A 72,089-nucleotide genomic window follows, 5' to 3' on the forward strand; every position below is an offset into this window, starting at 1 on the left:
TCACATTTTTCATTAACTGTAAGTACTGAAACAGTGGCTCACATTTTAAAATATAGAACTGAGTTGGATGAAGGACTTAGTATGTGCCTATCTTCAGTATTTACCATCCCCAATGACCATTTTACTTTTTATTGAAAATGTAGTATCACGAAAGGGAATCCCTGTAATTCTGATCTACTAGTACAATCAACACCTTCATAATGAAAGAAATAGCTCATAGACAGGGGATTCAAATAAAAACAGGTATGTTGTTGAACATCTACAAGTGATCTGACTGATGGCATGATCAAGGGGGCGACTTACTAAACCCTTCATAGACTGCTGAAATAGATAAATATTCCCCCTGCCAGCACCACAGCTGTGAAAAGCTCACAGGCTCAAATAAGTTCAGCAGTTTCCAGGGTTATTCATATAATAAGTGAATAAGATGAGATTCAGACATAATTCTGTCAGGTCCCAAAGCCCTAGTTTTCCAAGACAGCAGAGTATGGAACCAGCACATGTAAAGAGTTTATAATATGAAAGGCACTGGTCAGGGCAGAAGCAATGCAGGTCAGCATGTGTCCCCAGAATAAGGTCACCAGCAACCTGTGCCCCAGAGCAGTGTTTCCAGTCTGGTAGGAAATTCCCAAATATGGGACACTAAGCCAGCTCAGGGCTTAGTGACTGAAGCAGTGACTGGACTGGAAAGGAGGGCCCTGCTTGTGCAGAGACACAACAGTGATCAATAAATACGTGCTAGGTGAAATACAGCCCAAGTTGCCACTTGCAGTGTAAGTGAAAGATGGTTGCCTTAGGGAACATGTGTGACACTGCAGCATTCTCACAGGAGGCCTGGGACAAAAGTGAGACGACAAGACTCCCACTCTCAGGTGCTAACCCTGGACTTGCATCAGCCAGAGAGTGGGATCTCCTTGCCTTCTCTGTGCACAGGGCCAGGGGTCTGCACCACAAGGGGGAGGGCAAGAGCCAGTGATCTGGTCACATCACAAATGACAGACAACTTGCTGAAGTGCTGTGGGAGCCCAGCAAAGAGAGCACCTAATTCCATCTGGGGCAGCATGGGGAAGGCTCCCAGGAGGTCATTTGAGCTTTATTTGAAAGAGGAGGGAGGAAAGGGTCTTACTCCAGGGAGTGGGAGCAGATATGCAGTCTGGAGACTGATGGGGTTTCTTTACTTAGGCTCATAAGGGCTATTAACCCTTAATATGGAAAGGTTTTTCCCAATTAACTGCATCCCCTGGGGCTCTCCTTCTCCTCCTGTCCCCACTGTGATTCTCAAAGATCTTGGGCAAGTCCTCAGAGGCTGTGAGTAGGGATCTGAAAAGCCTGCTCTCTTCCCTATGAGGTAGAGTAGTGTGATCTGAGTCCCTGGGGTGGGTAGAAGGTTGTGTCGAATGTTGTGGTCTGTTCTCACACTGGAGAGAAAAGAGATGCTCAGAACCAGTCCAGCCAAGAGCTAAGAGGGAAGTTGTGTGGTAAAGGAAGCCCTGCAGAAAGAGGCCTGACCAATGTGCCTGGGGAGAGTCACCGACACACTATGGTTGGGCAGGAGCCATGCATGGGGTATAAGCACAATGTGGGAGCAGTCTCTCTACCATGGGGGACTTCTCCGGGTTTAAAAGGTGATATAGTTGGTGAGACTGATCAGATGGTGGTTAGACTAAGATGAAAAGGCCCTGTGAAAGCTGGACCATGAGACTCTCTAGGAAGAGAGTTCACTGCCCCAGGAAGGACAGCAGGATCATCTAGCCTTCGGCTCTCAGACAGTGAGGGTCCCTAGGCCCCACTGGGAGGCCAGCTGAGCTTCTTGTGCTAGTGGCTTTTGCAGGTGTGGGAGAGGCTGGAGGTTCTGGCCTATCTGTGACGCACTGAGCGTAGAGGGAAGTGGCTGTGTTTGGCCAAATACCACTTTATTTCTCAGAGGCTACTGAGACACATCACAGGCCTTTGTTCCTCTCCTGAGGTGGTGTGAGGGAAGTGAGAAGCTGTGCTGGGACAGGTCTGGCCTCCTTCCCCTCATGTGGCTTTTCAAGGCTTGAAACCTTGAAAAGCCTTTTTCAAGGCTTAGTGTGGGAGATTCACTGTGATGAAAGAGACTTGGATTCAGAAAGACCTTTGGCTGGGTAGTGGAGACCTGGTCCCAGTCTTGACTTTGTCATGTACTGACTTTGCAGACCCTGGGCTTGTCTATTAATGTCTGTGGATCCTCAGTTTCCACACCTGGAAAATGGGAAGTGATCACAATTGTACCTATCTGCATCTCATGGGTGAAAGTGTTTCACATACATACCAAAAGCTATGATATGACGCTGATGGGCAAATGATGGGTATTTGTTGCAGCCTTGTGGAGCAGAGACCAGAACCTGCCCCATGACTCGAGGGTGCAGCAAACTGTGCCGTCATGATTGTGCTGGTAAGCATGCCAAAGGGACACACTTGTGGTAGGTGGTGCTCTCTGCTCTGCTTCACTGCCTGCCCCTGCGTCCGGCCCCCTGGAAACAAAACAAGATGTTCCTGATCAACAGCAGAGCCTTAACTTTACTCCTGCTTTATGGTGCACTGATCAAACTCCCCAATATAGCTATTTCCTAAAGATCTCATGTGACTTCTACCAATAAAAGTGCAGGCTGAAAGGAGCCATTTTGTCTTCCTGCCATGGGGAGCAAGAGGGTCCCTTGACTCCCCACTTAACAAATTACACGTGTCTGTCTTTTCACTACGGGCTCGCCCCCTTTTCAGGTTTTTCTCACCTGCTGTGCCGGAGGTGGCAGGCATTGATGGTGATTACCTAAGTGGCCCGAGACCAGAGGAAATGTCCATTATGTTGATTTCGCGGTAGTGGATTAAGCAGTGACCTCATTTATCCACATCAAGCTTCCTCACATCCTTAACCCTTTAGATCTTAGCACCAGCAGTATTCCTATTTCACTGCCATGGACACAGGGTCCCATTTCATTAACCTGAACCCAGGACCTCTTATCATCCACCTTTTGGAGCCCAGCATCTCTACAGGAGTTTCTCATGGACCCAGTCATACAAAATGGAGATAATTTTCATTTGTCACATGGAACAATATAGCTGTTTTTATTTTATCTTTGATACTGCAGCAAATAAGTTAAACAACATATTCATATCCAAATGGCCTTCAAACCCACCTGGGTCAGATAGAAATTTTACACTCTTTCTTTAGATTCTCTCACCATCAACTATCTTTTATATAATTTATTACAGTTTTAAAATTTTAGTTGAGACTGAAGCATTCTCTTAGCTAGTTCTAAGAAAAAATTTTACTAAAAGGCATATTTTATATCAATGATTTTTTTGTAGAATCAAAGAAACAAATTCAAATCAGAGATCCCAGAAACGGCATCTGGAATCACACTGTAGAACTGGGCTGCTAACAGTTGCTGCCTCTGCCATGAACAGGAATCTGCAGTATCAAGAGATGCTACTCTCTAATCATGCTATCTCTGCTTGCATTCCATGCCAGCAAAACAGAGGTTCAACTCCTTGCCTAGGCCCCAATATATCTCAGTATCAATAGTCTTGTGTATGTAAAAACAATGGTGGAAACCTAGCCATCAGAAGTCTAAAAATGGGTTGAAAACTTTTCATAAAAATTAAAACATAATGTGTCAAAATTCATGAACTGAAACTAAAGTAGCACTTAGCAGGAAATTTGTAGAATTAAAGATTTAGATTAGGAAAGAAGAAACAGCTGATTAATACTTCATGCTCTAACTTTAGAACAAGCAAAAAAAAAAAAAAAAGGAAACAAATATCAGAGCAGATAAAACTGATAAGTCTAAAAACAGGTATACATTTTTTAAACTACAGTTAAAATCACACTTAATTGTGAAAAACTGAAAGTTTTTACCTGATTAAAAAAAAAAAAGATGTTCTGGTAAACCGCTTCTATTCAACATCATACTAACTGTTCTATCTATCCACTAAGACAATAAAATAAATAAAAAGTATACAGATCTTAAAGGGCAGGGGGTGGGAAACGAAACATTTTTGTAGACAAAATGCTTGGCTATGGAGAAAGCTTTCTAGAACTAATAAGTTTACTAAGATTAAAAGAAAAAAAGGCCAACGGAGGAAAAAAAACATACTTTTGTGTACTAATGAAAGATACCAGGTTTAAAAGTTTTAATTCCATGTTGCAGGAAGTCCATTGAGATTCTTGAAAAAATCTGTAGGGACAGAGATCATCTAGCAAGCTGTGCGTAGTGATCAAGAGAGTTCAGTAGGCACTGGTGGAACAGAGCCCCAACAGGATTTGAAGGTTTATCCTGGCCTCAGGTACTCACCTCTAGTTCCCAATCCATCCCCATTACCATTCAGTCTATATTGAAAATATGAATTTTTTTAAAATTCAAATTGGGGCACTTCTCCCACAGATTGTTTGCAGAGTACTTAATGAGAATATCCTATATACCGTGTCTAGTGCACCTTATGTCCTGTCGAATTCTTCCTTCTTATTCCCCTCCACTAGCAAAGCTGAGCTTCTGAAAAACTTTAGGGGAAGAAATCCAGTTCAATGCATTCACTGTACAATTCAGAGAAGCAACTTTGTCCCTATCCATTGAGAACATTGCATTTCAAGTACTTTGTGTCCTCCTTTCTATTTGTAATCTGAGTTTGGGGGGCGGCTTTAGTAATAACTGACACAGCTGCATGACTGGGGGGCTGGTGTGTTGGTGTATATATGTGTGTGTGTGTATCTGGGTTTGTGTGTGTGTGCTTGTTTGAAGAGGCTGGGATTGGCATGATAGATTCCCATGATTCTTTCTGATCTTTGGGAATCTAATTTAGGTGGAGCTTGCAGGCTAAGCTGGGAAGATTGAAGGAAAGAGAAGAGACACAATTTTGATTTGTTTGCATTTTATTTTCTTTATTTTTTTTTTTTACTTTACAATATTGTATTGGTTTTGCCATACATCAACATGAATCCACCACAGGTGTACACATATTCCCAATCCTGAACCCCCCTCCCACCTCCCTCCCCATAGCAAACTTTGGGGACTTTCTTTATTTGTACTGAGGGGTAATATTGGTGGTGAAAAAAAAAAAAAGAATTTGCTATACAAGAGAAGATAACTTTTCAATGAATTTTTTAGACTCAGGTAAACCAGCTTATGCTGTTAATACTATAACCTACCCACTAAAGAAAGAATACATGTATTGCCTGAATACTCAAGCAGTGATTGTTTCTGCATTTATTTCCTATGAGAGAAGAATCCTTCCTATTTCTCACTAGGTTCAATATAATACTAAAAAAGGAACATGGAACATTGCAATACAGTGTGATGAGAAGTTATAGGGAAATAAGAGGAGTATCTCCACTGGTCAGCGGCCAGAGAGAGGGGTGGGGATGGGCAAGCCTATTCTAGGCACCACAGCTCTAGGCATGTGGGGTAAGCTGAGAAACAATGTGATGACTTAATGGAACTCTGCTTAAGTGTCCTCATCTGCTGCTGCTGCTGCTAAGTTCCATCAGTCATATCCAACTCTGTGCGACCCCATAGATGGCAGCCCACCAGACTCCCCCGTCCCTGGGATTCTCCAGGCAAGAACACTGGAGTGGTTTGCCATTTCCTTCTCCAGTCCTCATCAACAAGTACCAAAAACAACTAAAGTTTCACTATTTCTTTCTTCCCTAAGATTCACTACTTCTTTCTTTCCAACAATAAGAAAAAAATAATCACATGGGAGGTGCTTAGCACAGGACCTGGCATGTTGCTTGCACTTGATCAACTGCTCCTCAAGGTGGAAGAGAGAAAGGAGCTGAGTACAAGCTCCAGGTTTATGAAATGGGCCACTTACTGAAAATGGTTATTGTTCAGTCGCCAAGTCATGTCCAACTCTGTGACCCCATGGACTGCAACATGCCAGGCCTCCCAGTCCTTCATCTTCTCCTGGAGTTTGCCCTAGTTCATGTCCATTGAATAGGTGATGCCATCCAACCATCTCATCTTCTGTTGCCCTCTTCTTCTTCTGCCTTCAATCTTTTCCAATGAGTCAGAACTGAGAATAGGGCCCCAGAAATAGGTTGAAAGTTGAAGACAATAAATGCGGCATCAGACCTGAGCCCCAGTGGTGACGTCTAGTAAAGTTGAATGCAGGGTCTGATGCTTAGTAGAGAATATGTTGGGGAAATACTTTGGAGCATTAGCAGCATGTGAATGATAATAGGAGCCAATGAAGTAGGTGTCAGTGAGAGAATAAGAACTGAGATGAAAAGGCAACTGTCCCCAAACACTTGGAAGCAGCAACATTTGAGGGAAGGACAGAAGTAAAGGAAGAGAAACCAGAAAAGGAGCCTGAGCAGGGTAACAGATGGGAAGGGGAGATCCAGGAGAGTGTGATATTAAGGAAACTAAAAGAAGAGAGACTTTACAAAGGAAAGAGGAATCAATAGTCTCAAATGCTGGAGTGGTAGTGGGTCACCCTGTGAAAGCCTAAGGAGTCCTGACGAAGAAAGGCCAAGAAGTGAGTGTCTTGAAGCAAGTGGAGAGGTGTGACAGTGATGTGGAAGAGACAGAATTAGGACAGTAGCTGTGGGTGTGGAGTAAAGGGTGAAGTCAAGAAAGGGGTGTGCTAAGAGCACACAAGGGCTCCAGGAAAGGAGTGAGCAAAGTGGATCAGTTGAAAATACTAGAAAAAGAGGAAATATGTAGGTACTGTTAACCATTGAGAAGTTTACACACTCTCCTCAAATGTACATGGGACATTCTCCAAAATAAGCCATATGTTAGGCCATACACAGCCTTGATAAAAGATGGAAATCATACAAATTATATCCTCTAACTCCAACTGAATGAAAGTGGAAAACGGTAGCAACAGGAAATATGGCAAATATGTGGAAATTAAACAACACATTCTTCATCAACCAAAGGGCAAAAGAATAATTCACAAGGAAACTGGAGAGTTTAATGAGATGAAAAAAACTGAAAACACATAACATTCCGAACCTGTGGGATGCAGCAAAAGCAGTACTTGAGGGAAAGTGTAAGTATAAAAGCCCATGTTAAAGAAGAAAGATCTCAAAACAATAACCCAAACTTCTAACACAAGAAACTATAAAACAAACAAACAAACCAAACCTAAAACAAACAGAAATACAGAAATAATAAAGATTATATATGTCGATGTATGGATTGATATATCACATTGTATTTATTCACTCATCAGCTGATGAATATCTGTGTTATTTCCACTTTGTGACTACTAAGAATAATGCTGATTATTTTCTGTGAACACGGTATCAGTTTTCTTGGATGTTTACCTAAAAGTGGCATTGCTGGGTCATATGGAAGCTCTATGGGCACCTTGCTGAGGAACTGCCAAAATATTGTTCAAAGTGGCTGGACAATATTCTTAGCATCAGTGTATGAGGGTTCCAGTTTCTCCACATGCTTGCCAACCATTGTTACTGTTAGACTTTTTGATTCTAGTCATCCTAGCAGGTATGAAATGGTATCTCAATATGGGTTTGATTTTCATTTCCTAATGATTAATGTTGTGCACCAGTATGTTTGTTTATTGGACCTTTATATATCCACTTTGGAGAAATGTATATTCAACTCCTTCATCCATCTTACAAAATATTTGTCTTTTATTACTGAAGTAGAAGAACTCTTCACATAATAATGACACTAGATTTATCAAATATGTAACTTGCAAATCTTTTGTCCCATTCTCTGGGATGTTGTCTCAGTCTGTCCATGCTGCCACACAAAAACGTCATAGACTGGATGACTTAAACAACAAACATTTATTTCTGTCTGTTCTAGAGACAGCTGCTGCTGCCACTAAGTCGCTTCAGTCGTGTCCGACTCTATGCGACCCCATAGATGGCAGCCCACCAGGCTCTTCTGTCCCCGGGATTCTCCAGGCAAGAACATTGGAGTGGGTTGCCATTTCCTTCTCCAATGCATGAAATCGAAAAGTGAAAGTCAATTCGCTCAGTTGTGCCCGACTCTTAGCGACCCCATGGACTGCAGCCTACAGATTTCCAAAATCAAGGTACCAGAAGATTCAAGGTCTGATAAACCAGGTCTGCTTCCTAATTTATAGATGGAAATCTTCTCTCTGTGTCCTGAATGGTGGAAAGGGTGAGAGAGCTAAATACTTGGGCCACCTGATGTGAAAAGCCAACTCATTGGAAAAGACCCTGATGCTGGCAAAGACTGAAGGCAAAGGAGAAGAGGGCAGCAGAGGATGAGATGGTTAAATAGTGTCACTGACCCACTGGACACAACTCCAGGAAATACTCCAGGAAATAGTGAAAGGCAGGGGAACCTGGCGTGCTGCAGCCCATGGGGTCACAAAGAGTCAGACATGACTTAACGTCTGAACAACAACAACAAGGCAGAGAGAAAAGTCGCAAAGATGAGACTATTTGATTAGTCTTATAGCTTCTGGTCAGAAGTGGTAGTTGTACTTCTGCTCATATTCTGTTGATCAAAACAAATCACCTAGATAAGTCCAATATGAGTAGTGCAGAGAGGGACCATCTTCACACAGGAAGGGCAGTTATTATTTGGGAACAATAATAAATACATTTATTCTTTATGTTACTTGTCTGGCTAGAATCTACAGCACAGTGCTGAATACAAGAGGGGAGAACAGACTCTTTTTTCTGATCTTAGGTGGAAAACTTTCCAGTCTTTCGCTACTAAGTATGAGGTTAGCTATGAATTTTCATAGATACCCTTTATCAGTTAAGGAATTTCTCCTCAATTCCTACATTATTTACTGAAATGATGTTGCATTTTGTCAAATACTATCTTGTTGTCTACTGAGTATGACTATTGTGTTTTCCCTTTAACCTACTAGTACAGTATTTTGCATTGATTGATTTTCACATGTTCAATCACCCTTGAATTCCTAAGAAAAATCTCACTTGGTCATGCTATATAATCCTTTTAAAGTGATGGTGGATTTTGTTTTCTTAATTTTTGAAGACTTTTTAACCTTTATTAATGAAAGGTATTGCTCTATAGTTTTCCTTTGATATTTTTGTCTGGTTCTGGATCAGAGTAATTCTGACATCATGGAATTAGTTGGGAGTGTCACAGATAAAGTTACTCTGTGAATCGTTTTAGGCTCTAAGGGTTGCCACAACACAATACCAAGACAAGGTGTCTCAAACAACAGCCATTTACTTTCTCACAGTTCTAGATGCTAAAAGTCAAAGTTCAAGATGTTGGCAGGTTTGTTTTCTCTTGCGGTCTTGCTCCCTGGCTTGCATAAGGCCCCTTCTTGCTGTGTCTTCACATGGACTTTCTCTGTGTTTGCACATACCTCTTCAGCTAAGGAGCCCAGTGATACAGATGTAGTGCCCTACCTTTAGGACTTTTTAACCTAACTGCCTCCTTAAAGACCCTATCTCCAAATGCAGTCACATTAAGAGTTAGGACTTCAACATTTGAAAATAAGGGACGAGAGGATGGGTTATAATTCAGCCCACAACTGGAGTGTTTTGAATCATTTTTCAATCTCATTGTTTGTTATAGATCTGTCCAGATTTTGTATTTCTTCAGTTCATTTTGATACTTTGTGTATTTCTTGGAATTTCTCTAGGTTATCAAATTTGGTCATACAATCATTCATACTATTTCCTCATAACCTTTTTTATTTCTTGGCATTATTAATTAGCATCCTAATTTATACAAGTTTGTTCAGGTTAATACCAACTAAGTTCAATGGGCTTCCCAGGTGGCACTAGTGGTAAAGAACCCTTTTGCCAAGGCAGGAGACATAGAGATGTGGGTTGAATCCCTGGGTTGGGAAGATCCCCTGGAGAAGGACACGGCAACCTACTCAAGTATTCTTGCCTGGAGAATCCCATGGACAGAGGAGCCTATGGGGCTACAGTCCATAGGGTCACCAAGCACAGGACACAGCAACTTAGCACGCACGCAGTATACAAAAGCTTTGATCTTACGTATCTGTTTCTCTTTCATTTTTACTGCTACTGTTGTACTGTTGCTATCTTTTATCTAGTGTGCCCATAACACATTTTTATTTTAACTGCTTTCTGCAAGTTGTCTTTTAAATAAGATAGGAGAAAAAACACTGTTTTTATAGGATAAACAACAACAACAAAAAATCACATTGCTTTTAATATTTACCTTTTTGTTTACTGGTACTCTTCCTTAGTTTATATGGTTTTATTTACTGTACATTGTCTTCTATTTTTGCCTGATAAAGCAGGTCTGCAAGTAAAAAATTAGTTTTGTTTATCTGAGTGTGTCTTAACTGGTACTTAAAGAATAGCTTGCTGTTATGGAGACCTTGGTTGACTTTTTTCTCTCAACACCTGCATTTGTCATCCCTGGGTCTCCTCACGGCCTTGGTTTCTGAAATAAACTGTTAATCTTATTGAGTAATCCCTTGTAATATGATGAGTCACTATTTGTTTCTACTTTAAAGATTCTCTGTCTTTTGATAACTTGGTTATGAAATGCCTATGTGTAGACATCTTTGAATTTATTGTATTTTGATATATTTAGCTTTTTTTTAAATCGATTTTGGTAAATTTACCACCATTTATTGCTTTGAATCTTCTATGTGGTCCTTTTATTTTCTCTTCTCTTTATGAGAATCCATTATGTGTGTTCTGATATTGTCCCTCAGTTTTTTGTGCTGATATTGTCCCTCAGTTTATTGCTGATGCTGTCCCTCAGTTCCCTGAAAATCTGTTTTTCTTTTTTTTTTTCTTTCCATTCTTCAGGCTGGATTAACTAAATTGACATATTTTTGATTTATGGGGTTTTTTTTTTTTTTGCCTGTTCATAAATGTTATTGAGTTCCTCTGGTGATTTTTCTACAAGTTATCATATTTTTAAACTCCAGAATTTCTACTTGGTCCTTTATCTTAATTTCTGTATCTTTGATGGCACTTACTACTGATGATACTTTGATCTTATGTTTTCCTTCTGTTCTTCATATTTGATTTCCTTTAGTTCTTTGAACTTATTTAAAGAGCTTACCTAGAGTCTTTGCCAGTAAGTTCCATATTTGGTTTTCCTCAGGGATATTTTCTACTGATTGTTTTTTTCTATGTGTATGGATTATATCGGAGAAGGCAATGGCAACCCACTCCAGTACTCTTGCCTGGAAAATCCCATGGACGGAGGAGCTTGGAAGGCTGCAGTCCATGGGGTCGCTAAGAGTCGGGCAGACTGAGAGACTTCACTTTCATTTTTCACTTTCATGCATTGGAGAAGGAAATGGCAACCCACTCCAATGTTCTTGCCTGGAGAATCCCGGGGACGGGGGAGCCTGGTGGGCTGCCATCTATGGGGTCGCACAGAGTCGGACACAATTGAAGCAACTTAGCAGCAGCAGCAGCATGGATCATATATTCTTGCTTCCTTCTCTTGTATGTTTTATTGGAAATTATACATTTAAAATGATAAAATGTAGCAACTCTGGAGGTCAGAATCTCTTCCCTAAAAGGACTTTTTAAAATATAATATTGTGTACATTTAAAATGTACAATATGTTGAGTAAATAGTGATTGCAATATAATTATTATGACAGCATTAGCTAACACTTCTATCATGATATGATTCTAATTGCTTTGTTGTTGCTACTGCTACTGCTTGTAAATTTTTGTAATATTTATTTATTTTTTTTGGTCAGTCATATTTATTTATTTATTTTTAAATTTAAATTTATTTATTTTAATTAAAGGCTAATTACTTTACAATATTGTATTGGTTTTGCCATACATCAACGTGAATCTGCCACGGGTGTACACATGTTCCCAATCCTGAACCCCCCTCCCACCTCCCTCCCCATACCATCCCTCTGGGTCATCCCAGTGCACCAGACCCAAGCTTCCTGTATCCTGCATCGAACCTGGACTGGCGATTCGTTTCTATACATGATATTACACATGTTTCAATGCCAAAATTCAAACAGAGATCTTCACCAAAGACTAAAAGATGTATTAGTTCCAGACATTTAAGATTTCCTTTCAACACTAGTTGCCTATTAAGCCAACCAATCAGAAACTCCACTGGACACACACAACAAAATTCAGAATATTCTCAGAAAAGTCAAATAAAAAGTCAACTTTTAAATAAAAATTACAGGGATGGTAACGATAACCCTGTAATTTTTATTTAAAAGTTGACTTTTTATTTGACTTTCCTGAGAATATTCTGAATTTTGTTGTGTGTGTCCAGTGGAGTTTCTGATTGGTTGGCTTAATAGGCAACTAGTGTTGAAAAGAAATCTCCTTAAATGTCTGAAACTAATACATCTTTTAGTCTTTGGTGAAGATCTCTGAATTTTGGGCTTGTCTTCAATACTCATTCATACAATTCACAGCTTTGCCATAGGCCTCAGTTCCTACTTGCGATGATCTCCAAAGTCAGCTGAAAATCAAGAAATAGAACCATCTCAGGCTTTTTCTGAAAATGTACACAGCTGTATGCATTGTCTTGACTTATAGAGCCCATAGAATATGTCAGAACTTTTCAAAGCATCTATGAACATATCATTACCAAGATTTTCCTTCTAAGATATTAGTTAGTCTCTTGTTTGCATTACCAGTTATCCAACTCCTCAGGTATCCACAAAATGGAAAAATTGCTCATAATTGCTTTGATGAATGCCACTGGGTAAAATCATTTCACAATGGAGGAACTCTGAGTTAGGTTAAATACAGACTTCCTTGTAAACAAAGTCTTCCAAATTACCAGCAAGTATTTTATTTCATGACAATTTATTAGCAATGATTCTGTCTTTTCAAAGCTCCTTGTTTGTCACCTTGAGATACTATAGCAAAATACCATAGAATGGGTGATTTAACAAGACAGTTATTTCTCACAGTTATGGGACTGGTTTAAAATCAAGGTGCTGACTGAATCAGTTCCTGGTGAGGGCCCTCCTCTTGGCTTGCAGATGGCCAGTTCTTGCTGTATCTCACAAGGAAGAGACAGAAAGAGCTCTCTAGTATCCCTTCTTGTAAAGACAATAATCTCATCATGAGGGCCCCACCTTCTTGACCTCATCCGATTCCAGTTAGCTCCCAAATGCCCCATCACCAGATAACATCATATTGGAGGTTAATGATTCAACATAAAAATTTGGGGAGAAAACAAACATTTGGTTCATAATACTGTTCTTAATGTGATTCAGCCATTTTTTTTTTACTAGATGTTCCTCCAGTTGCCACAAACCATTGGATAATTTCTAGCATTTTGAAAAAGATCTCCAAAAGTGTAGTTGGTTTTCTCACACCTTTTAAAAAGAAGAGAATTTTGTATGCTCCTAAATTTTCTACCTTCCACATTTTAACACATATGTTGAATTATTCATTCTTTTCTAATCACATTTGAAGTTTTTCAGTGTGTGCTGTGTGTGTTATGTGTTCAGTCACTAAGTCACGTCTGACTTTCTACAACTCCATGGAATGCAGCAGGCCAGGTTCCTCTGTCTTCCACTATCTCCCAGACTTTGCTCAAATTCATGTCCATTGAGTCTGTGATGCTATCTAACCATCTTATCTTCTGCCATCTCCTTCCCTTTTGCCTTCAGTCTTTCCTAGCACCAGGATCTTTCCTGAATCAGCTCTTCACATCAGGTGGCCAAAGTATTAGAGCTTCAGCTTGAGCATTAGTCCTTCCAATGAATGTCCAGGATTGATTTCCTGTAGGATTGACTGGTTTGATCTCCTTGAAGTCCAAGCATCACAGTTTGAAAGCATCAATTTGTCAGTGCTCAACCTTCTTTATGGTCCAACTCTCACATCCACACATGACTACTGGAAAAACCATAGTTTTGACTATATGGACTTTGTCAGTAAAGTGATGTCTCTGCTTTTTAATATGCTATCTAGGTTTGTCATAGCAGTCTTTCCAAGGAGCAAGCCCATTTTAATTTCATGGTTACATCACAGTCCACACTGATTTTGGAGCCCAAGAAAATAAAATCTGTCAGTGCTTCTACTCTTTATCCATCTATTTGCCATGAAGTGATGGGACCAGATGCCATGATCTTAGTTTTTTTAATGTTCAATTTCAAGCCAGGTTTTCACTCTCCTCTTTCACCCTCATCAAGAGACTCCTTTAGTTCCTCTTCACTTTCTGCCATAAGGACGGTGTCATCTGCATATCTGAGGTTGTTGCTATTTTACCCAGCAATGTTGATTCCATCTTGTGATTCATCTATTCCAAGCATTTCTCATAATGTATTCTGCATATAAGTTAAATAAGCAGGGTGACAGTATACAGGCTTGTCATACTCCTGTCCCGACTTGGAACCAGTCTGTTGTTCCATATCCAGTTTTAACTATTGCTTCTTGGCCTGCATACAAGTTTCTCAGGAGACAGGTAAGGAAGTCTGGTACTCCAATAAGCTGAAGAATTTTCCAGTTTTTTGTGATCCATACAGTTAAAGGCTTTAGTGTAGTCAATGAAGCAGAAGTGGATGTTTTTCTGGAACTCCCTTGCTTTCTCCATGATCCAATGAATGTTTGGCTCATTGAAACCATCCTTCATCCAGTTTATAATTTTTTATTATAATTTTTTATTTATGTATACTTGATATACAATGTTATGTTAGTTTCCGGTATACAGCATAGTGATTCAGTATGTTGATAGCTTATACTCCATTAAAAGTTATTACAGGACTTCCCTATTAATCCAGTGGTTAGGAATCTGCCTGCCAGTGCAGGGGTCATGGGATCCATTCATGGTCCAGTAAGACTCCATGTGCTGCAGGGCAACTAAACCAACATACAACAAACTACAGAAGGCTGCACACTCTACAACCCATGCTGTGCAGCAAAAGATTTGAGAAGCCTCCACACTACAACTAAAGGGTAGGCCCCACTCACCACAACTAGAGAGAAAGCCCATGCACAGCCAAAACAAACAAAAAAAAATATTGCAAAATAAAGGCTATAATTTCCCGTGTTGTGCAGTATATCCTTGCTGCTTATCTATTTTATATAGTAGTTTGTATCTCTTAGTCCCATTCTTGCATTTTGTCCCTCCCCCCTTCCCTTTTCCCACTGGTAACCAGTAGTTTGTTTTCTATATCTGTGAGTCTGTTTCTGCTTTGCTATATATTTTCATTGGTTTTATCTGATAACTTTTAACACCAAATAGATACCTGATTATAGAGCAGGAGGTAAGGAGGAGAAAATGGACAATGAAGGCAAGTTGTCACCCTGCAACTGCTGCCATCTGTTCCCCTCCCAGGCCCAGCTATGTAATGCCCTGGTGCTCTGCTGCAAATACTACAGGCTGGAATGGTGGCTTTTCTCTCTCAAGCCAGGCAGAATGGTCAAGGAGAAGATCATACCTCAGTTCCTCTCTACCAACATCTTTTATCTAAGTACCTAGCCCTCCTTAATCTTGGAGCTTAAGTTTCCTTCTACATCAGGCAGCAATCATCCTTTCCATACTGAGGTCTTTTCTCTTTTAGTTAAAACTTGAGTTTCTCAAAATCTACACTCTTCTCTCCCTCCTGGTCAAGTCCATGGCTCAACTGATGTCAACAGTGCATGAACACCTTGCTGCTTACTTAAACGGTTATATAACCTTGGACAAGTTATTTAATCTCTTTGGACATCCAGACAATCTTTTATAAGGTGTATGTGATGATTAGATAATAGAATTGTTTTGAGGATTTGATTCAGCAAATAATGTCAATTGACTGAAAAGACATGCATAAATCTTCTGGTAGAATGTAGATATTGAATCAAAATTTTGGCCACCTGATGTGAAGAGCTGACTCATTAGAAAAGACCCTGATGCTGGGAAAGATTGAGAGCAGGAAGAGAAGGGGACAACAGAGGACGAGATAGTTAGATGGCATCACTGACTCAAAGGACAGAAGGACATGAGTTTGAGCAAACTCTGGGAGATACTGAAGGTCAGGGAAGCCTGGTGTGCTGCAGTCCATGGGATCACAAAGAGTTGGATATGACTTAGTGACCGAATAACCACAAATGGGGTGTTCTGTCCTGTCAAATTCAAGTAAGATAGACATCATCACACATGATGTTTTCTAGAAGTCCAGAGCCTTCCTATAATTTCTGTCATTTCCTAGGAATTTTGACTCTCATTGTCATTTCTCTGACTGGTTTTCCTGAGCTCCCCATCTCATTCAGCTCTACATTTCTTTCTTATCCTATACCCCATACATACACATCTGTACACTTGGATGCAGCAGATTCAAGCATGCCTTCCTTTAATTCCCCAAAACATTATCAGTACCAGGTACTTCCATGCAGTAAGCTCTTACCAAAGGTTCTGTAAGGCAATGTGTGCATGTGTGTGCTATGCATAAGCACGGGAAGGGGGATGCCAAAAATGAGATAAGACCTCTGGATATTTTTAAAGTCCCTGACATTTTACCAGCATGGATTAACTGTTGCCTGACTCTTCTCCCAATGTCCCTAGTCTCCAGTGACATCACTGGTTTCCCCTTTCCAGGTTCCTCCTTCCCACTGACCATCACCCACATGGTTTTTGTAAATAAAATGTTCTCTAGTTACATTTTTTAACTAAAATGTAACTAGGATTTCTCTCATGACAGTTGTGAGGACCAATTGGAGGAGGGGATTGTGACTTGCTCTCCAATGCCCTAAAGGCAACCAGTGAATGAGCAGCCAGTATTTTAATTCAATATAAATAGTTTCTGACCACAGGATGCACAAACCACATTTATGCTGATTTGTCTGCTATTAAGTGGAGTAGGGAAAAAATAAAACTAGTTTGAATATTGCAGAGAAAATTTTGGAAGGAGCATAGACTAGTCTTCAGAAGACTTGCTTGAAGCCACTAAGATGCACAGAGAAAGGGGCTGTGATTGGGGGGATGTGTCTCAGCTTGCTGTCACGAGTTCAGGTCTTGCTCTTTGTTTACCTCTGTGGCCTTTTGCAGGTAAAAAAAAAAAAATCCCTCTTGGAGGAGGATTTTACATCCATAAAAGATTTAATATGCAGTACCTGACTACCTTAAGTGCATGATCTTGGGGCCAGTCCTGTGGACCCAGCTTTGGGGCTTTCTATCTGAGCAGCCAAAGGAGAAGCCTCAATGGGAAGGAAAAGGAGGTACATTAGAAGGATGGCGCTGCTCCTCCAGAACATGGGAGGTGAGAGTCTCGAATAATGTGGGGTATCCTGCATGGGGAGAAGAAGCCAGGGCCTGACCCTCAGCCAGTTGTGTGCAGGCTGACGCAGCCGAGGCTGTGGTCAGGAGGAGTGTGTAGATGTCTATCTCTTCCCCTCTGTGAGAGCAGGAATGGACCTGGTGGAGAATAAAGGCAAATGCTTGGCTGTGGTACAATTTCTGTGGGGTGGTGGGGGGTGGGGGGAGTGTCTGGCTTTGCCTTGTGTATATAGGGAACTCTGGTGACAGCTGGGAAGGCCATACAGATGCAAGCAATAGGTAAATATTTGTGTTGGGATGTGGGAAGTTCACACTTCCCCCAAAGAATTTTGTTCCTTGCCCACAGCTTCTTATATAGGCAACTGAGAGTTGAAGTTTCTGAAAAATTAGAAAATTTGACTCATTAAATAGAAAAGAGACAGAGCAGCCATCAAGCCAAGATGGGGCATTGTTGTCCTTTAGTCTCTAAATCATGTCTAACTCCTTTGTGACCCCATGGACTATAACCTGCCAACCTCCTCTATCTGTGGAATTTTCCAGGCAAGAATACTGAGTCACCTGCCATTTGCTTCTCCAAGGGATCTTCCCAACCTGTGAACTGAACTTGCATCTCCTACATCTCCTACGATGGTAGGTGGATTCTTTACCCCTGAGCACCTGCGAAGCCCAAGATGGGGCTAGACTTGCCTTTTTGCGGAGCATGACTTCTGTGCCTGACCACAGCATGGCAGTGGTGAGCTGGGCTGCCCGGGCAGAGCTGCTGCCCCAGGGAATCATGAAAGAGTATGTGAGAACTCCAAGCTGGCTGTGACTTCACTGAGTGGGGTCTGTCCAACAGTATGCCAGGCACATCACAGAGTGAGATTATTTATACTTCATTTTTTTAATTTAAATTAATTTATTTTAATTGGAGGCTAATTACAATATTGTATTGGTTTTGCCATACATCAACATGAATCCACCACAGGTGTACACGTGTTCCCCATCCATCCTGAACCCCCCTCCCACATCCCTCCCCGTACCATCCCTCTGGGTCATCCCAGTGCACCAGCCCCAAGCATCATTTCTAAATTACTTATTGAGTGTGTAGTGTATATGCTGGGGATAAGATAAAAGGGTTTTCTCTAGACTGCCTGAGCTCAGGCTTCCCAGGTGGCGCTAGTGGTAAAGAACCCGCCTGCCAATGCAGGAGACAGACTGACAGAGAACTAACCTGCTGGCCAGGGGTCAACTAGAAACAAATTTGTTAGCTCCACCCTGAGGGTGGGAAGCTGGGGCCCAAGCTTTTCTCTTCTCTTGCAGCTACTTTCATCAATATTTCCTCTGCAGCTGAACGGGCTGGCACGCAACCTGCAATGAGGCTCCGCTCCGAAGATGCCCACCTCTGCTGGACCTCCTGGCTCCTGGGATTCATCAGTCTCCTTCTCAGTGAGTGGCCTGGGCTCCTGGGGAGGGAGGGATGTCGGATAAATCCAGCAAGGCAGGACCCTACCACTTGGAGTGCTCTTTAGGTTTTGACGTCTTTGTTGAACAAAAAGGAAAAACAACTCTAAGTTTTCAAATGCAGCGTACCTGATTTAAAACCCAGAGTGCAAGGAAAGAATAATATGGCCTTCTGATTTTGTGGCAAGTCTGGGACCCCTGAGCTCAGGCCACCTTGTCTGCATTAAGAAGACCATTTCCAGGGATGTGAGGTTGCTTCTGCTGCAGTAACAGGGAAGCCAAGAGAGCCTGCCTGGGGTCCTGGGGAAAGAGAGGGAGACAAAGAACATGGCTCCTTGGGGCAGAAGGCAAGGGATTGAGGTTCTCCTGGTCTAGACTCAGAGGGGCCCTGGAAGCTTATACAAGACATCGTGGAGGAGGAGGCCGACTAGAGCCCCAGGTCTGAGCCAGAGGAAGCAACTCTAGTCAGGCTCCTTGAGCTTCTCTACTAGAAAGGGATAGTGAACACGCACTCTCCACCAGGATTTGGGGTGCAGATCCTATCAGACCTTCACAAAAGAGAGTGTCCTTGCAGTCTCCAGTTTAACCCACAAGAGTTTATAAATTTTGCATTCCACCTCAGTGTTAGTTTTCACTTTAAAAAGTTGAAAAATTACCTCCCAGTAAAACAAATTCTCTGGGAGGATGCCCTCTATAATGCAAAGCACTGTTTTAGGGCAAAACCCTAGAAACAATGAATCTTTATATCTATTTGTAAATGAGTGAACAAGATGGGAAGTTTCTGTACAGTGGAGTATTATGAAGATTTAAGAAAAAAAAATGTCTACCAATTGGCTGGGAGGTATTTCTAATTTTTCATAGTGTCCGATGCATGGATTTCCATCAGTAAGATGAAGAAAACAGTATATAATAAAATCCTAATCTTATAAATGAAACAGTAATCTTTGACATTTAAAATCATCTATACACCCACGTATTTATGAGAGTAGGAGAAAATGCAGAAGAAAATGTAATAGATGACTAACAGGATTAAAATGGAGGAAAAGTTTGGAGGTGGGAGAAGAAAAAGTGGAGAGAATAAGAGTTGAGCACAAGAGGGGAACTGAAAGAAAAAGAGAATGTCCTAAAGAAGGATGTGTACCAAGCAATTATCCTTCAATTAAAAATAAATAATTTAGAAAATTCACAGGAATGATATGAATACATCTATAAATTTATGAAAGATTAGACATTTGTACATATAAAAATTAAATACAAACAAATGATGAAAAGAGGAAAATATAGTGGATTGTGAATTCTTGATAAAATTAAACAAATTAGAGAGCATTTGTAAAAACGGGCCAACTTATATTAATAAAGAGCATTGAAATAAGGACTATATCCCATTTAATTAGATTGCTTCTGTCTACAGTAAAATGTAGACTTTCTTCACTTTTCCATTGTTATTTAACTGCAAAAATATGTTCCAGATTATAGTCTTATCCTAAGTCTGGGACTAGAAATTCACAAATTAAAAAATAAAGAGATGCAGACGAAGTGAGATAAAGGGAGAAAAAAAGAGAGAGAAATGGTTTAATTTCTCATGTTAGAGATGAGACAATCTGCACACAGAGAAGAAACATGACTTCCTCGGGGTCCCCCGGGATCTGGGAAGGAGTGGAACTTGTTGCCCCCTTAGCCCCAACCTCCATGGTACTGAGTGAGATGGGCACTTCCCAGTGGGGGTTGGGCACTCTGGGTGAACCAGAAGAGGCATCATTGGAAGGAACGTTAAACTGCTCTACACATTTGGAGGGATAGGTAGTCAGGAGTGATGCTATGGGTGAAGTATCTTTTTCTTTATCATTCTTAACATCTTTAACATTTTTCTGGACATTAGTTTGGAAGTAGTGGGAAAGGAAGCTTGAAGGTGAGTTCAGTTCACACTGGAATTTCCCAGAGACACAGAAGCTACTGGTGAGGTCCTGGGGAGATGCACTCACCATAGCAATAGTCTCCTTCATGCCCTCAGTGTGCCCCTCTGTCTACTGGCAGAACACAAAGAAGAAAGGGTCCCTACCATCACTGGCATCTAGAGAGAGTCATGGAGACGGAGGAGATGTGCCAAGGCACAGGTGGGTTTGATTATGAGTTGAGAGAAAACAGCGATTGATTTACTAGGGTGATGACCAAGGAAGGGTCAGAAACGGGAACAAAATTTTATGTTGATTTTTAAATTTTATATCATTTAAATAAACTTTATGTCTTATTTATAACCACAGCCTTTCTGGCCTAATTTTCTTCTTCAGGATTAGCCCTTTTGTAGTTCACAATGCTCTTACTGTCTGCCTTCTTTTTATATGTCTTCTTTCATCTTCCTCACAGCTGGTGCTCCATCAGGTTCTGGATCCATCCTCCCTGCAGCCTGAGAGCTGAGCCTCCTTTCTCTCTGGTTCCCTCATTTCCAGCAAGTCTGGTGGGTCTGCTGTTTAACTCTCTGCTGGCCAGAAGTCCCTGCTCTGCTGTGTGTGCATGCTAAGTCGCTTCATTCATGTCTGACTCTGCAACTCCATGGACTGTAGCCCACCAGGCTCCCTTGGCCATGGGATTCTCCAGGCAAGAATACTAGACTAGGTTGCCATGCCCTCCTCCAGGGAATCTTCCCGATCCTGGGATCAAACCTGCATCTTTTATGTCTCCTGCATTGAAAGGCAGGTTCTTTATGACTGGTGCCACCTGGAAAGCTACCCCCTGCTCTGCTAAACCCCTGTAAATACTTGCTTGCCTTTTCCCAGGAGAAAGTTGGAGGATTAGCCTGCAAGAGCTGCTTAGATCCTGGTGATAAGACAGCAGTGCTGGGAGAGAAGCCCCAGGGGAGGGCAAGGACAGGGTGGGGAGCTGGTAGGAGCTCCTGCAGGGGAGAAGCCCTGGGCTGGAGAGGGGAGCCCCGGTGCCAGGTGTGGCTCTGCCCTATGTGACCCAGGACAGGTTCACCCACTGGGGGGCCTCCTCCTCTGTGACAGGAGGGGCCTGGGCAGATGCCCCCCTAAGGCCCTTCCCAGCTTCTGTCCGCCGAGAGGACTCTCCTGTGTGTACATCAAGGCCTCTGCTCTGTCTCTTCATCCCATGTTGTCCTAGCCCTGTGTCACGCCAGGGACTGACAGCAGTGCACCTGTCTAGGGTTCCTTCAAAGAGGAGACCCCGGACCATCACTGTGGTCACTTCTCAGCCCTGCGTGGAATGAGGGATGCTCTTCTTCAAGCATCCCCTTTGGAATCCAGTATGGCCCTCTGTTTTCTCTGCCTCTGCTCCTGAGAGGGGTGTTTAGACCACCTCCTGAAAGACATCATCTTTAAGTCTATGAAAACTTGTTTGCACACCATGCTCTGGAAATACAGTAAAGCAGTATTAAGCCTAATGTAAGGCTCCAGGCCTGTGAGGGGAGCTGAAGGGACTGGGATGGAGGCCTAACCCCAAGGAGATGCCTAATTCAGTGAATAAGTGATTAAATAAATACAAAGAAATATCTGAAATACACATATATATGAATACTGGCCTGAGTCATTCTCTGCTTCTAATGAGAGCCAGGAATGAGTATAAGTACAATAGAGGAAGGCAGGCTTGAGATGAGGAGAACTTACTCATTTGGAGAGAGAACTTTTTTCTCTGGCAAGCAGAAGCCAACACAGACAGATCCTGACCTCCTGGAAAAAGCAAACTATTTTTTCCTTCAGGATAAGGCTGTTTGCATTACTTTCTCTGGTCCTGTTCTGTCCTACCCTGTCCCCAAAAAGGGCAGAGGATATCCAGTCCCTGGGGCCTGTGTCTTAAGAAGGGGGGTGGGCTCAGGATGGGGTAATGTGCCCACTGGTCTCAGCTCCGCAGGAAAGTGATCCAGGAAGGCCCACTGCAACCTCTCGGGGACTGGCTAGGGAAGTGCTGACTCGGTGGCAGGGACAGCAGAGCTCACTAAATGATCACTTTCTCACTCTCATATTCTAGTCCCTGGCAGTTAGCCAGGGCCTTATGATCTGTGCTGGCCAGAAAGCAAGAGCCGAGAGCACGCTACTTCTGGACAGAAGTATGATTTCCCCATTTCCCCTCCCTGCTGTGGGGCTGGGACCCTGTGAGGACGCTGTGGGCTCCATGGAGGTGGTGGAGCCTCTACTCTGTGTGACAGGAACCCTCCCTCGCTTTCTCATGGGGACCTGTGGTGGGGGACATAAACTCCTCTTGTTCTAAGACCTTGAGGTATTGACTGCTTGTTACACAGCACAGCCTAGCCTCTCCTGACTACACACTGCCTAGAAGCAAGAAGAAGAACAGCATTCATATTTGTATTAGGTATTTACTGTTGTGTAACCTGTCACCCCAAAAGTTAATGCCTTAAACACCGTCAGGTAGAGTGTCACATTTTCTCTAGGCCAGGACCCAGCTGGGTCCTCTGGCTCAGGGTCTCTCAGACTGAAATCAAGGCCTTGACTGAGGCTACATCAGCTCAGGTCATCTGGGAGAGATCTGCTAGCAGGCAGCTCCTGTGGCTGTTGGACTGAGGGCCTCAGCTCCTCCCTGGATGTTGACCAGAGGCTCCCTCAGTTCCTTGTTACATGGGTCACCCCAATAGGGCAACTGACAATATGGCAGCTGGATTCCTCAGAGCAAGCAAGGGAGAGAGTGAAAGAGAGAAAGCGTATGTGAGTATAAGCAAGAGGGAAGTCTCAGTCTTGTGTACTCTGAAATCACCGAGTGGCATCCACCGTGTCTGCTGCGGTCCATTCCTGAGAGCAAGTCACTAGGTGCAGTCCACACTGCAGGGAAAGGGGTTAAACAAATGTGCGAACACAAGGAGGCAGGGATGTAAGGAGGCAGTTTAAGCGCCTTCTACAGTTATGCACCTAATTTGTGCCTGAAAATGTGCTCGTGCTTTTCACTTGTGATGTCATTTAACTTATACTGACCTTATGAGGTCGGTAAGGAAAAGTCAGGTTAGCAAATTTATGTGACTATTCAATGTTAAACTTCATTGGAAAGAGGACTTGATTCCAAAAGTTGTTTCAGTTAATTGTACTTGGTTGTCTTACTAGAATCAAGGAATTATCCTGGGTGGATTTCTTTAAAAAGAGGTTTGTGTGGGTTCTTTCCTTTATTATTGATGAAAAAAACATATGTCCAGTTTCCAGTCCTTTAGGCATCTGCAGCACTGGGGCCAAGAGTCCTGGTGCATGTGGTTCTGAAGTTCAGGATCCTGGAGCCCGTGTTCCCCTGCAGGGGATCCGAGGAGGGTCTGTGTTGTTTCATGTGACCACGAAGCAAGAAGCTGAACCAGAGGAAGTCTCATGGGCCTTTGGCTCTGAGTCAAACTACAGTGTCCTGCTGCGAGTCCATCGTGTGGCAGACACTCCAACCTGGGTCAGCCTCCAGGACAAGTACCAGCAGAGGGTCCATGTGCCCAACATCCTGTCCCTGAAGATTGAGAACCTGACCTGTGAGGACAGTGGACAGTACCGGGCTCGAGTCAGCTTCCCTGGAGGAGTCGAATATACCCAGGTTTTCCTCCTCACTGTCTATGGTAAGTGACACCTCCTCACCATGGCTTCCCTCCTGCTTTTGTCCTAGGAGGGTCACATAGACCCCATTTTGTAAGATTTTATTTAGACCCCAACCTTCAGACTCTGTCTTCTCACCCAACAATAAGGTGTGTATGTTAGCCACAAAAGGAGAACAGACTTGAGATTCTGAGGGAGGAAAATGGGAATTTATACGGTAACATTAATTGTTCTTTCTAAAACTGAGTTGCTTAATTTCTCGATTTGTTTTCTGTTACTACTGTAACAAACTACCAGAAAAACTTATGGCCTTAAAACCTCTCAAACTGATTACCTTACCATTTTGTAGGTCATAAGTCAGACTTGTTTCTCATGGGGCAAAATCAAGGTGTTGGCAGGCCTCTATTCCTACCTGGTGACTCAGGGGAGAATCCATTTCTTGCCTTTCCCACCTTCAAGTGGATACATGATTTCCTTGGCTGGTGTCCCCCCTTCATTCATCTTCAAATCATCAAATTCATCTCACATTGCATCCATCTGATCTGTTCTTATGCCTGTCTTTTTCACTTTTTTTTTTGATGAGAAGTATTTAATTTTTTTTACAGTATGCCTTTTCCTGTGATCTGTGACAAATCATCTAGATTCAGCATTGTAGTTAACAATGACAGCAACAACAACAGCTTGGTAGCAACAAGCAAATTTTTTATAAAAAAATTAAGAAGTCCTTGAACATTTGCAGTTGCTAAAATACAGAGATATATCAGATGGGCTCTTAAATTATAAAAAAGTTTATATTAACTATATAGTATTATTTTTCAAAAGAATTATAGGTAATTTTCATATATGTGTGTGTGTGTGTGTGTGTGTGTGTGTGTGTGTGGACTTCCCCAGAGGCTCAGCAGTAAAAAAAAGAAACACACACACACACACACACACACCTGCAGTGCAGGAGCCGCAGAAGACATGGATTCTATCCATGGTTTGGGAAGATCGCCTGGAGGAGGGCATGGTAACCCACTTCAATATTCTTATCTGGAGAATCCCATGGACAGAGGAGCCTGGCGGGCTGTGGTCCACAGGGTTACGAAGAGGTAGACATGACTGAAGTAACTGAGCATGCACATATACTAGTGAAACCGTCACCGTAACTTACACCAAAAACACAGATTCATCCTCTCCAAAAGCTTCCTCCTGCCTTCTGTATTTGATTGTTGTTGTTGTTGCTTATGTAACAGCACAAAATTAAGTGTATTCTACAGTGTTATTAATTATAGGCATTAAAATTACTTTTACGTATATTATATAGTATTGTTAACTTTTGGAGAAGGAAATGGCAAGCCACTCCACTGTTCTTGCCTGGAGAATCCCAGGGATGGGGAAGCCTGGTGGGCTGCCATCTATGGGGTCGAATAGAGTCCGACATGACAGCAGCATACAGTAGATCTCTAGGATTTATTCATCTTGTGTAACTGAACTTTTGTACCTTTTGACTAATACCTACTCATTTCACCCTCTTCCCAGAACTGTTCAAAAACCCTTCCACTCTCTGCTTCTATAAGACTGAAAATATAAGACTCATCATATAAGTAGTTTCATGTAGTATTTATTTGTTCTTCTCTCTCTGGCTTACTTTACTTAGTGCAATGTCCTACTGCTTAATCTGTTTGTCACAAAGGCCAAAATATCTTCCTCTTTAAGTTTGAATAATATTCCTCTAGATGAAAGTAAAAAGAGAGAGTTAAAAAGCTGGCTAAAAACTCTATATTCAGAAAACTAAGCTCATGGCATCTGGTTCCATCATTTCATCGCAAGTGGATGGGGAAAAATGGAAATAGTGACAGACTTTATTTTGGGGGGTTACAAAATCACTGCAGACAATGACTGAAGCCATGAAATTAAAAGATGCTTGCTCCTTGGAAGAAAAACTATAACAAACCTAGATAAACATCCATCTAGTCAAAGCTATTGTTTTTACAGTAGTCATGTACAGATGTGAGAGTTGGACCATAAAGAATGCTGAACATTGAAGAATTGATGCTTTCAAATAGTGTTGCTGGATAAAAGTCTTGAAAGTCCCTTGGACAGCCAGGAGATCAAACCAGTCAATCCTAAGGGAAATCAATACCGAATAGTCATTGGAAGGACTGATGCTTAAGCTGAAGCTCCAATAATTTGGCCACCTGATGCAAAGAGCAAGTTCTTTGGAATGACCTGCTGCTGGGAAAGATTGAGGGCAGGAGGGGAAGGGGGACACGGAGGATGAGGTTGTTGGATGGCATCGCCAAATCAATTAACATGAGTTTGATTAAACTCCAGGAGAGAGTGAAGGACAAGGAAGCCTCAGTTCAGTTCAGTTGAGTCGCTCAATCATGTCCGACTCTTTGCAACCCCATGAATTGCAGCACACCAGGCCTCCCTGTCCATCACCAACTCCAGGAGTTCACACAAACTCACGTCCATCAAGTCAGTGAACCCATCCAGCCATCTCATCTTCTGTCATCCCCTTCTCCTCCTGCCCCCAATCCCTCCCAGCATCAGAGTCTTTTCCAATGAGTCAACCCTTCCCATGAGGTGGCCAAAGTATTGGAGTTTCAGCTTCAGCATCAGTCCTCCCAATGAAAACCCAGGACTCATTCCTTTACAATTGACTGGTTGGATCTCCTTGCAGTCCAACGGACTCTCAAGAGTCTTCTCCAACACCACAGTTCAAAAGCATCAATTCTTTGGTGCTCAGCTTTCTTCACAGTCCAACTCTCACAGCCATACATGACCACTGGAAAAACCATAGCCTTGACTAGATGGACCTTTGTTGGCAAAGTAATGTCTCTGCTTTTCAATATGCTATCTAGGTTGGTCATAACTTTCCTTCCAAGGAGTAAGTGTCTTGTAACTTGATGGCTGCAATCACCATCTGCAGTGATTTTAGAGCTCCTCAAAATCAAGTCAGACACTGTTTCCACTGTTTCCCCATCTATTTCTCATGAAGTGATGAGACCAGATGCCATGATATTAGTTTTATGAATGTTGAGCTCTAAGCCAACGTTTTCCTCTCCTCCTTCACTTACATCAAGAGGCTTTTTAGTTCCTCTTCACTTTCTGCCATAAGGGTAGTGTCATCTGCATATCTGAGGTTATTGATATTTCTCTCGGCAATCTTGATTCCAGCTTGTGCTTCATCCAGCCCAGCGTTTCTCATGATGTACTCTGCATATAAGTTAAACAAGCAGGGTGGCAATATACAGCCTTGATGTACTCCTTTTCCTATTTGGAGCCCCTCTGTTGTTCCATGTCAAGTTCTAACTGTTGCTTCCTGACTTGCATACAGGTTTCTCAAGAGGCAGGTCAGGAGGTCTTGTATGCCCATCTCTTTCAGAATTTTCCACAGTTTATTGTGATCCACACAGTCAAAGGCTTTGGCATAGTCAAAAAAGCAGAAATAGATGTTTTTCTGGAACTCTATTGCTTTTTCCATGATCCAGCGGATGTTGGCAATTTGATCTCTGGTTCCTCTGCCTTTTCTAAAACCAGCTGGAACATCTGGAAGTTCACGGTTCATGTATTGCTGAAGCCTGGCTTGGAGAATTTTGAGCATTACTTTACTATCATATGAGATGAGTGCAATTGTGCGGTAGTTTGAGCATTCTTTGGCATTGCCTTTCTTTGGGATTGGAATGAAAACTGACCTTTTCCAGTCCTGTGGCCACTGCTGAGTTTTCCAGATTTGCTGGCATATTGAGTGCAGCACTTTCACAGCATCATCTTTCAAGATCTGAAATAGCTCTACTGGAATTCCATCACCTCCACTAGCTTTGTTCATAGTGATGCTTTCTAAGGCCCACTTTACCTCACATTCCAGGATGTCTGGCTCTAGGTCAGTGATCACACCATCATGATTATCTAGGTCGTGAAGATCTTTTTTGTACAGTTCTTCTGTGTATTTTTGCCACCTCTTCTTAATATCTTCTGCTTCTGTTAGGTCCATATCATTTCTGTCCTTTATCGAGCCCATCTTTGCATGAAATATTCCCTTGGTATCTCTAATTTTCTTGAAGAGATCTCTAGTCTTTCCCATTCTGTTGTTTTCCTCTATTTGCATTGATTGTTGAGGAAGGCTTTCTTAACTCTCCTTGCTATTCTTTGGAACTCTGCATTCAGATGCTTATATCTTTCCTTTTCTCCTTTGCTTTTTGCTTCTCTTCTTTTCACAGCTATTTGTAAGGCCTCCTCAAACAGCCATTTTGCTTTTTTGCATTTCTTTCCCATGGGGATGGTCTTGATCCCTGTCTCCTGTACAATGTCACAAACCTCCATCCATAGTTCATCAGGCACCATATTTATCAGATCTAGTCCCTTAAATCTATTTCTCACTTCCACTGTATAATCATAAGGGATTCGATTTAGGTCATACCTGAATGGTCTAGTGGTTTTCTCTACTTTCTTCCATTTAAGTCTGAATTTGGCAATAAGGAGTTCATGCTCTGAGCCACAGTCAGCTCCCAGCCTTGTTTTGGCTGACTGTATAGAGCTTCTCCATCTTTGGCTGCAAAGAATATAATCAATCTGATTTCAGCGTTGACCATCTGGTGATGTCCATGTGTAGAGTTTTCTCTTGTGTTGTTGGAAGAGGGTGTTTGCTATGACCAGTGCGAACCACTCTAGTATTCTTGCCTTGAGAACCCCATGTACAGTATGAAAAGGTAAAATGATAGGATACTGGAAGAGGAACTCCTCAGGTCAGTAGGTGCCCAGTATGTTACTGGAGATCAGTGGAGAAATAACTCCAGAAAGAATGAAGGGATGGAGCCAAAGCAAAAACAATATCCAGTTGTGGATGTGACTGGTGATAGAAGCAAGGTCCGATGCTATAAAGAGCAATATTGCATAGGAACCTGCAATGTCAGGTCCATGAATCAAGGCAAATTTGGAAGTGGTCAAACAGGAGATAGCAAGAGTGAACATCAACATTCTAAGAATCAGTGAACTAAAATGGACTGGAATGGGTGAATTTAACTCAGAGGACCATTATATCTACTACTGTGGGCAGGAATCCCTTAGAAGAAATGGAGTAGTCATCATGGTCAACAAAACAGTCTGAAATGCAATACTTGGATGCAATCTCAAAAACGACAGAAAAATCTCTGTTCATTTCCAAGGCAAACCATTCAATATCACAGTAATCCATGTCTATGCCCCAACCAGTAATGCTGAAGAAGCTGAAGTTGAACAATTCTGTGAAGACCTACAAGATCTTTTAGTACTAACACCCAAAAAAGATGTCCTTTTCATTATAGGGGACTGGAATGCAGAAGTAGGAAGTCAAGAAACACCTGGGGTAACAGGCAAATTTGGCCTTGGAATACGGAATGAAGCAGTGCAAAGGCTAATAGAGTTTTGCCAAGAGAACGCACAGGGAAGCCTGGCATGCTGCAAATCCAGGGGTTGCAGAGTGTTGGACATGACTCAGTGACTGACCAACAACAATATTCCTTTGTACGTGGCTCAGAAGGTAAAGTGTCTGCCTACAATGCAGGAGACTCAAGTTCAATCCCTGGGTCAGGAAGATATTCTGGAGAAGGAAATGGCAACCCACTTCAGTATTCTTGCCTGGAAAATCCCATGGAAGGAGGAGCCTGGTAGGCTACAGTCCGTGGGGTCGCAAAGAGTCAGACACGACTGAGCAACTTTCACCACGTGTTTATCATCTCACCTGGCAACAGACATTTGGGTTGTTTCCATGTCTTGTATATTGTAAAAATGTTGCAGTGAACATGAAAGTGCAGATATAGCTTTGAAATCCTGATTTCAATTCCTTTAAATATATACCCAAAGTATAATTGCTGAATCATAGAGTAGTTATAAGTCATAGTCAAAGTTACTGTTTTTCCAGTAGTCAGGTACGGATGTTGGGCATGGAATAGTAGTCAGGTATGGTGAGTCGAACCATAAAGAAGGCTGAGCATTGAAGAATTTATGCTTTGGAACTATGATGTTGGAGAAGACTCTTGAGAGTCCTTGAGGGAGTCCTTGAGAGTTTGATCTGCAAGGAGATCAAACCAGTCAATCCTAAATGAAATCAGTCCTTGGGAGAGTCCTTGAGAGTTTGATCTGCAAGGAGATCAAACCAGTCTCTCCCAAAGGAAATCAGTGCTGAAAATTCATTGGAAGGACTGATGCTTAAGGTGAAATTCCAATACTTTGGGACCTTATGCGAAGCACTGACTCATTGAAAAATACTCTGATGCTGGGAAAGATTGAAGGCAGAAGGAGAAGAGGATGACAGAGGATGAGACAGTTAGATGGCATCACTGACTTGACAGACATGAGTTTGAGCAAGCTCGGGGAGTTGGTGATGGACAGGGAAGCCTGATGTGCTGCAATCCATGTGGTCACAAAGAGTCAGACACAACTGAGTGACTGAACAGCAGTTATATTTTTAATTTTTGAGAAACTCTATACTATTTTCCAAAATGGCTGCACCAATTTACAATCCCATCAACAGTGTATGAATATCTCTTTTTCTCTACCCCATCATCAACACTTTTTTTTCTTTTTAATACTAGCCATTAAAGCTTGTATACTCACTGTGGTTTTAGGCTTCCCCTGTGGCTCAGCAGCACAGAATCTGCCTGCAATGAAGGAGACACAGGAGATGCGGGTTTGATACCTGAGTCAGGAATATCTCCTGGAGGAGGAAATGACACCCTGCTCCAGTATTCTTGCACACACTGTGGGTCTGATTTTCACTTTCCTGGTGATTAATAATGTTGAGTGATTTTTCATATACCTGTTGGCCATTTTTATATCTTCTGTTGACAAATATCTGTTCAGTTCATTTCCCCATTTTTAACTGGATTATTTAGTTTTTTTCCTATTGAGTTGTATGAGTTCCCTTATAAAACTGAGCACTGAGTAAAATAAAATTATGTAAAGTGAAAATAAAATTATGTATTGAGTTCCCTTACAAAATTGGGATACTAACCATTTATCAGATATATAGTTTGCAGCTATTTTCTTCCACTTTTTAGGTTTCCTTTTCACTCTGTTGATGTTTCCCATGCTGTGCAAAACCTTTTCAGTTTAATATAATCCCATTTGCTATTTCTGCTTTACTGTCTATGCTGTTGTTGTCATATTCAAACAATTATTGTCAAGGCCAGTGTCAGGAAGATTTTTCCCTTTGCTTTCTTCTAAGAGTTTTACACTCTCCAGTATTACTTTTAGATCTTTAATCCATTTTTAGGTTATTTTGTGTATGGTGTAAGGGTTTAATTTCATACTTTTTCATGTGGATATCCTGTTTCCCCAGCACTATTTACTGAGAAGACTTCCCTTTTCCCATTGTGTTTTCCTGGTTTCCTTGTTAAAGATAAGTTGACCATATATGCATGGGTTTATTTCTGGGATTTTTGTTCTGTTCCATTGGTTTATATATCTGTTTTTATGTCTGTACCATACTGCTTTAAAAGCATTGTGATATACTTTGAAATAAGGGAATGTGATGTCTCCAGTTCAGTACCTCATGCTCTAAGTTGCTTCTGCTATTTGGGATCTTTTGTGGTTCCATAAGAATTTTAAGATTTTTTTTCTGTTTTTGTAAAACTCCCTAATTATATTCACACAGTTTGGATAGAATCTATGTTGCTTTGGTACTGTGAACATTTCAACAATATTAATTCCTCAGATTCATGAACATGTAATGTCTTTCTATATATTTGTGTGTTTGCAAATTTCTATCATCAGTATTCATAGTTTCTGGTGCACAGATATTTCAATCTTTAGTTAAGATTATTCCTCGGTATTTTATTCTTTTTGATTGTAATGTAAGTGGGATTGTTTTCTTGTTTTCCCTTTCAGATAGTTCATTGTTAATGTATAGAAGTGCAAAAGACTTCCATATGTTGATTTTGTGTTCTGCAATTTTGCTGAAATCACTTATTAGTTCTAAAAGGATTTTTCTGTAGAATCTTTAGATTTCTCTATATACAAGATCATGTCATTTGCAATAAAAATAATTTTACTTCTTCCTTTCCAATTTGGGTGCCTTTTATTTCTTCTGCTTGCCTGCTTGCTGTTGCTAGAACTTCCAGTCCTAAGTTGAATAGAAACAGCAAATAGACACACTCGCCTTGTTCCTAATGTTAGAGGGAAAGCTTTAAATCCTTAACCATTGAGTTTGATGTTAGCTGTGGACTTTACATATGGCCTTTATTGTGTTAAAATAACTTCCTTCAATTCTTAATTTGAGAGTTTTTAATCATGAAAGAATTTTGGGGGGTTTTTTTGTGTGTGGTTTTTCCACATCTATTGAATTATTGTGTGATTTTTATCCTTCATTGTTTTAACATGGTATATCACATTATTGATTTGCATATGCTGAAACATTCTTGCCTCTTTAGATTAAACCCTAATTGGTCATGGTGTTTGATCCATTTAATATTTTGTTGAATGCCATTTGCTAGTATTTTGGTGGAGATTTTGCATTTTTGTTCATCAGGGTTATTGGCCTATAAGTTTTTGTGTGGTGTGTTAGTTTGGCTTAGGATATGCCAACATCTTTAAATGTGTTCTCTATACTACTGTTTTTTTGGAAGAGTTTTAGAGGGATTAGATTAATTCTTTGGTATGTGATTTGATAAAATTCACCTATGACTCCATTCAATCTTGGAATTTTCTTTGTTGGGAAGTTTTTAATTGCTGATTAAAACTAATTATTTGTTATTATTAATCTTTTTGAGTTGTATATTTCTTCTTAATTCAAGCTTTATAGGATGTATGTTTCTCAGAATTTATCCACTTTTTTTTCAGGATTGTCCAATTTGATGATATAGAATTGTTCATAAGAGTTTCTTATGAGCTCTTTATTTCTGTGCACCAGTAATCTCATTTTCTGATATTAATTGATTCTTCCTTCTTTTTTTCTTGTCTTGCTAAGGGCTAGCCAATATTGCTTATCTTTCCAACACACTCTTAGGTTCACTGAATTTTTTGTTGTCTTTCTAGGCTCTATTGTATCCATTTCTGCTGTAATCCTTATCACTTCCTTACTTCCACTAACTTCTGGCTTAGGTTTTTCTTTGTTTTCTAGTCCCTTGAGATTTAAACTTAAGTAGTTTGAAAGCTTTCTTACTTTTTATTGTGTTTATCACTATAACACTCCTTCTTAGTACTGCTTTTTTAAATTTATTTTTTAATTGAGGGATAATTGCTTTACAGTGTTGTGTTGGTTTCTGCCTTACAACAACGTGAATCAGTCATAAGTATACGTATGTGCCCTCTTTGATCCTCCCTCCCACTCCAGCTAGCCCACCTGTCTAGGTCATCACAGAATACCGGGCTGAGCCTGCTGTGTTAACTTCCCACTAGATACCTATTTTGCACATAATAATGTATATATTGCAAAGCTACTCTCTTAATTCATCCCACCCTCTTCTTCCCCGACTGTGTCCACAAGTTTGTTCTCTACTTCTACATCTCTATTCCTCCCTGAAATTAGGTTCCTCAGTACCATTTTCTAGATTTCATATATATGTGTTAATATGCAATATTAGTTTCTCTCCTTCTGACTTATTTCATTCTGTATAACAGGCTCTAGGTTCATCCACTTCACTAAAACTGATTCAAAGTCATTCCTTTTTATGGTTGAGTAATATTCCATTGCATATGTAACAGTTTATCCATTCATCTGCTGGTAGATATCCAGGTTGCTTCCATGTCCTGGATATTGTAAATAGTGCTGCAGGGAACTTTGGGGTACATGTGTCTTTCTGAATTATGGTTTTCTCCAGGTATATGTACAGTAGGGGAATTGCTGTGTCGTATGGTAGCTTTTGAGAAAAGAATACAACATCACTGCCTGCTGTCACCCTGTTTGTTTAACCTATACACTGAACACATCATAAGACATGCTCGGCTGGATGAGTTACAAGATGGAATCAAAATCGGTAGAAGAAATAACAACAACCCCAGATATGCGGATGATACCACTCTAATGGCAGAAAGTGAAGAGGAACTAAAGAGCCTCTTGATGAGGGTAAAGGAGGAGAGTGAAAGAGCTGGCTTAAAACTAAACATTATGTATACCTGAGGCTGATTCATTTCGATATATGGCAAAACCAATACAATATTGTAAAGTTAAAAAATAAAATAAAATTTAAAAAAAGAAAAAAATTAAGATCATGACATCCAGCCCAATTACTTCATGGCAAATAGAAGGAAAAAAGTGGAAGTAGTGACAGATCTCCTCTTCTTGGGCTCTAAAATCACTGTGGATGGTGACTGTAGCCATGAAATCAGAAGACAGTTTCTTCTTGGCAGGAAAGCTATGACAAACCTAGACAGTGTTTTGAAAAGCAGAGACATTACTCTGCCAGAAAAAGTCCATATAGTCAAGGCTATGGTCTTCTCAGTGGTCACATACAGTTATGAGAGCTGGACCGTAAAGAAGGCAGAATGCCAAATAACTGATGCCTTTGAGCTGTGGTGCTAGAGAAGACTCCAGAAAGTCCCTTGGACAGCAAGGAGATCAAACCAATCAATCTGCAGGGAAATCAATCTTGAATACTTATTGGAAGAACTGATGCTGAAGCTGAAGCTCCAGTGTTTTGGTCATCTGATGCGAACAGCTGACTCATTGGAAAAGTCCCTGATCCTGGGAAAGATTGAGGGTGAAAGGAGAAGAGGACATCAGAGGGTGAGATGGTTGGATGGCATCACCAATGCAATGGACATGAATATGGGCAAACTTTGGGAAATGGTGAGGGACAGGGGGGCCTGGCATGCTGCAGTCCATGGGGTCACAAAGAATCAGATACAACTGGATGACTGAACAACAACATGGTAGTTTTATTCCTAGTTTTTAAAGGAATCTCCATAGTGTTTTCCATAGTGATTATATCAGGTTGCATTCCTGTCAGCAGTGCAAGAGATATATCTTTTCTCCACACCCTCTCCAGCATTTATTGTCTGTAGATTTTTTTGATGATGGCCATTCTGACCTGTGAGGTGATACCTCATTGTAGTTTTGATTTGCATTGCTCTAATAATGAGTGATTTTGAGCATCTTTCCGTGTGTTTGTTGGCTTAGTACTGCTTTTGCTTCCTTCTGTATTTTATATTTTTTCCTTTTCTTGTACTCAAGATATTTTCTTATTCCCTTATGATTTCTTCTTTGACCCAGTGATTGTTCAAAAGTGTGTTGGTAATTTCCATGTATTTGTAAATTTTCCCATTTTCCTTCATTTATTGTCTTCCAATTTCATTCCATTGTGATTGAAAAAGATATTTTATATAATTTCTTAAATCTTAAGTATTGTTTCATGGCCTAACATATGATGTATCCTGGAGAATATTCTGTGTGCACTTGATAGGAATATGAATTCTACTGCTGCTGGGTATAATATTCTGTTTGTTAACTCTATATGGTTCAATTATACATGCTTGTTAGGTCCATTTGGTCTATAGTATTGTTCAAGTCTGCTGTTTCCTTCTTCATGTCCTATCTGAATTTTCTATCCACTCTTAAAAGCAAGATATTCAAGTCCACGATCATTCTATTGCTATTTCTTCTGTCACTGTTTGCTCTATATATCATAGGTGCTCTGATGTTGAGTGCATAAATATTTATCATTGTTATATCCTCCTGTTGAATTGACCCTCTATCTTTATGTAATGACTTTCTTTGCCTTCATGACAGCTTTTGATTTAACATCTATTTTGTCTGCTATAAGTGTAGCCACCCACACTCTCTTTTGATTCCTATTTGCATGGAATATCTTTTCCCATCCCTCACATTTAGCCTATGTGTGCCCTTAAAACTAAAGTGAGTCTCTTGTAGATATCATATATATATACATACATAATATATCTAGTTGAATCTTGTTTTATTCATTCAGTCACTCTATGTCTTTTATTGGGGCATTTAATCTATTTATATTTAAAGTAAATGTTAATTGTAAGAATTTATAAGTTCATTTTTGGTTTGGGGGATACTTTTATTACTGGAGTATAATTGCTTTACATCGTTGTGTTGGGTTCTGCCATACAACAATGTGAATCAGGTATAAGTATACATATATCCCCTCCCTCTTGAATCTCCCTCCCACTCCATCCCCTATCCCAGCCCTCTAGGTCATCACAGAACAAGCTGAGTTCCCTGTGTTCTACAGCTGCTTCTCACTAGCTAGCTATTTTACACATGGCAGTGTATATATGTCAATGCTACTGTCTCAGTTCCTCCCACCCTCTCCTTCCCCCACTGTGCCCACAAGCTCATTCTTTACATCTGCATCTCTAGTCCTGCCCTGCAAATAAGTTCATCAGTACCATTTTTCTAGATTCCACATATATGTGTTAATATACAATCTTTGTTTTTGTTTCCTGGCTTATTTCACTCTGTATAACAGGCTGTAAGTTCATCCACCTCACTACAACTGACTCAGGTTCATTGCTTTTTATGGCTGAATAGTATTTTATTGTATATATGTAGCACAACTTCTTTATCCATTCATCTATTGATGGACAGCTAGATTGCTTCCACGTCCTGGCTATTGTAAATAGTGCTGCTATGAACATTGGGGTGCATGTGTCTTCTTTAAAGTTTAATTATTTTTTAATGTTTGGAGTAGCTTTATTCATAATCACTCCAAATTAGCAACAGCCAAGATGTTTTGTAAAAGACAGCTATCAAAAACAAACACATTTTTTAATTAATTTTATTTTATTTTTAAACTTTACATAATTGTATTAGTTATCTACACAATGGAATTCTGATTTTATTTTATTTTTAAACTTTACATAATTGTATTAGTTTTGCCAAATATCAAAATGAATCCATCACAGGTATACATGTGCTCCCCATCCTGAACCCTCCTCCCTCCCCATACCATCCCTCTGGGTCGTCCCAGTGCACTAGCCCCAAGCATCCAGTATCGTGCATTGAACCTGGACTGGCATCTCGTTTCATACATGATATTTTACATGTTTCAATGCCATTCTCCCAAATCTTCCCACCCTCTCCCTCTCCCACAGAGTCCATAAGACTGTTACAATGCAATTCTAGTTGGCAATAAAAGTAACATTCTTGATGCATGCAACAGGTGGATGAGTCCTAAATGTATTTTAAAGTGAAAAAAGCCACATCCAAAAGACATGTGTCTTTTTGAATTATGGTTTTTTGAGGTGTGTGCCCAGCAGTGGAATTCTGGATCATACGATAGTTGTATTTTCAGTTTTTAGGGAACCGCCATACTGTTCTCAATAGTGGTTGTGTCAATTTATATTCCCACAAACCGTGCAAATTCTCCACACCCTCTCTAGCATTTATTGTCTGTAAACTTTTTGATGATGGCCATTCTGACCTGTGTGAGGTGATACCTCATTATAGTTTTGAGTTGCATATCTCTAGTAATGAGCAATGTTCAGCATCTTTTCATGTGTTTCTTGGTCATGTGTATGTCTTCTTTGGAGAAACATCTATTTAGGTATTCTGCCTATTTTATTTTTTTTTTATTGAGCTGCATGAGCTGCTTGTATATTTTAAAGATTAATCTTTTATTGCTTCACTTGCAAATATTTTCTCCCATTCTGAGAGTTCATCTTGTTTATGGCTTCCTTTGCTGTGCAAAAGCTTTTAAGTTTAATTAGGTCACATTTGTTTATTTATAAATGTCATCTTGTTTAATTGTTTTCTGTTTTGTAGTTCTTTTATTCCATTCTTTCTCTCTTACTGTCTTCCCTTGTGACTTGATGATTTTTCTGTATTAACATGCTTTGGTTTTTACCTCTTTTTCTTGCATATATCTTTTTTAGGTGTACTCTTTGTGGTTACCATGCAGCTTAGATAAAACATACTTATAACAGCCTGTTTTGAACAACTAATTTAATTTCAGTCACATACAAAAACTCTACACTTTTACTTGTACTCACACACACACATTTTATGTTATTATGTCACCAGTTAAATTTTTTATATTTTGTACTAATTAGCATATGTTTCTATTATAGTTATTCTGAATACTTTTGTTCTTAACTGTCATATCATGTTAAAAGTGGCTTATGCACCACAATTAGAGTATTATTGCAATATTGCATATTATATTTATCTATATTGACAGTGAGATTTATATTTTCATACGATTTTGTATATTTTTAGCATCTATTTATTTCAACTTTAAGAGCTCCCTTTGGCATAGCTTATAAGGCAGCTTTAATGAGGAAAACTCTCTCAGTTTTTCTTGTCATGGAGAGTTTTTATCTCTTTTTCTTTTTTAAAGAACATTCTTACCAGGTATAATAATCTTGGTTACCAATGGGGTTTTTTCAGTACTTTGAATACATCATTCCATTCTCTCTTGGTCTATAAGGTTTCTGCTGAGAAATCTGATGATATTTTTATAGAGATTCCCTTGTATATGATGCTCTTCTCTTGCTATTTTCAAAAGTTTGTCTTTCCAATGTGGATTCCTTTCCAATTTGGATTCCAAATTGGAAAGGAAGAAGTAAAACTCTCACTGTTTGCAGATGACATGATCCTCTACATAGAAAACCCTAAAGACTCCACCAGAAAATTATTAGAACTAATCAATGAATATAGTAAAGTTACAGGATATAAAATCAACACACAGAAATCCCTTGCATTCCTATACACTAATAATGAGAAAATAGAAAGAGAAAAAAGGAAACAATTCCATTCACCATTGCAGTGAAAAGAACAAAATACTTAGGAATATATCTACCTAAAGAAACTAAAGACCTATATATAGAAAACTATAAAACACTGGTGAAACAAATCAAAGAGGACACTAATAGATGGAGAAATATACCATGTTCATGGATTGGAAGAATAAATATAGTGAAAATGAGTATACTACCCAAAGCAATTTATAGATTCAATGCAATCCCTATCAAGCTACCAACGGCATTCTTCACAGAGCTAGGACAAATAATTTCACAATTTGTATGGAAATACAAAAAACCTCGAATAGCCAAAGCTATCATGAGAAAGAAGAATGGAACTGGAGGAATCAACCTGCCTGACTTCAGGCTCTACTACAAAGCCACAGTCATCAAGACAGTATTGTATTGGCACAAAGACAGAAATATAAATCAATGGAACAAAATAGAAAGCCCAGAGATAAATCCATGCACCTATGGACACCTTATCTTTGACAAAGGAGGCAAGAATATACAATGGATTAAAGACAATCTCTTTAACCAGTGGTGCTGGGAAAACTGGGCAACCACTTGTAAAAGAATGAAACTAGAGCACTTTCTAACACCATACACAAAAACAAACTCAAAATGGATTAAAGATCTAAACGTAAGACCAGAAACTATAAAACTCCTAGAGGAGAACATAGGCAAAACACTCTCCGACATACATCACAGCAGGATCCTCTATGACCCACCTCCCAGAATATTGGAAATAAAAGCAAAAATAAACAAATGGGACCTAATTAAATTTAAAAGTTTCTGCACAACAAAGGAAAGTATAAGCAAGGTGAAAAGACAGCCTTCAGAATGGGAGAAAATAATAACAAATGAAGCAACAGACAAACAACTAATCTCAAAAATATACAAGCAACTCCTACAGCTCAACTCCAGAAAAATAAATGACTCAATCAAAAAATGGGCCAATGACCTAAACAAACATTTCTCCAAAGAAGACATACAGATGGCTAACAAACACATGAAAAGATGCTCAACATCACTCATTATCAGAGGAATGCAAATCAAAACCACTATGAAGTACCATTTCATGCCAGTCAGAATGGCTGCAATCCATAAGTCTACAAGCAATAAATGCTGGAGAGGGTGTGGAGAAAAGGGAACCCTCTTACACTGTTGGTGGGAATGCAAACTAGTACAGCCACTATGGAGAACAGTGAGGAGATTCCTTAAAAAACTGGAAATAGAACTGCCTTATGATCCAGCAATCCCACTGCTGGGCATACACACTGAGGAAACCAGAAGGGAAAGAGACACGTGTACCCCAATGTTCATTGCAGCATTGTTTATAATAGCCAGGACATGGAAGCAACCTAGATGTCCATCAAGAGATGAATGGATAAGAAAGCTGTGGTATATATACACAATGGAGTATTACTCAGCCATTAAAGAGAATACATTTGAATCAGTTCTAATGAGGTGGATGAAACTGGAGCCTATTATACAGAGTGAAGTAAGCCAGAAAGAAAAACACCAATACAGTATACTAATGCATATATATGGAATTTAGAAAGATGGTAACAATAACCCTGTGTACGAGACAGCAAAAGAGACACAGATGTATAGAACAGTCTTTTGGACTCTGTGGGAAAGGGAGAGGGTGGGATGATTTGGGAGAATTACATTGAAACATGTACAATATCATGTATGAAACGAGTCGCCAGTCCAGGTTCGATGCACGATACTGGATGCTTGGGGCTGGTGCACTGGGATGACCCAGAGGGATGGTACAAGGAGGGAGGAGGGAGGATGGTTCAGGATGGGGAACACATGTATACCTGTGGTGGATTCATCTTGATATATGGCAAAACCAATACAATATTGTAAAGTTAAATAAAATAAAATACAATTTTTTTTTTTAAAGTTTGTCTTTGTCTTTGAATTTTGAATATTCAGTTACTATGTGTCTTGATTTATACTTCTTTGATTCTACCATCATGAGACCTTTGGGCTTCATGAATCTGAATATCCATTTACTTGCCCAGACTTGGGAAATTTTCAGCCATAATTTCCTTAAATAAATTATCAACACTTTTTCTTTGTATTCTCTTTGTAACTCCCATAATGTATGTATTGATTTTCCTGTAGTATCCCATAGACTTTTTTTTTTCCTTTTCCTACTCTAACTGGATAATTTCAAATACTCTGTCTTTGAATTTCTTGTTCGTTTCTTCTGTTTGGTCAAATCTGCTAATGAGACACTATTCAATTTTAATGCAGTCATTTTGTTTTTAGAACCAGAGTTTTTGTTTGGTTATTCTGAATGTTTTCTATCTCTTGCTGAACTTCTCATTTTGTTCACAAATTGTTTTCCAAATTTTACTTAGTGATCTGTCTGTGTTCTTTGGTAGTTTGCTGAGCTTATTTAATATGACGATATTGCATTGTTAGGCAATTCATAGATCTCTATTTCTTTCTGATTCGTTATTGGAGTTAGTTTTGCTCCTTTGGTATTGTCATGTTTTCCTGATTCTCCATTCTTGTAGCCTTGCATTGGTGTCTGTGTATTTGAATAAGCAGTCTCTTCTTCCAGTCTTTTAGGGCTGGCTCTAATGGGAAAAAAGATAGTCACTGTAAAGCTCAACAAAGTTTGAGGCTTCAGCTGTAGAGGCATGTGGGATGTTGGTTGCAGGAGTATGTGAGGTTCTGGCTATAGGGTTGAATTGACTACTGTCTGTGGGTATATGTGAGAAATGGTTTTCAGTGCCATGTGTCTCTGTTGCTGTGATCTCCTTCCACTTATATTTGTTTGGAAAAGAACCCACCTGCCAATGCAGGAGACATAAGAGAGGCAGGTTCGACCCCTGGGTTGGGAAGATCCCCTGGAGAAGGGCATGGCAATCCAGTCCAGTATTATTTCCTGGAGAATCCCATCGACAGAGGAGCCTGGTGGGCTACAGTCCATAGATCTACAAAGAGTTGGACACAACTGAAATGAATTAGCATGCGTGCATGAACCCTCAGATAATGTCCTCACTGTTCTGGGTGCCGTGAGACAGAAGCCAGCTTCCCAGGCAATGCCTCACAAATTATGGGGAAGCTAGACTCACTTCATTCTCTCTTCCTCTTGTGGGAAAAGTCACAGTCTAGAGGTATCTCTCTCAGCACTGAGTCATGCTGGCCTGGGATCAAGGTGATGAGGTAAAGTGAAACTGTTCTTACCCTTTCCCTATGGTGGAATTAGGATTTTTGGTCCATCAAAGTGCTAGAACCGCAACTGAACTCTGAAGATTTCTTAGGGGTATTTCTGACCATGGATAGTTGTTAAAATAATATATCCTGGTGTATTGCTGGCATCAGTGACTTCTTTCTCTTTTAAGGAAGCTTATGATTGCATCTTGCTCGGATAATCCAGAATAATCTCATTATTGTATGGTCAACTTATTACCAGCTTTCATTCTATCTGCTACCTTAATTCACCTTTTCATATAATGTAACATATCCACAGATTCCAAGGATTAAGACATGGATATCTTTGAGGGGCCATTTTTCTACCATTATTTGAAAATCTGAGTGTTGTCAGTACCCAGTGAACACTGTCTTCTTGCTCAGAGCCAATCTGTTAATGGCCTCACTCAGAAAAGACACCACAATTTAGCTCTTAAATGCTACATGAGCATAGGAGAAAGTTTACACTGCAATGCTTATTAAGGAACCCATTTAGCAAACACTGTCTTTACCTAAAAATCCTCCCTGCATAGGGAAATATCCTTCTATGGAGAAGACAACTCATAAGTCCCCATAGGATTTCAAGGCAGCTTGTAAATCTGTCACTTTTCTTCCTGTCTATACAACTTCAGTGGCATGTTCTAACCACACTTGGAATTGTCATTCCTAGTTGTAACCACTGCATCTACCACAAATGTCTCTACTTTAGGAAGCTAGTGCCTTTCTCTGGCCTCCCAAAGCTACTCCCAGATGTCCTTCCCCATAAGAGTTGTGCTGTCCCAAGCTTCAACTCAGCTGGAGACACAGGGTAAGGGCCATGAACCAAGACAAGCCCTTCTGTACCAAGCTTCTTTCTCTTCTGGGAAAAAAAAATCCCAATTTTTTAAAAATAATAGGCCTTAAGAAAATGCAATCTAAATTTTATTTTCTTGTGGCTGATTTTTAAGGCTTGTGAAATCTAGTGACGTTGCATAGGGCCTAACACAATGGCCCCATTCCTAGTCTCTTGGTGAATATTTAGCTTTAGGAAAATTATGCTTTAAGTATAAAATGCACCCACTTTCTTTATAGGAGAAGGAAATGGCAACCCACTACAATGTTTTTGCCTGGAAAATTCCATGGACAGAGGTGACCGGCAGGCTACAGTCCATGGGATCGCAGAGAGTCAGACATGACTGAACAACTATCACTCACTCCCTCACTTTCTTTATAAGGCTTCCTTATACTCCTTGGCTTCAGTGAGATAACAGATATTAAACTGTGGCATGTAAAGTTTTCCACATATGTGAAGTTTAGTTCTTTTGTTGCCTCCTACCCCAGAGCCTGTGCCCTCTCCCCAGATTCTGGTGGGATCAACATCCATCACACCAGACTGGTGCAACGTCACCCTGGAGTGCAGAACCTCTGGCGCCACAAAAGACCTGAATGTGACCTGGGAGAACAAGGGCATCCCTGGAGAATGGGAGCAGAGAAGGACATTAGAACCAGCTTGCAGCCCATACATTCTGGCTGTGAGCGTGCCGAGAGGCCAGCCCAATGCCAGCCTCGTCTGTGTGGTCAGCAACCCGGTGGAATATAAAACTGCCTTCTTCGACCTTGGGGGAGTCTGCATCCATGGTGAGTGCAATCTGCCAGAGGGGAGGAGCACTTTCAGAGGTCAGATAGCACTGAGGTCTGGGGGTTCAGGGCTTTTCTTCCCACCATTTTCTTAGCACTGCTTTCTGACCACTTCATACAGGAGTGTAGGAAAAACATCCAACTTACTTTTGCTTTTGAGTGTGTCTCACATCCATGACCTGCTCTAACTGCTTGCCCCTGATAGTCCAGGTAGTCGTTTTTCAGTGCCTCTCTCCACCACTATCCAACATCCATTGTGCATTCAGCATGGTCTTCAGGAAAGTAATCATAATGAGTCATTGTGGCTTTTCTTCAAGTCTGACCTCCATGACTTCCTGTGGGATGTCATGGACGGGCTCAGACGCTCCTCTGTCCACATTTCTGACCTTATTTATACTCTTACCACTGAATTCCTTGTTTGCTGTTCCAGAATGTGCCCTGCTTTGGCAAGTTTTTGTACCTCTGGACATGTTGTTTTCTTGACCATCAGCCCTTCTTCATCCTGTGTCCTTGACTTCCTGTCTCATTCTTCATGGAGGATTCTCTTCAGCCACTGCAGATATGTGGGCTGTGAAAATGCATTCACACATGGCCCTGCCCTAAGATAGGCCCCATGATTGGTCTAAAAATCTGCTAATTTGTCTAAATTCTACTGATGTCTTAAAATTTTAATAAATTTTTAACAAGGAGTCTGCCTTTTCATTTTGCACAGAGCCCTGCAATAATGTAGCCATCCTGCCTTCAGGCATTGACTCCCTTGGGGTGTCTGTGGCCACTCCTATACTGAGTGCTGATTATCTGTTTATGGATTTGTCTCCTGCATGGACAGGAACACTATGAAGGCAGGAGCCATGTTTTGTTCTCCTTTGAATCCCTATGCAAGCACAAGCTCCTGTCCAAAGTTTATGTAATCAAAGTTGCATTGAATGAATGAATAACCTTATCCTGTGTGCGGTCTCACCCTCTGTAAACCATCCTCCATGAGCTGGTGCAGGGGTCTGAAATGCCAGGATCTCTTAAAACATATGTTAATTGGACCTCTCTACTCCAAGGCTAGAGTATCAGGTAATTTTCAATACTCAGCATTACCCACAAGCCCTCACTAATCCCTCTCACCTACATCTCATTCCCTGCTCAGTCCTGCCTGCTGCAATAAGGTGCTGGCAACTCCCAGGGGCTGGCTTTAGATACTGCCATTTCCCAAATGTGGCATCCCTCCTTCCTGGAATGCTATGCCCACTCTGAATATCTGGGAAACTGCTGCTCATCCCTCAAGGTCGGTTTATGCATCACCTCCTCTGGGAGACCCTCCCTGAGGACCTCTATGCAAGGGGTAAATCTCTGTTTTACTGTAATCCCTCTAGTTAGCAGACTTTGATATTTTATCAGTCCTCTCCACCGGGAGACTCCATCTTGCTCATCTCAGTACCCCTGGTACCAGCAGAAGTTCAGGACCTGGTTGAATGAATGATACTACCAGACTCTTCCCTCTTCACCTTCTGAACCAGGACTCTTTAGACTTCTCCACCTACTGTCTATCTTCCTTTGGCAGTGGGTATCTCAAGTTCTCTCTTGACTTTAACTTATTTGCCCTCTGTGTTTGAGGAAAACAGATTCAGCCAACCAGGCGAATGCTGACCTCCTGCCAGACATCCTTAGGGCAGTCGCAGCTGTGTTATTGATCCTCGGAGGTGGACTGTACCTTTGGAAGATACATGAGAAGATGAAGACTGGAAGAGGCAGGTTGCCCTTCTCCTTCCAGGCCCACATACCTCTCTTTCTTCACTGGATTCTTGACATTCTTTCTCCTACAAAATGTCCCTGCAGAGGGGTTAGTGGGTGTGGCCATGGTGTGTGTCCATAGCAGTGGAAGAGGGTACAGATTTCCAAGGCTCAGATTCAAGCCACTCTGTCTATCTCTCAGGTGCAAGGTCACAAGAGGATGATAATGACAGCATTCAGTATGCAGCCAGCAGGAATCTCTAGAGCACATGAACAAGGTGAGACCTGGGCACTGTGCTTTTCCAGGTCTCTCACTGCCTGGCCTGGGTTTTTCCTATCTAGTCACTGATGTTTCTTTTCCTACTTCCTCTTTAACACTTTCCAGACAATCAACAGTGTTATATAAGAAAATTTACTTTGGGGACAAATATACCTCTGGGCACTTAGGGAAATTCATAAGTACTACATGTCAATAGCATTGATTTTTTTCTGGTTCTTCTACGGCTCCTCTATTCCTCAGCTGTTTCAGGAACCTTTTGTCTTGCATTTCCAGGTTATCAGGTCACTGAAAGAAAAGTGACCTTTCAGTACTATCTACAGTGAGGTCTGTAAGTCATGTCATGCCATGAAGACAATTTAATTGGAGGAAACAGAAGAATTGACACTCCCAGGACACCTCTGCCAGGAGTTTGACCCCTGAAGGCACCCGCCTGCTCCACCTCTGGTCCAGTTCCATCTGCCCTTTATCCTTTACCTGGGCCTATGTGGCCTTATTACTTCCTCTGACACCTCTCCAAACTGCCCTCGTGTTCAGGATCCTCACAGTCACAGGATGAGCACTCCTCCTCTGCCATTGACTCAACTCCTGACCCCTCACCTTCTGAAGCTTTCCAAAGAAGACTTTTCTGACTGTGTTAATCCCCACAGCCTCTGCTGTGTGGTTAGTGTGTGTGTTTCCTTAAGAGCATGAGCTGAGGCATGGGGACTGCGTGATGGCCCATGCCACAGAGGATGGAGTTATGACCTTGGTGTTGAGTGCTGAGTTGGGGGTCAATGGAAGGAGCATGGGTAGGTATGAATCTGGAAAGGACTGGCCTGAGGATTCCGTTGCACCTTACATAGAGCAAAGCATGTGTGTCAAGCAGTACACTTGTACTGGGAAGAATGTCTAGTGTATCTTATAACCTTCTTCTTGGTTACTTGTTTTAACCTGGACTTTGGCTTCAAGTTGGCCCATGGGCCCCAAACCCACCTTCTTGTCAAGTGGGAAGAGGAATTTGTAACTCTTCACCCCCTTCCAGGACTTAATTTTCTCAGAAAATAATCCTAGAACCTAGAAGTCAAGAATTGCATTCTTAGGAAAATAGCTTCGGCCTGTCCCTTTCTGGGATAGGGGTACTTGGTCATGATGATGAATGTGCAGTATCCTCTGACCATCCTCGATGAGGCTTCCGGGGGATAGGAAGAGTGAAGTTTGTAGGAAGATATGAACCAGCCCTTTCTGGTCTTTTCTATTGAAGAGTCTTTCTGGCCTCAATCTAAATGTCAGCCTCCTCTTTGCTCACTCACATCCCTTTGTCCAGAAAGATGGCTCCCTTTCCCTGCTCCCTGCTCCCAACCCTGCCTACTGGAATCCTATCATCCTGCCCAAAGCCCTCTTCCAAACCATATGTTCCATGAAGCCTATCTGGTTCCCAAAGGTTAAGAAATGGTCTCTCCAATATCTGACCTTTTCAAACACCTTGGAGGCCCTTACAGTCTGCCCTGGATTGGTCATGAGTCTTTCCTGCTGGACTCACCTTGGGCTCCCTCAGGAGGGTGTTGGAGCCACAAGAAGCCAGTGCCAAGGAGACAAGCACCTCTGTCTGTGAAAGATCTGGGCAACCCTTCTTTCCAACTCCTGGGGAACTCAGCAGACTGAGACCAAGAGCAGAGGCTGTTGAAGGTTTTTCTGGCAAGAGTCCACAAGGAAGCAAAGATGGATGTGATGACCTCCAGCAACCCCACCTGTCCCAGAGGTCAGAGGTGGGGATATTCTCACACCAGCTCCAGCCTCACATGGCCCGAAGACCTGTTTCAGCTGCACTGTGGTGTTGTGAGAGCTTCTACTTTCTCTGGGGGTCCTCACCTCCTGGAAGCCCCTGATTCCTGCCTTGGATCCCAGCTCTTGTGTAAGAAGTGGGTTCAGTCTAGTAGTGAGCTGCTGTGGTTTCTCAACTGACCCAGATTCTTGAGTCACTTGGTTCTCCTCCTTGCTCAGCTCAGTTCAGCTGCTTCATATCTGCCTTCAGACTGTCTAAACATGGTTCCTGCTGAGGGCTTGAGCATCATGAAGCAATGCCATGAGCCTATTTGATGTGTTTATATATATAAGCAGGTGAGAGGGGGAGGTAGGGGATCTGCAATAAGTCACCTTTTCTGATCTCCTGTCCCTCAGGTAGAGCAGAAACCTGAGGGAGATATAGGCACCATCTCCTCACAGAGTTCCCATGTAACTGGTCTTGCTGGGCATCAGTGTCCATAAGCCCAAGAGCATTGTAAGATGAGACCACCCAGTAGTCATTTCCACTCCACCAAAAGTAGAAAAAAGTAAAATGAAGGGACCTGGGTTTTTCCAAACCTATAGTGAACCAGGGTTTGTCCCATGCATTTTAGAAATATTATTCTTATAATCTTTGTAAGGACACTCTAAGGTCGGTATAATTATTCTCATTTGAATAACAGGAAACTGATATCTCAGACTAGTTCTGTGGTAGAGCAAAACCTTAATCTAACAAAGTTCACAGCTTACCCCTTTACCATTAGTCACTGGAGACCTTGTTATTCTAGAGTATTCAGATGGGACTATCCAATTTTTCCTCTCCCAAGGATCTTGGACTCTGACTGAGGTGTCTCAATATCCTAATTGATATGGAGCAGCTGGTGGGTTAAAAAGGATTCTCCTGAAGTGGACAATGAGGTCTTGGTGGGTGGGAAACCATAGAATGAAAGATCTTGACTTCTGATGCAAATGAGACATTTTAAGAGATGTTTCTGCCTCTTGTGTCTCTTTCCATGCAAGGTGTGTGTGGATGTCATCACCTCATCTTCAAACCAGCTTCCCCTTTGCAATGTTAATCATAAAATCATTCAACATTCAATAGGCTTTCCATAAGTCTGCTGCTGCTGCTGCTGCTAAGCTAAGTTGGACTGCTAAGTCCAACTCTGTGCGACCCCATAGATGGCAGCCCACCAGGCTCCCACATCCCTGGGTTCTCCAGGCAAGAACACTGGAGTGAGTTGCCATTTCCTTCCATAAGTCTACGTTTGCCTTTAACAATTCTGTGAGCAAAGATCCCCATTATATAGATGAAGACATATAACCCACAGATATTAGGTACTTCCATAAAGTCTCATGAGTGTAAATGCTTTGGGTCACAGGGAATCATAATTTCATTCATTTTGACTCCTTCTTCTCCCCCATCCCAGACACCCAACCAATCACCATGTGCCATTGAGATAATCCTCATTAAGTTTCTTATATTCCACTCTCTTATTCTTTTAACCCCATTGTCTACCTAAAAGATCTACTACTTACATCACATCTTCATTTGGATGTCTAGCATGTCTAAATTTGAGCTCCCTAAACGTGTTTTCCATATACATCCATTAAATAAATGTTACCTCTGTCCTTCCTTTTGCTCTGGCTACCAAACCTTGGTGTCATCCTTAATTCTTTATTTATACTCCAAATTCTCTAAGCAAATACTAATTATCTTTTCATTTTATATATATAAACACATACATATAATATAACTACCTGTCACTACCTATTTGATCCAATATGACCATCATCTCTCATCTGGACTACTGCAATAATCTCACAGTCTTTCTGTTCCTGCTCTTGGTCTCTTAAAAACTGTTCATAAAATAGCATCAAAAATGATCCCTTCAAACATGTTTCATTTCATTACTCCTTAGCTGAATATTCTTCCTTCACTCCCACTTTTCCTGCAAGGCCCTACACCAGCTGACCCCAATTCCCACATTCCCTTTTTTTCTTAGTCCACTCTAGGACACTGGGACTTTTTGCTATACCTTTAACATAACACTCATGCTCCTGCCTCAGAGTCTTTGTTTCTGCCTAGAATACTCTTATTCCAGGCATTTATATGTCTCATTCTTACCTTCTTACCTTCTTCAGATCATTGCACAAATTTTGTCTTCCTCACCCCCCTATTTAATACTGCACCCTTCTTCTGGCACCTCCTCACTCCTCCCTGATCTGTTTTATCTACAGCACTCATAATAAGGATGTACTTAATCTAGGCTGTCCTCTAAGACAAATATGCAAATCAGTTCTCAAAGAGTAACCTGCAAATGCTAGTATACAAATATCATTATTATTCCCAGGAAATTGCAACACTGATAAGTTAATGAACTTACTCCAGGTTATATAGCTAATAAGTTGGCAGAACTATGATTTAAGTGTTTGAGTCAGATCAAGTTCCTGATCTTGACCACTACATTATATTGATTAAATAAATTATATGAAGGGATACTATTTAGGATTTAAAATACTGAAATACATCTTTATATACTTAAACTGGAAAGTGTCTATGAATATTAAATGTTCTAATCTATTGTTGATTCCTTATAGTGCAGTTTTTAGTTCAGAAGAAAAAATGCATGAACAGAGTGAGATGTTGAACAAAAAACTTTTTTTTTAAAAAAGGACCAAAGAGAAGTGAGAAACATAATAACTGAACTAAAAATTACACTATAATGAGTTAATAATAGATTAGATGCTACAGAAAAAAAGAAGATCAGCAAACTAGAAAAGAGAAGAGTGGAAATAACTCAAGCTTAGCAGACAAAAGAAAAAATTTTAATCCATTTTGAGTTTATTTTTGTATATGGTGTTAGAAAGTGTTCTAGTTTCATTCTTTTACAAGTGGTTGACCAGATTTCCCAGCACCACTTGTTAAAGAGATTGTCTTTAATCCATTGTATATTCTTGCCTCCTTTGTCAAAGATAAGGTGTCCATATGTGCGTGGATTTATCTCTGGGCTTTCTATTTTGTTCCATTGATCTATATTTCTGTCTTTGTGCCAGCACCATACTGTCTTGATAACTGTGGCTTTGTAGTAGAGCCTGAAGTCAGGTAGGTTGATTCCTCCAGTTCCATTTTTCTTTCTCAAGATCTCAACATAAGACCAGAAACTATAAAACTCCTAGAGGAGAACATAGGCAAAACACTCTCTGACATACATCACAGCAGGATCCTCTATGACCCACCTCCCAGAATATTGGAAATAAAAGCAAAAATAAACAAATGGGACCTAATTAAACTTAAAAGCTTCTGCACATCAAAGGAAACTATTAGCAAGGTGAAATGACAGCCTTCAGAATGGGAGAAAATAATAGCAAATGAAGCAACCGACAAACAACTAATCTCAAAAATATACAAGCAACTCCTACAGCTCAACTCCAGAAAAATAAATGACCCAATCAAAAAATGGGCCAAAGATCTAAATAGACATTTCTCCAAAGAAGACATACAGATGGCTAACAAACACATGAAAAGATGCTCAACATCACTCATTATCAGAGAAATGCAAATCAAAACCACTATGAGATACCATTTCACACCAGTCAGAATGGCTGCGATCCAAAAGTCTACAAATAATAAATGCTGGAGAGGGTGTGGAGAAAAGGGAACCCTCTTACACTGTTGGTGGGAATGCAAACTAGTACAGCCACTATGGAGAACAGTGTGGAGATTCCTTAAAAAACTGGAAATAGAACTGCCTTATGATCCAGCAATCCCACTGCTGGGCATACACACTGAGGAAACCAAAAGGGAAAGAGACACATGTACCCCAATGTTCATCGCAGCACTGTTTATAATAGCCAGGACATGGAAGCAACCTAGATGTCCATCAGCAGATGAATGGATAAGAAAGCTGTGGTACATATACACAATGGAGTATTACTCAGCCATTAAAAAGAATACATTTGAATCAGTTCTAATGAGGTGGATGAAACTGGAGCCTATTATACAGAGTGAAGTAATCCAGAAGGAAAAACACCAATACAGTATACTAATGCATATATATGGAATTTAGAAAGATGGTAACGATAACCCTGTATACGAGACAGCAAAAGAGACACTGATGTATAGAACAGGCTTATGGACTCTGTGGGAGAGGGAAAGGGTGGGAAGATTTGGGAGAATGGCATTGAAACATGTGAAATGTCATGTATGAAACGAGATGCCAGTTTTTAAATTTTTCTTTAAGTTTTAAATAAAAAAAAAAGGAAAAAAAAAAAGCAAAAAGAAAAATATAATTTCATTCCTGCCTCATACAACATAAATAGGGAACTAAAACTACAAAGCTAATAGAATAAAAATGTTAAGGAATATGTTTAGGACCCTGGAATGAAACATGAGTTTTTAAATAAAACACAAAAATGTACAGAAACCAGATTATTCAAAGAAATATTGAAAATCATCGTGAAAACTGAAACACTGTCATGTCCATATCCTTACAGCACTTTCCCTGCAACTTATCCTACATGCAAAATGATACAAGACAGTTTAGATGGGTGAAAATCTGAATGGCAAGAACACTTATAAAGACATACTCTCTCACACTGTTAATCAGAGAAACAGTAGCTGAACAATAAAAGATACATCAGATTGAAGTGAAGTGAAATGAAATTCACTCAGTTATGTCCAACTCTTTGCGAGCCCATGGATGATAGAGCCCATGAACTTCTCCAGGCCAGGATACTGAAGTGGGTAGCCTTTTCCTTCTCCAGGGGATTATTCCAACCCAGGGATCAAACCCAGGACTCCCACATTGCAGGCTCATTCTTTACCAGCTGAGCTGCAAGGGAAGGCCAAGAATACAGGAGTGGGTAGCCTATCCCTTCTCCAGCGGATCTTCCCCACCCAGGAATCAAACTGGAGTCTCCTGCATTACAGGTGGATTATATCCGATTGACAAATAATAAAACATCAGTTAACACGAATATTGATAGTGTGGTGGGAAATAGAAAAAAAAAAAAGAAAAATTTTAATTATGACCATTTAAGAGACTTTTAAGACAACATCAAGCATACTAGCATTCACAAGACAGGGGGTCCCAAAAGAATAAAAGAAAGAGAAATGGGTATAGAACATATTTGAAGACATAATAGCTGAAAAGTTCCCTAATCTGAAAGAGGGCACAGACATCCAACTCCAGAAAGAACAGAGTTCCAAGGATGATCAACCCAAATAGAATTACACCAAGACACAATGTAATTAAAATTGGAAAAATTAAAGATAAAGAGTAAATATTAAAAGCAACAAGTTATGTGCAGAGAAAAATCACATAAGACTATCAGCTGATTTTTCAGCAGATATTGTCTGTCAGAGGGTATGGCATGATGAAGTGATGAAAGGGAAAAGCCTACAACCAAGAGCACTCTACCTGACAAGGATCTCACTCAGAGGTGATGGAGAAATCAAAGTTTTACAGGTAAGCAAATTCTAAAAAAGTTCAGTACCAACAAACCAGCTTTATAACAAATGTTAAAGGAACTTCTCTAACCAAAAAAAGAAAATACCACAACTAGAAATATAAAAAATACAAAAGGTTAATAGTAAAGGCAGATATATTGTAAAGATAAGAAATCATCCATACACAAAGCTAGGAAGAAGGTTAAAAGAGAAAAGTAGTAAAAATTATCTACATTCACAATAAGCAGTTAGGGGATACACAAACCAGATGTAAAATATTATATCAAAAACAGTAATAATCAGGGGAGGAGAGTACAAATGCAGGATTGTTAAAATGCATTTGAACTTAAGAGATCAGTAACTTGAAATTATATATATTATATATATATATATACACACATATGCCAATGTATATGTTTCATATACATTTAAGCCTCATAGTAATCACAAGACAAAATCTATAACAGATTCATACACAGAAAGAGAAAAGAATCCAATCATAATACTAAAGATAATCATCAAACCACAAGAGAAGAGAGCTAAAGAACAAAAACAAACAAACAAACAAATAAAAAGGAACTACAAACACAATTAACAAAATGGCGATGAGTACATAATATCAATAATTACTGTAAATTTAAATAAACTAAAAGTGCCAATCAAAAGACATAGAGTGACCAGATGGATATCCCCCAAAAAAGGATCCCTATATATGATGTCTGCAATAGGCTCACTTCAGCTCTAAATACACACTGAGTCAAAATGAGGAGAAGGAAAAAGATATTCTATGCAAACGGAAACAAAACTAAGCTAGGGTAGCAATACTTACATAAGACAACATATACTTTCAAGCAAAGACTGTAACAAGAGACAAAGAAGGACATTATATAATGATAAAAGCATTAATTTTAGGAAAAGATATAACAATTGTATTAATAACTGTATTTGCCCCAAGAGAACCTAAAGTAAATATTAACACACATGAAAGTAGAAACTGACAGTAATACAGTAATAGCAGGGGACTCTAATACCACACTTACATCAATGGAAAAATCATCCAGGCAGAAAATCAATAAGGATACATTGACCTTAAATGACACATTAGATCAAATGGACTTATAGATCTACATAGAACATTCCATCCCAAAGTAGAAGAATACATATTCTTTTCAACTGTGCATGGAGCATTCTCCAAGAAGATCATATTCTAGCTACAAAACAAGTCTCAGTAAATTTAAGAAAGCTGAAATCATATTAAGCATCTTTTCTGACAACAATTCTTTGAGACTACTATGCTCATAGTATGATGCTCACAGTATTCTGACTACAATGCTATGAGAACAACTACCAAACAAAAAAAAAAACCCACAAACATGTGGAGACTCTTATCCTTGAGCCTCTTATCCTTCTCCATCAGAGGGCAGACAGACTGAAAACCACAATCACAGAAAACTAACGAATCTGATCACATGGACCACAGCCTTGTCTAACTCTATGAAACTGTGAGCCATGCCATGTAGGGCCACCCAAGATGGATGTGTCATGGTGGAAAGTTCTGACAAAATGTGGTCCACTGGAGAAGGGAATGGCAAACCACTTCAGTAGTCTTGCCTTGAGAATTCCATGAACAATGGAAAAGGCAAAAAGATAGAACACTGAAAGATGAACTCCCCAGATCAGTGGGTGCCCAATATGCTACTAGAGATCAGTGTAGAAATAACTCCAGAAAGAATGAAGAGATGGAGCCAAAGCAAAAACAACACCCAGTTGTGGATGGGACTGGTGATAGAAGCAAGGTTTGATGCGGTAAAGAGCAATATTGCATAGAACCTGGAATATTAAGTCCATAAATCAAGGCAAACTGGAAGTGATCAAACAGCAGATAACAAGAGTGAACACCAACATTATATGAATCAGCGAACTAAAATGAACCGGAATGGGTGAATCGAACTTAGATGACCATTATATCTACTACTGTGGGTGGGAATCCCTTAGAAGAGATAGAGTAGCCATCATAGTAAACAAAAGAATCTGTGATGCAGTACTTGGATGCAATCTCAAAAACGACAAAATGATCTCTGTTCGTTTCCAAGGCAAAACATTCAATATCACAGTAATCCAAGTCCATGCCCTGACCAGTAATGCTGACAAAGCTGAAATTAAATAGTTTTGTGAAGACCTACAAAACCTTCTAGAACTAACACCCAAAAAAGATGTCCTTTACATTATAGGGGACTGGAATGCAAAAGTAGAAAGTCAAGAAACACCTGGAATAACAGGCAAATTCAGCCTTGGTGTACAGAATGAAACATCACAATGGCTAATAGAGTTTTGCCAAGAGAATGCACTGGTCATAGCAAACAGTCTCTTCGAACAACATAAGAGAAGACTCTATGCATGGCCATCACCAGATGTTCAACACCAAAATCAGATTGATTATATTCTTTGCAGATGAACATGGAGAAGCTCTATACAGTCAGCAAAAACAAGACCAGGAGCTGACTGTGGCTCAGATCATGAACTCCTTATTGTCAAATTCAGAATTAAACTGAAGAAAGTAGGGGAAGATACTAGACCATTCAGGTATGACCTAACTCAAATCTCTTACGATTATACAGTGAAAGAGACAAATAGATTCAAGGGATTAAATCTGATAGAGTGCCTGAAGAACTATGGACAGAGGTTCATGACATTGTACAGGAGACAAGGATCAAGACCATTCCCCAGAAAAAGAAATGCAGAAAAGCAAAATGGCTGTCTGAGGAGGCCTTACAAATGGCTGTGAAAAGAAGAGAAGCCAAAAGCAAAGGAGAAAGGGAAATATATACCCATTTGAAGGCAGAGTTCCATAGAATAGAAAGAAGAGATAAGAAATTCTTCCTCAGTGATCATTGCAAAGATATAGAGGAAAACAATAGAATGGGAAAGACTAGAGATCTCTTCAAGAAAATTAGAGATACCAAGGGAACATTTAATGCAAAGATGGGAACAATAAAGAACAGAAATGGTATGTACTTAACAGAAGCAGAAGATATTAAGAAGAGGTGGCAAGAATACACAGAAGAACTATACAAAAAAGATCTTCATGATCTAGATAATCACGATGGTGTGATCACTTACCTAGAGCTAGACATCCTGGAATGTGAAGTCAAGTGGGTCTTAGGAAACATCACTATGAACAAAGCTAGTGGAGGTGATGAAATTCCAGTTGAGCTTTTTCAAATTCTAAAAGATGATGCTGTGAAAGTGCTGCATGCAATATGCCAGCAAATTTGGAAACTCAGCAGTGGTCACAAGACTGGAAAAGGTCAGTTTTCATTCCAATCCCAAAGAATGCTCAAACTACCACACAATTGCACTCATCTCTAGTAAAATAATGCTCAAAATTCTCCAAGCCAGTCTTCAACAGTACATAAACCAGGAACTTCCAGATGCTCAAGCTGGATTTAGAAAAGGCAGAGGAACCAGAGATCAAATTGCCAACATCTGTTGGATCATTGAAAAAGCAAGAGACTTCCAGAAAAACATCTATTTCTGCTTTATTGACAATGCCAAAGCCTTTGACTGTGTGGATCACAATAAACTGTGGGAAATTCTGAAAGAGATGGGAATACCAGACCACCTGACCTGCCTCTTGAGAAATCTGTATGCAGGTCAGGAAGCAACAGTTAGAACAGGACATGGAACAACAGACTGGTTCCAAATAGGAAAAGGAGTATGTCAAGGCTGTATATTGTCACCCTGTTTATTTAACTTATATGCAGAGGACATCATGAGAAACGCTGGGCTGGATGAAGCATGAGCTGGAATTGAGATTACCAGGAGAAATATCAATAACCTCAGATATGTAGATAACACCACCCTTATGGAAGAAGGTGAAGAAGAACTAAAGAGCCTCTTGATGAAAGTGAAAGAGGAGCTTGAAAATGTTGGCTTAAAGCTCAACATTCATAAAACTAAGATCATTGGCATCTGGTCCCATCACTTCATGCAAAAAGATGGAGATACAATGGAATAATAACAGACTTTATTTTCTGGGCTCCAAAATCACTGCAGATGGTGACTGCAGCCATGAAATTAAAAGACACTTACTCTTTGGAAGGAAAGAAGTTATGACCAACCTAGATAGCATATTAAAAAGCAGAGACATTACTTTGCCAACAAAAGTCTGTCTAGTCAAAGCTACGATTTTCCAGTAGTCATATATGGATATGAGAGTTGGACTATTAGGAAATCTGAGCACTGAAGAATTGAAGCCTTTGAACTGTGGTGTTGGAGAAGACTCTTGAGAATCCCTTGAACTGCAAGGAGATCCAACCAATCAATCATAAAAGAAATCAGTCCTGAATATTCATTGGAAGGACTGATGCTGAAGCTGAACTCAAATACTTTGGCCACGTGATGTGAAGAACTGACTCATTTGAAAAGACCTTGATGATGTGAAAGATTGAAGATGGGAGGAGAAGCGGACGACAGAGGATGCGATGGTTGGATGGCATCACCGACTCAATGGACATGAGTTTGAGTAAACTCTGGGAGTTAGTGATGGACAGGGAGGCCTGGCGTGTTGCAGTCCATGGGGTTGCAAAGAGTCGGAGACAACTGACAACTGAACTGAAGTGGACTGTTGTGGAGACTAAACAGTATGCTACTAATGAATAAGAGTCATTGAAGAAATTTAAAAAGAAATCAAAAACTACTTGGAGACAAATGAAAATACATGATTCTTATTTTATGGGGTGCAGCAAAACCAGTTCTAGGAAGAAAGTTTATAGCAATACAAGCTTACTACAGGAAATAAGGAAAAGCTCAAATAAACAACCAAACTTTATAACTAAAGGAACTTAAAAAAAAAAAAAAATACCAAACCCAAAGTTAGTAGAATGAAAGAATAATAAAGATCAGAGCAGAAAATAGAGACTAAAAAGATAATATAAAAGATCAGTGAAATAAGACCTTTGTTCTTTGAAAAGACAAGCAAAGTTGGCAAATTCTTAGCCAGATTCATCAAGAAAAAAAAGTAGACACAAATAAATAAAATAAGAATTTTTTTAAAGTCACAATTGACACCACAGAAATAGCAAGGATCGTAAAAGTGTAATGCAGACAACTTTATACCAATAGAATGGACAGTCTAGAAGAAGTGAACAAATTCCTACAAATGTTCAATCTCCCAAGACTGAATCAGGAAGAAATAGAAAGTATGAACAGACCAACTACCAGTAACAAAATTGTATCAGTAATGAAACTAAAACTCCCAAAAAGCAAAAGTCCAAGACCAAAAATCTTCACAAGTGACTTCTACCAAGCATATAAAGACAAGTTAACAACTATCCTTCTCAAACTATTCCAAAAAATCAAAGAGCAAGAAAAGCTTCTGAACTCATTCTACAAAGTAAGCATCACTCTGACATCAAAACCAGACAAAGATATTACAGAATTAAAAAGTTGTGAGTCAATATCACTGATGAACACAGATGCAAAAATCCTCAACAAAATATTAGCAAACTGAATTCAACAATACATTAAAAGTAGGATTTATCCCAAGATTTCAAGGATGGTTCAATATTCACAAATCAATCAATGTGATATATCACTTTACCAAATTGAAGAATAATATTTATAGAATCATCTCAATAGATACAGAGGAAGCTTTTGATAAAAGTTATATTCATTTATGATTTTTAAAACTCTTAACAAATTAAATATAGATGGAATGTACCTCAACATAATACAGGCCATATATATATGACAAGCCCACAGCTGACATTATACTTAACAGTGAAAAGCTTAAAGCTTTCAGTCTAAAATCAAGAAAAAAACAAGGATGCCCACTCTCATCACTTTTTTTCAACATAGTATTGGGAGTTCTGGCTAGAGCAACTGGGAAATAAAAAGAAGTAAACATCATCAATATTAGAAAACAAGAAGTAAAAACGTCACTATTTGCAGAAGACAGAATATTATATATAGAAAACTCTAAAGACTCCATCAAGAAACTGTTAGAATTAATAAATTCAGTAAAGTTGCAGGATTAAAAATCAATACACAAAAATGATGTATGCCTATGCAATAATAACACTTATCAAAGAGAAATTAAGAAAAGAATCCTACATATAACTTTATCAAAAAGAATAAAACACCTAGAGATAAATTTAACAATAGAGATAAAAGACCTGTATATTGCAAACTATAAGATATTGATGAAAGAAATTGAAGAAGACACAAATAAAGGAATAATATTCAGTGCTTCAATATTGGATGAATCAATATTGCTAAAATGTCTACACCACCCAAAGCAATCTATAGATTCAGTGCCATCCCTACCAAAATACCTGTGATATTTTTCAAAGAAATAGAACAGATAACCCTAAAATTTATGGAAACACACACACACTCAAAGCAATATTGAGAAAGAAGAACAAACTGGGAGGCATCACATTGCATGATTTCATAATGTATTACAAAACTGTAAGAATTAAAACAGTATGGTGTTGACATAAAGACAGACACATATCAATAATCAGAACTGAGAGCCAAAAACTAAACTCATGCATATATAAGTAATTATTAACAAGGGACCCAAGAATATACAGTGGGGAAAGGACAGTCTCTTCAATACATGGTGTTGGGAAAACTGCACAGCCATACGTCAAAAAATGAAATGACCGTGATTTCACACTATACACAAAAATTAACTCAAAATGAGTTAAAGACTTAAACATAAAACCTGAAATCATAAAACTTCTAGAAGAAAACATAGGCAGCAATCCCCTTGAACTAGGTCTTGGTGATGATTTCTTTAATCTGATTCTAAAAGCAAAAGCAATAAAGGAAAAAATAAATAAGTGGGACCACATAACACCTAAAAGCTTGTGCACAACAAAGGAGACTACCAACAAAATGAAAACACAACCTACTGAAAGGAATTGATTTTTTAAAAATTCAAAACATATATCTGATAAAGGGTTAATATACAACCTTTATAAATAACTCATACAACTCAATGGGAGAAAAAGCTAATGTTCCTCAAGAAAATAAATAAATAAATAAAACTACCACATGCTAATTTGCTTCAGTCGTGTCCAACTTTTTGCAACCCTATGGAGTGTAGCCCTCTAGTCTCCTCTGTCCATAGGATTCTCCAGGCAAGAATACTGGAGTGGGATGACATGCCCTTCTCCAGGGGATCTTCCCAGTCCAGGGATCAAATCTGTGTCTCTTATATCTCATATACTGGCAGTGCCGGGGTCCAGCCCTAGCAGGATACAGGGGTACCCTCAGGATGACGGCCTAGGTGATTAGGGATAGATAAAAGAGAAGAGAAAGAGGCTTGATCTTCCTTGGTTTACACAGAAAGCCAATAAAGCTCCTGTGTTCCAAGGAGTAATCCTGAAAGAAGAACAGAGAGAGAAAAAGAGAGAAAAGGAAAAAGAGAACAACACGGGGAGACCAAGCTTCGGTGAGTGAGGCGCATAACTTTATTTTCAAGAGGAACTTTTATAACTTGACTTGTACATAGAGGGAAATGAAAGATGCAAAGTCATACAGAGTCAGCCCAAACATTACATCTGTTTGTCTTTATCAAAACCAGGATTTTTTTCTGCATACCTTTCCCATAAACAATGTTGTGTACAATATCTTCTGGCCTTGGAGGCCTGTGGACATTTTATGACCCTTTTTTGATAAAGGCTGCTCAACCAGAAAACTTATTTTCCCTTGAAGTGTTTCTTCTTTGTTTCTCCCAGCCTCAGAAAGTACTAAACAGAGGTACATTCTCATGGAGCAGAGGTGCAGTGGGTCACAACAAAGAAAGAACCAAATAGCTCAAAGGTCTGATGTGGTGAATTCCAAGGCTACTACTTGTTTTTCTTACATTCCAACTATGTTAACCAATGCACTCCCAGGTGCACAATGGATAAGGGATATGGGCACTTGGCAGCAAGCATTGGCCCAATAATGAAGCCCTTTACCAGTACTATCTATTCTAATAATTTTTCATCTCTTAAAGGACTCTATGCTCATTAGGACTTTTAGAATGTTTTGGCTTCCCGTGCCTTTCAAGGTTGGGGAGTCGTGAACAATCATTGTGTTAATTGCAAGAGTATGGATAAACCTGTCAAGCAAGCTAGAAAGCCATCAGAGGGGTTAAAATAGAAATATTCCTTTCGTGCCCAGGAGACTTATTAACTAAAGCCCTAAGTTGACTTTTTCCAGAAAAAAGTGGTTGGGGATAGCCCCCCGCTAATGTCAGAAGAGTTGGTGAAAGGCATAATATAATAAACAGTAGACAGATTTTGGTTTTGGGGTAGATGCTCGAGCAGATTCAGGGGGTCCCTCGAGGCCTGATCTGCCTTTGCCTGTCAGGTCTCTTCCGCATGACCTTTGTCATGGGTGGGATCTCCCGTGGTGGCTCCCGGCACTGGCAGGTGGGTTCTTTACAACTAGCACCACCTCGGAAGCCATAAAACTACCACATGGTCTATCAAACGCATTTCCGGGTACATATCCAAAGGAAGTGATATCACTACCTGGAGGAGATACCCAGCTCTCATGTTCACTGCAGCATTATTTGCAGTAGCCACAAGAAGGAAACCTAAATATCCATCAACAAAACAAAGAATGAAGAAAAATGCAGTATATACATAAAGAAATGTTGTTCAGCCATAAATAAGAAGAAAATCCTGCTATTTGTGACAAGATAGATGGACCTTGAAGGCATTAAACTAGTAACAGAGAAAAACAGATACTATATGTTTCTTACTTATGTGTGAAATTTTAAAAACCCAAACTCATAGAAATATGGTAGAATGATACTTACTAGGACTCAGGATGCAGGAGATTGGGAGATGTTGGTCAAAACATACAAATTTCCACTTACAAGATGAATAAGCTCTTTGGATCTAATGTACAGCATGGTGACAATAATTAGCAGACTCCCTGGTGGCAAAGATGGTAAAGAAACTGCCTACAGTGTGGAAAAACCTGTGTTCAGTCCCTGGGTTGGGAAGATCCCCTGGAGAAGGGAGTGGCTACCTTTCCAGTATTCTTGGAACTTCCATGGTGTCTCAGACAGTAAAGAATCTGGAGAAGGAAATGGCTTTATATATACTTGCAAGTTGGATATCTTTTAATTCTTATTACAAAAAAAAATTAGTAATTATGTAGGGGTGGAAGTTTGACTAACCTCATTGTATTAATTATTTCATAATATTATACATTTCATAATCACATTTAACACTAGCTTACATGTCCTATAAATCAATAATATCTCAATAGAGGTGGAAAAAAAATAGAGAGTACTTTGATGTACTTTTGTGAGGTGTGATAACAAGTGATTTTTATTCTTCTGTACAATTTTTCAATGTTTTTCAAATGTTATATAATCAAAATGGATTATTGATTACCATGGATTATTCTTATCAGGAAAAAATTCACTTTTAAAAATTTGTTTGTCCTAATGCTAAAAGAGCAAAAGTGTGTTGTATTAGTGAATAATTAATGATTCCTGATTACTGAGATCTGATTTCTGTATTTTTTAGTCACAAAGTTTATAAGATTTATAAGAGAACTTAAGGCTAATGATCTCAGAATTTCCTTGTTATAAATATTTCAAATATATCAATATATTAATGTTCTAATGTGCAGGCTTAAAAATCAAGCCAACTATATTTTAAAAATAGTTTTCTAAAATATAACTGATTAAAGCTCAATTGTATAAATATTTATACAATTTTCGTTAAAGTTAGACACTTAAATGAATGTATAGTCTTTTGAATAAAGCTGCTATAAACATCTGTGTGCAGGTTTTTGTGTGGACCTGCACAGAAGTTTTCAACTCTTCTGAGTTAATACTAAGGAGTACAATTGCCAGGTAGTTTGGAAAGAGTATGTTTGGTTTTTTAGGAAACTGCCATATGGCCTTCCAAGGTTGCTGCGCCGTTTTGCACTCTCACCAGCAGTGGATGATACTTCCTATTGTATCACATCCTGTTGTCAGTGTTCTGGGTTTGGCCATTCTGATTGGTGCATAGAGATGTCTTATTGTTGTTTTGATTCACATTTCCCTCACGACACATCATGTGAAGCATTTTTTTCATGTGTTTATTTGTCATCTGTGTATATTCTTTGGTGAGGTGTCTGATGGAGTCTTTGGCCTATTTTTTTTTTAATCGTGTCATTTGTTTTCTTATTCTTGAGTTTTTAGAGTTTCTCTCATATTTTGGATAAAAGTCCTTTGTCCAATGTGTCTGTTGTATTTTCTCCCAGCATATAATTTGACTTCTTATTCTTTTGTCATTGTCTTTCACAGAGTAATTTTTTTTTAGTTTTAAATGTCCAACACATCAATGATTTTTTCCATTGATTATGTCTTTGGTGTATTTAAAAGTCATCACCATACCCAAGGTCATCTAGGTTTTCTCCCATTATATCTTCTGGAAGTATGATATTTATTTTTTTTAAAGAGCATAATTGCCTTACGACGTTGTGTTAGTACCTGTACAACAATGTGAATCAGCTATGTTGTTCAGCTGCTCAGTCATGCCGACTCTTTGCAACCCCATGGACTGCAGCATGCCAGGCTTCCCTGTCCTTCACGATCTCCTGAAGTTTGCTCAAATTTGTGTCTATTAAGTCAGCAATGCTATCTAACCATCTCATCCTCTGTCACATCCTTCTCCTCCTGCCCTCAATCTTTCCCAGCATCAGGGTCTTTTCCAGCGAATCAGCTATATGTATACATATATTCCCTCCCTCTTGAACCTTCCTCCCACTCCCACATCCCACCCCTCTAGGTCATCCAGAAGTTTTAAAGTGCTGTATTTTATGTATAGGTTTATGGCCCATTTTCAATTAAGCTTTGTGAAGGGTGTAAATTTTATGTCCAGATTCATTTTTTGTATGTCTGTGTACAGTTGTTCTGGTACTATTTGTGGAGAAGATTGTCATTGCTCTACTGTGTCACCTTTGCTGCTTTGTCAATGATAAGCTGACTATTTCTGGGCTCTCTACTCTATTTGCATTGATCCATTTGTCTATTGTTTTGCCATTGCTGTGTGTCTCGATGACTATAGCTTTGTGTAAGTCATGAAGTTGAGTAGTGTTAGTCCTTCACCTTTGCTCACTTTCAGTATTGTGTTGGCTATTCTCGGTTTTTATCTCTCCAAATAAACTTTAGAATTTGTTTATCAATATTCACAAAGTATTTTGGGGGGATTTTTATTGGAATTGCAATGAATCTATAGATCAAGTTCCAAAGAATTGACATCCTGAGGTGTTGAATCCTACCCATGAACATGGAATATCTATTTATTTAGTACTTCTTTAATTCATCAGATTTCCATAATTTTGTTCATATAGATCTTATACCTACTTTGTTAGATTTATACCTGTTTTTGATCCTTTAAGGGTATTAAAGTAAATTAGATGGAAATGAGGACTTAAAGCTTGTGCTAATCTAATATGACTATATACTTATATGAAGAGGAAATTTGGATACCCAAAGAGACATCAGGTATATATGCCCACAAGACCATGTGAGAACTTAGAAAGTTGATAATCTGCAAGCCAAGAGGAGAGTTCTCAGAAGAAACCAAACCTGCCAACATCATGATCTTGAGTTTCTAACCTCCAGAACTATGAAAAATAGTGTCACAGGGCTCCTCCTTGAAAGTGAAAGTCATTCAGTCATGTCCAACTCTTTGCAACCCCATGGACTGTAGCCTGTCACGTTCCTCTATCTGTGAAAAGTAAATCTCTATTAAGTAAATCTTAAGTAATAGTAAGTAAATATTAAGTAAAAGTAAATCTCTATCTCATAAAAAAAAAGAAATCCCTTTAGCTCATCAAGCAAGGAGAGACTTTTCATAGTTCTTTCTGCAGCAGCTGATTCCCCAACTACCTTCATGTTCCAAATCAGCCTCTTTTTATGGTGAGTAACAGAACAGGCCATTCCAGCCCTCAGAATAGGAAAATCACCACTAAATTTCGAAAGGCAAATATTTGTCCTGCTTTGCTCAGCTACTGCAGCTGTCATCTTAAGTTCTTATTTTTCAGTCTTAAGAGTGATGTTTTATCTTCCAGTTTCCTGTTACTTGGGAGTACAGTGTCCACAACCTGAGGCCCTTTTCTCCACCCAGTATTTTCCCCTCAACCTCCTTCCTTCTTCTACTCCCAGACTGAGAACATGTGGGAATGGGAGGGCCATTACAGCCCTCCATTGCCCCATCATTCAGGGACAGCTGACCTATAGCGCCATCTGCAGACACAGGATGGAGAAGGAAATGGCAACCCATTCCAGTACTCTTGCCTGGAAAATCCCATGGACGGAGGAGCCTGGTAGGCTACAGTCCATGGGGTTGCTAAGGGTCGAACACATCTGAGCAACTTCACTTTCACTTTTTACTTTCATGCATTGGAGAAGGAAATGGCAACCCACTCCAGTATTCTTGCCTAGAGAGTCCCAGGGATGGAGGAGCCTGGTGGGCTTCCATCTCTACGGGGTCTCACAGAGTCAGTCATAACTGAAACAACTTAGCAGCAGCAGCAGCAACAGCAGACATAGGAGAGAAGGCACACTGGGATCTCTGTGGCCTGTGGCTGGTGACCTCTATGGTTTCAAGCTATTTACACACTCTCTATGGAGGGAGGCTGGTATACTGCAGATACTGCCTCATGTGAAACAGGCTTCAACATGGTGACCTGCCCTTGTCCCCAGAATTTATGTTGGAAAGAAGGACTTAACTCTGCAGTCAGACACTGGGTCTCAATTTCTGGTTCTCCCATTATTGGCTATAAAATCTTGGGCAACTCGGATATACCATAAAACAAGTGGCTTTACATCTCTGAGCTTCAGATTCCTCTCCTGATAAATGTTACTGATTTGTGAGGGAGAACTGATTTTTCTAGAAGTTTCCACAATGTTCACTACTGTAGAGGAGGTGGAAGGGGCTAGAGAACACAGGAAAGTGTGTAATCTGTGTGTTACTTGTCGGGACCAGCCCAACAAGGAACCGACCTGAGGGAGCAGTGCCACAAAGAATAAGGGAAAAACAAGACTCAGAAATAAGGTGGGGATCAGGGGGCTGATGCCATTTTCAGGCAAAAGCCCAGATTCTAATCCTTGCCTTTTATTGTTAACTTCTACTTCCTTGTTCGTGCTCTAGAGATATCTGTTCTTTACAATCTCAGATCGGGGATAAAGATACACAATGCACAGTCCTCAATGTCAAACTGTCAGGCCTTTCATGACTTTGTTTAGCCCTTTAACTGCTAAGTCACTTCAGTCGTGTCCGACTTTGTGCCACCCCATAGACGGCAGCCCACCAGGCTCCACCGTCCCTGGGATTCTCCAGGCAAGAACACTGGAGTGGGTTGCCATTTCCTCCTCCAATGTGTGAAAGTGAAGTCTCTCAGAGTACTGGAGTGGGGTGCCATTGACTTCTCCTAGCTCTTTAGCTAGTGACACCCTTTCTCAGGAACTCCCTCAAGGCTCTGGTTATGGGAACAGTCACTAATGGTTTTCCATCAGTCACATCAGTACTCCAACATCTTGTTTTCAAGATGTTTTTCCACGATGTACTTTTTTAAAATTTTATTTATTTAAATTTGAGGCTAATTACTTTACAATATTGTAGTGGTTTTTGCCATACATTGACATGAATCAGCCATGGGTGTACATGTGTTCCCCATCCTGGACCCGCCTCCTGCCTCCCTCCCCATCTCGTCCCTCTGGGTCATCCCAGTGTACCAGCCCTGAGCACCCTGTCTCATGCCTCGAACCTGGGCTGGCGATCTATTTCACATATAATAATATACATGTTTCAATGCTATTCTCTCAAATCATCCCACGCTCGCCTTTTACTGCTCCCAGCCCTTCACCTAGGGGTGATGAGAAAGTCATTCTTATTTTTCAAAGAAGCCCTGTTAATTATAGTACAGGCTTGTGCATAGCATATTCCCTACATAACCCCCCCCCTTTTTTTTATTTTTTGAAGCTTATTTTTGGTGATTACTGGCGATCATAGAAGCTAAAGTGATAGTCACTAATTGCTGTTGTTGTCCATCAGCTTTTTTGATGATACACCACCAGACTATGTAGAAACAGAAAAAAAGACATGTAACAATCAATATAAAACCAGCCATTGAGCCTCTGATAGTTTTCAAGTGATGAGTGGGGTTTAATTGAGAAAGCCCATCTGCTGCTGCATCCAGCAGATTCAGTTCAGTTCAGTTCAGTCGCTCAGTCGTGTCTGACTCTTTGCGACCCCATGAATTGCAGCATGCCAGGACTCCCTGTCCATCACCAACTCCCTGAGTTCACTCAGACTCACGTCCACCAAGTCAGTGATGCCATCCAGCCATCTCATCCTCTGTCATCCCCTTCTCCTCCTGCCCCCAATCCCTCCCAGCATCAGTGTCTTTTCCAATGAGTCAACTCTTTGCATGAGGTGGCCAAAGTACTGGAGTTTCAGCTTTATAGTCTCATCTTTGCGACTTTTCTCTCTGCCTTGTTGTTGTTGTTCAGACGTTAAGTCATGTCTGACTCTTTGTGACTCCATGGGCTGCAGCATGTCAGGTTCCCCTGCCTTTCACTATTTCCTGGAGTTTGCTCAAGTTTGTGTCCAGTGAGTAAGTGACGCTGTTTAACCATCTCATCCTCTGCTGCTGTCTTCTCCTTTGCCTTCAGTCTTTGCCAGCATCAGGGTCTTTTCCAATGAGTTGGCTCTTCGCATCAGGTGGCCCAAATATTTAGCTCTCTCACCCTTTCCACCATTCAGGACAGAGAGAGAAGATTTCCATCTATAAGTTAGGAAGCAGGCCTGGTTTATCAGACCTTGAATCTTCTGGTACCTTGATTTTGGAAATCTGTAGGCTGCAGTCCATGGGGTCGCTAAGAGTTGGGCACGACTGAGCGACTTGACTTTCATTTTTGCTTTCATGCATTGGAGAAGGAAATGGCAACCCATTCCAGTATTCTTGCCTGGAGAATCCCAGGGACGGAGGAGCCTGGTAGGCTGCCGTCTTTGGGGTCACATAGAGTCAGACACGACTGAAGCGACTTAGCAGCAGCAGCAGCTGTCTCTAGAACAGACAGAAATAAATGTTTGTTGTTTAAGTCATCCAGTCTATGACGTTTTTGTGTGGCAGCATGAACAGACTGAGACAACATCCCAGAGAATGGGACAAAAGATTTGCAAGTTACATATCTGATAAATCTAGTGTCATTATTATGTGAAGAGTTCTTCTACTTCAGTAATAAAAGACAAATATTTTGTAAGATGGATGAAGGAGTTGAATATACAATTCTCCAAAGTGGATATATAAAGGTCCAATAAACAAACATACTGGTGCACAACATTAATCATTAGGAAATGAAAATCAAACCCATATTGAGATACCATTTCACACCTGCTAGGATGACTAGAATCAAAAAGTCTAACAGTAACAACGGTTGGCAAGCATGTGGAGAAACTGGAACCCTCATACACTGATGCTAAGAATATAAAATGGTCCAGCCACTTTGAACAATATTTTGGCAGTTCCTCAGCAAGGTGCCCATAGAGCTTCCATATGACCCAGCAATGCCACTTCTAGGTAAACATCCAAGAAAATTGATACCATGTTCACAGAAAATAATCAGCATTATTCTTAGTAGTCACAAAGTGGAAATAACACAGATATTCATCAGCTGATGAGTGAATAAATAAAATGTGATGTATCAATCCATACATTGACATATATAATCTTTATTATTTCTGTATTTCTATTTGTTTTAGGTTTGGTTTGTTTGTTTGTTTGTTTTTATAGTTTCTTGTGTTAGAAGTTTGGGTTATTGTTTTGAGATCTTTCTTCTTTAACATGGGCTTTTATACTTACACTTTCCCTCAAGTACTGCTTTTGCTGCATCCCACAGGTTCGGAATGTTATGTGTTTTCCGTTTTTTTCATCTCAGTAAACTCTCCAATTTCCTTGTGAATTATTCTTTTGCCCTTTAGTTGATGAAGAATGTGTTGTTTAATTTCCACATGTTTGCCATATTTCCTGTTGCTACCGTTTTCCACTTTCATTCAGTTGGAGTTAGAGGATATAATTTGTATGATTTCCATCTTTTATCAAGGCTGTTTATGGCCTAACATATGGCTTATTTTGGAGAATGTCCCATGTACATTTGAGGAGAGTGTGTAAACTTCTCAATGGTTAACAGTACCTACATATTTCCTCTTTTTCTGGTATTTTCAACTGATCCACTTTGCTCACTCCTTTCCTGGAGCCCTTGCGTGCTCTTAGCACACCCCTTTCTTGACTTCACCCTTTACTCCATACCCACAGCTACTGTCCTAATTCTGTCTCTTCCATATCACAGTCACACTTCTCCACTTGCTTCAAGACACTCACTTCTTGGCCTTTCTTCATCAGGACTCCTTAGGCTATCACAGAGTGACCCACTACCACTCCAGCATTTGACACTATTGACTCCTCTTTCCTTTGTAAAGTCTATCTTCTTTCAGTTTCCTTAATATCACACTCTCCTGGATCTCCCCTTCCCATCTGTTACCCTGCTCAGGCTCCTTTTCTGGTTCCTCTTCCTTTACTTCTGTTCTTCCCTCAAATGTTGCTGCTTCCAAGTGTTTGGGGACAGTTGCCTTTTCATCTCAGTTCTCGTTCTCTCACTGACACCTACTTCATTGGCTCCTATTATCATTCACATGCTGCTAATGCTCCAAAGTATTTCCCCAACATATTCTCTACTAAGCATCAGACCCTGCATTCAACTTTACTAGACGTCACCACTGGGGCTCAGGTCTGATGCCCCATTTATTGTCTTCAACTTTCAACCTATTTCTGGGGCCCTATTCTCAGTTCTGACTCATTGGAAAAGATCCTGATGCTGGAAAAGATTGAAGGCAGAAGGAGAAGAGGGCAACAGAAGATAAGATGGTTGGATGGCATCACCTATTCAATGGACATGAACTAGGGCAAACTCCAGGAGAAGATGAAGGACTGGGAGGCCTGGCATGTTGCAGTCCATGGGGTCACAAAGAGTTGGACATGACATGGCGACTGAACAATAACAATTTTCAGTAAGTGGCCCATTTCATAAACCTGGAGCTTGTACTCAGCTCCTTTCTCTCTTCCACCTTGAGAAGCAGTTGATCAAGTGCAAGCAACATGCCAGGTCTTGTGCTAAGCACCTCCCATGTGATTATTTTTTTCTTATTGTTGGAAAGAAAGAAATAGTGAATCTTAGGGAAGAAAGAAATAGTGAAACTTTAGTTGTTATTGGTATTTGTTGATGAGGACTGGAGATGGAAATGGCAAACCACTCCAGTGTTCTTTCCTGGAGAATCCCAGGGACGGGGGAGTCTGGTGGGCTGCCATCTATGGGGTCGCACAGAGTTGGACATGACTGATGGAACTTAGCAGCAGCAACAGCAGATGAGGACACTTAAGCAGAGTTCCATTAAGTCATCACATTGTTTCTCAGCTTACCCCTCATGCCTAGAGCTGTGGTGCCTAGAATAGGCTTGCCCATCCCCACCCCTCTCTCTGGCCGCTGACCAGTGGAGATACTCCTCTTATTTCCCTATAACTTGTCATCACACTGTATTGCAATGTTCCACGTTCCTTTTTTGGTCTTATATTGAACCTAGTGAGAAATAGGAAGGATTCTTCTCTCATACGAAATAAATGCAGAAATAATCACTGCTTGAGTATTCAGGCAATACATGTATTCTTTCTTTAGTGGGGGAGGTTAAAGTATTACAGCATAAGCTGGTTTACCTGAGTCTAAAAATTCATTGAAAAGTTATCTTCTCTTGCATAGCAAATTCTCTTTTTTTTTTTCACCACCAATATTACCCCCCAGTACAAATAAAGAAAGTCTCCAAAGTTTGCTATGGGGAGGGAGGTGGGAGGAGGGTTCAGGATTGGGAATATGTGTGTACACCCATGGCGGATTCATGTTGATATATGGCAAAACCAATACAATATTGTAAAGTAAAAAAAAAATAATAATAAAAAAAATAAAATGCAAACAAATCAAATTGTGTCTCTTCTCTTTCCTTCAATCTTCCCAGCTTAGCCTGCAAGCTCCACCTAAATTAGATTCCCAAAGATCAGAAAGAACCATGGGAATCTATCTTGCCAATCCAGCCTCTTCATACAAGCACACACACACAAACCCAGATACACACACACACATATATACACCAACACACCAGCCCCCGAGTCATGCAGCTGTGTCAGTTATTACTAAAGCCGCCCCCCAAACTCAGATTACAAATAGAAAGGACACAAAGTACTTGAAATGCAATGTTCTCAATGGATAGGGACAAAGTTGCTTCTCTGAATTGTACAGTGAATGCATTGAACCGGGTTTCTTCCCCTAAAGTTTTTCAGAAGCTCAGCTTTGCTAGTGGCGGGGAATAAGAAGGAAGAATTCAACAGGACACAAGGTGCACTAGACACAGTATATAGGATATTATCATTAAGTACTCTGCAAACAATCTGTGGGAGAAGTGCCCCAATTTGAATTTTAAAAAAATTCATATTTTTAATATAGACTGAATGGTAATGGGGATGAATCGGGGACCAGAGGTGAGTACCTGAGGCCAGGATAAACCCTCAAATCCTGTTGGGGCTCTGTTCCACCAGTGCCTACTGAACCCTCTTGATCACTACGCACAGCTTGCTAGATGATCTCTGTCCCTACAGATTTTTTCAAGAATCTCAATGGACTTCCTGCAACATGGAATTAAAACTTTTAAACCTGGTATCTTTCATTAGTACACAAAAGTATGTTTTTTCCTCCATTGGCCTTTTTTTCTTTTAATCTTAGTAAACTTATTAGTTCTAGAAAGCTTTCTCCATAGCCAAGCATTTTGTCTACAAAAATGTTTCATTTCCCACCCCCTGCCCTTTAAGATCTGTATACTTTTTATTTATTTTTTGTCTTAGTGGATAGATAGAACAGTTAGTGTGATGTTGAATAGAAGCGGTTTACCAGAACATCTTTTTTTTTTTTTAATCAGGTAAAAACTTTCAGTTTTTCACAATTAAGTGTGATTTTAACTATAGTTTAAAAAATGTATACCTTTTTTTAGATTTATCGGTTTTATCTGCTCTGATATTTCTTGTTTCCTTTTCTTTTTTTTTTTTTTTTTGCTTGTTCTAAAGTTAGAGCATGAAGTATTAATCAGCTGTTTCTTCTTTCCTAATCTAAATCTTTAATTCTACAAATTTCCTGC

The 72,089-nt window shown here is 40.1% G+C and overlaps 1 protein-coding gene across 2 annotated transcripts; it reads left to right on the forward strand.

Moving 5' to 3' along the window:
• Positions 1 to 18,378: 18,378 nt before the first annotated feature.
• LOC139181314 (SLAM family member 9-like) lies at positions 18,379 to 51,229 on the forward strand. 2 transcript variants are annotated; one of them, XM_070784338.1, is made up of 7 exons: positions 18,379 to 18,578; positions 20,605 to 20,707; positions 23,746 to 24,141; positions 43,331 to 43,627; positions 45,241 to 45,366; positions 45,552 to 45,627; positions 45,903 to 51,229. In XM_070784338.1, the coding sequence occupies exons 1-6, from the start codon at positions 18,525 to 18,527 to the stop codon at positions 45,611 to 45,613; spliced, it is 1,038 nt and encodes a 345-aa protein (XP_070640439.1). In that variant the 5' UTR covers positions 18,379 to 18,524; the 3' UTR covers positions 45,614 to 45,627; positions 45,903 to 51,229. The 2 variants fall into 2 exon arrangements, with proteins under 2 accessions (XP_070640439.1, XP_070640444.1); XM_070784343.1 differs by lacking the exon at positions 45,552 to 45,627 and having other exon boundaries at positions 45,903 to 51,228.
• The last annotated feature ends 20,860 nt before the right edge of the window (positions 51,230 to 72,089 follow it).

Source organism: Bos indicus, chromosome 3 (genome assembly GCF_029378745.1).
Source record: "Bos indicus isolate NIAB-ARS_2022 breed Sahiwal x Tharparkar chromosome 3, NIAB-ARS_B.indTharparkar_mat_pri_1.0, whole genome shotgun sequence".
Lineage (NCBI taxonomy): Eukaryota > Metazoa > Chordata > Mammalia > Artiodactyla > Bovidae > Bos > Bos indicus.

Excerpts from the sequence above, each read along its gene's own strand:
- LOC139181314 (XM_070784338.1), top strand. The coding sequence starts at position 18,525 with ATGCCCACCTCTGCTGGACCTCCTGGCTCCTGGGATTCATCAGTCTCC. Across the intron at positions 20,708-23,745 it reads GGAGATGTGCCAAGGCACAG|TTTCCAGTCCTTTAGGCATC; the intron begins GTGGGTTTGATT and ends ACATATGTCCAG. Across the intron at positions 45,367-45,551 it reads GAAGATGAAGACTGGAAGAG|GTGCAAGGTCACAAGAGGAT; the intron begins GCAGGTTGCCCT and ends TCTATCTCTCAG.